Raw genomic sequence first — 60,948 nt, forward strand, 5'->3', positions numbered from 1 at the left:
GTGACACATCATCTCACTGAAAGTAATCCTTGCTTGGAGGATAAAGTGCTGCTGGCTGCAAAAGCCTGGACAGTGTATTTGGAGACACTGAGTTGCCCACGCACCAGTGTCCTGCCCTTCTCAGTCTTGCTGGTTTAATCCAAAGGAAAAGCAGGTGCCAATACATAAGGAGGCAATCAGTTTAAAACTAACAGTTGGTTTTCCCCCAGCATGTCATTAAAGTGTGGGACTTGTTGCCACCAGATGTGGTAGAAGCTGAGAGTTTAGCTAGATCTGCAAAAGGATTGGGCACATGCTTGGAGGAAAGGGGCATCAGGAGTTAATAAGCATGGGAGTGAGGGGCATAGCCTCTGAATCAAAACTTCCTAGACCTTACATGCTGGAGGCTGCAAGCAGGGGAGGGAGGTGGGGAACCCTGATGAGACCCAGTTCACTCTCCCTTTCAGCCTTCACTCTTTGTCTTCATGTGCACAGGAGATGGGACAAGATGAACCTATGGTCTGACCCAGTCCATGGCAGCTCTTATGTTGTATTACTATTTAGATGTATATCCTGCTTTGTGTCTGAGACAGGATTAAAGGGCTGGAAGACAGGAGAGCCCCAGGGGAGGCAGGATGGGGTTGGGGACCCCAGGGGGTGTGACGGAGACAAACAGGCAGTTGACAGAGATGGAAGCAGGGGATGAGGGTCAGAGTTTTCCTAAACCATTCACTGCCCTTCCCCAGTGCTGACCTGTCCCCTGCTTTTCCCTCACCAACTCCAGAGAAGAAGACCCCGTACTGGATTGTGAAGAACTCCTGGGGGCCTGAGTGGGGGGAGGAGGTGAGTTGGGGGGCACAGAACAGCCAATGGAGCATGGTGCCAGCTGCCGGGATTGTGTGCTGGGATGCAGCCAGCAATGGGGTGGGTGGGTATGGTCATACCAGTGCAGATGGTGGCTGGCTCTGGGGTGGGGTGTTTGGGGCACTGATATACAGTAGCTGGGTCTGGAGTGATGTGTGTTTTGGGGCTGGTTATATAAGGGTCCCCTTACTGCAGGTGGTGCCCAGCTCTGGCTTGGATTATGGGAAGCTTGTTATATAGGCCCCCCTTGTTCACTGTAGATGGCAGCTGGCTCTGGGGTGGGGTGTTTGGGGGACTGGTTATATAAGTCCCCAGATAACTAGACATATAGGGCCCCAGATTGCAACTGGCTTTGGGGTGAGTCACATCAGGGGCTGGTCATCCCAGCATGTGAGTGTATGAGAGCTGTGCCCAGCCCCTAACTGCTTATCCCATTCACACCCCAGGGCTTTTTCCGCATCTACCGTGGAAGCAATGCCTGTGGCATTGCCTCATTGCCCGTCACAGCTACAGTGTCTGAGGGTGACTTTGATGATGCCATAGAGTCCTGCCCACCCTGACAGGACAGATGGATGGATGGATAGGCTGCATCTCTTCCCTACCATGATCAACAAGCAAGGAAGATGAACAGCATCATATAGGAAACTTGCAGGGGTTGTGGGGAGGGGGAGGGGGTGGAGAGGGTGTAGGCTTTAGGCTGCTTAGTAGTGGAGTATTAGACTCAGGTCCTGTTTGCTTGCTGTTCTCTAGCTAGAAGTAAGATAGGAAGAAGGGGCAACCAGTGATGGAAATGCTTAGGGGAGGAGGTCCTCAAATATAGGACACAACTGGCTCAGCCAGGAGGATGCTGTGGCTTGGTACAAGTCCATCTGGTTTGGCGATAGAGACAGTTTTCTACTGTCACCGAAACAGGTCTACTGCCTGGCCTGGTCTGGTCTGGAATAGACCTGGAAAAGTCCATGTGACTGCCCCATTAGAAGGAGCAATATTATCTTAATGCAGAAAGAGCCCATGCACAGCTATGTGGTTACTTGCTTTGTCAGACATCTCTCTTTACTGAGCTTGTCCTGGTTGGTTGTGACTGGGGGATACAAGGCACAGATTTGCCTTGGAAATACCATCTTTGGCAAGGAGCCCCGGCCTTCGCTTTTATTGCCTATCTGCCGTGAGTGAAGAAGGGGGCTGCTTGGAAACATTGTTTCTGGAACCGAGGGACAAATTTCTTAGCCTTGACAGGCTGCCACCTTTTAAAGGCTCAGTTACTTTAGGCCCGATTTCTGCCTTGTTTTGTAAGAGTGATTCTGTCCCATCCACCACTTCATCTGCCTGATCCCTCTGGTCTTCCCCAGGCGCTCCTGTTTGTACCCGGTACTAGCATTGCTATTAAAATGGCTTGGGATTGAATTTTTGAGTTGGAGATTTTTTTCCTGGGATAGGCTTCTCAAATCTTCCTTGGTCTTCACAACCTGTCTGGGATCAACAGGGGGCTGGGATCAACCCCCACAGCCAATACACAACCCAGGAGCCCAGGCACATGCACGTGCACCCATGCACATGCACGTGCACCCATGCACACATTTGAACCACAGCGTCTGAGGTGCGCACACACAACCCAGGCATCCAGGACACATAGACAACTCACACACATATATGAACCTGGATACAAACCCAAGGCATCTGGGACTTATGCATGCATGTGCACACACACACATGCACACACACGCAGGCCAGGTGTCTCCTCCACACAGAGGAATTGGGTATCTGACAGACACATGCATGTGCACATGCATGAACTCACATACACAGAACCAAGGTGTGCCCCCCCCCAACCTCAACACACACACAAAAGAATCAGGTGTCTGACACATGCATGCATGTGTGGACACATGGGTCCGAGACCCAGGGCTGGAGCTTTCTCTAGGGAGTGATCCTTGGGGCAAAAAAGGAGTCTATTCCCTTATGCAGGAAAGGGGGTTAGGAGATAAAAAAGCCCCCTTAGCTGAACAGGGAACTCCAGGAAAGACTGGGGGCAAAGAAAGAGATTTACAGGCAGTGGAAGCAGGAGGCAGCCCCCAAGGAGGCATACACCTCTCTGGCCCACTACTGCAGAGAATCAGTTAAGCAGGCCAAGGCAGGACTGGAGCTTAGGCTGGCTTCAATGATTAAGGACAATAAAAAGTCCTTCTACAGATACATAGTGAGCAAAAGGAAAGCGCAGAGTAACACAGGGCCCCTGCAGGACAAATCAGGTCAGTTGGTAGTTGACACAGGAAAAAAAGGCAGAGCTCTTTAATGAGTTCTTCACTTCAGTGTTCCTAAGTACTGGCCAAGGCAATTCCCCAACCTTGAGCATAGACAGATGTCCAAAAGGCACCAGACTACCAAAGGTTAGTGCTGACTTAGTTAAGGAGCACTTGAAAGGGCTGGATGGGTACAAGTCAGCCGGCCCGGATGACATCCATGCCCGGGTGCTGAAGGAATTGGCCGGTGTCATATAGCTAAGCTGCTGGCATGGCTGTTTGAGCACTCATGGTGCTCTGATCAGGTCCCTGAGGACTGGAAAGGGGCCAACATGGAGCCCATTTTTAAGAAGGGGAGAAGGGATGAGCTGGGTAACTTTAGGCCAGTCACTGTTACCTCTATCCCTGGGAAAACACTAGAAGAAATCATCAAAGAGCACATTTGTGAAGGCCCAGCAGGAGAAACGCCTTAGGGATGTTTTCTTCCAGGAGGAAGGGGGCAATGAAAGGCCCATAGCCTTCGCCAGCAAGAAGCTAACCCTGACAGAGACCTGCTACTCGAGGACTGAGCAAGAGTGTTTAGCCATTCGGGGGTGGCAGGACTTTTTCATTATTACCTCATAGGGCAGGAGTTCGTGTTGATCACCAACCATGCCCCTCTAGGCTGGCTGCAAACAGCTAAGCTGGATATCACCAGATTGATGAGGTGGTCCCTGGCCTTTCAATCCTTTTATTTTACAGTAAGATACTGAGCAGGGAAGAAGAAAGGGAATGTCAACTTCCTTTCGTGCACAGAAGACAGATAGGACAACACCATGAACCACCAAGCTGAGGCCGGGAGAAGACACCAGCTTTAGAAGAGTACTTTTTTCCCTTTCTTTTTTCCTTAATTTCTTTACTCTTTTTGGTTACCCCTCCTGGGGGTGGCTATTGAACTACGGGAGGAGGTGTGTAACAGGGGCTCAGGTGGGAGCCCTGTTACTAAGGCAGGGTCGGGCAAGATTGACCGGATGACGCTCCTCATCAGGTGGAGGGAATCGTGCACCCAGGGCAGGGCAGGGTGATCAGCCTGCCACAGCCAGTATATATCCAGCAGTGGGGCATATACAATTTCCCTTTGGGCATGAGAGCAGAGCAAGGGGCAGCTGAAACCCCAGACGCAGAGAAAGACGAGTAGCCCACCCGGTGACCGGGAAGACACCAAGATTGCAGGACTCAGAATGACAAGATACATACCTGGGGGCTTCAGCAGCTCCCTTGTGGCAGGCGAGTTCAGAGGGAGGTGGAGCTAGGATCATTCACCTGCTCTGATTCAGATTCATGAAACAAACTCTCACCTTCTTAAGCATATTGACAGTGTCTCCCGTACTCTGCTGTCCATCATTTCTACGTGCAAGTTAATATTACTTCTCCTGAATTTTTACTGGAGCTAAAAAAGTCAGCAGGGCCATGAAATAAAAGCAAGACATGACCAGAAATGGCTCACGGACAGCAACATTTCAGAGGATAAAATAGTTTGAACACTGGGGGCATTTTTACACCTGCAAACACCACAGCATGGGGCGCTTTGAAAAGTGCTGACACTTGCAGTTGTGTAGTGGTGAAATGCACCTCAGCACTGAGAAAATGGCAGTGGTGCGCTTTTGAACTAAAACATCTTGCCACCTATACAGCTGCACCCAGGATGTTGGGGACAAAAAGGTATGTGTATAAATGGCCTATGGGGGGGTTTGTACAAGCGATGGGGGGTTTAGTCCTTCAGGGTTGCATTATTTGCACCCTAAACTGAAACGGTGGGTTTTATTTTCCCATCATTCATGGGTGACTGGTGCTGCCTTAGTCGGGGGGGCGGTACGTACCCACCCTGCAACCAGCCCCGCCAACCAGCCGATCCTGCGGACTGGGGATGGGGTCCCCGGCGCGATCGCACAACGGCCCACCGCTACGGCCGCTTCCGGGGACGGCTGAGGCCGGTTCTGGGAGCACGCGCCTGCTGCCGGCTGCGGCCTGCGGGGGCGGAGCACCGGCGCTCCCGCCTCCCCGCCCCCCATCGCCGAAGCGGCGAGCGCGGCGCCACGCGCCCCCTGCCGAAAATGCTCAGCGCACGTGTCACGGTAGGTTACTGCAGGAGGCGCCGCATCGCAGTGCACCCGGCTGATCCCTCCGGCTGTCACAGCGGGGCGCCACACTGCTAATCCCTGCTACAGACTCGTCATGTCTGCAGCTCACGGGTGTATTAATGCAGTACTTTCATTAATTTTTAACACATAATTTTATAATTTTTTTGTAACATTTTTAGTTTTTCACCAATATTTTAAAATATTTTATTCTTATTTTATTCGTATTCTTTTCACTCCTAACTTTATTTTTATTCGTTTTTTATTTCTGTCATCACGTGAACTTTATTTTGTGTGTAAATCCACTTGTTTTTTATATTTCACTCAATCACCCCTAGAAACAGGGCACTGAAATTCTCCGACCACTTATAATATGTGCACAAACCTGAATCCCATGAATTTCTTATATATATCTTCATGTGCATATTGCAGTGCTGTGGTGCGCTAACTGGAACTCCAATAATGCATTATCGCACAAGAGGTCCCAATCCCAGAAGATGCCTGGAGCCCACCTTCTGCACCCACATTCCTGCAGTCACAGTCTGGCACTGTTGGGGGTCATTGTTTCGTTCAATGTTTCCCTTCCATCCCCAGACTCTGCTCACTAGGTCTCTGCTCTGGTCTCTGTTCCCATAGCCTGCCAAGTCCCAGTTTCCTTGGGCTGTCCCCCATGCTATTCCTGCCAAATTCAGATCCACATACCAACCATCCAAGCTTCCCTCCAGGCTAACAAGGGAGCCAGGCCTTCTGACTGGACATACCCCACGCCCAGACAGCTGCTTCATTATCACCTCCTCCCTCTCCAAACAGGGTGCTGAAATTCTCTGAGCGCTTATGAAATGCACACAAATCATGAATTTCTTACTTCTTCAGGTGCATATTGGGCATTGGGTTAATGTGCCAGTGGTAGGTAATGTATTTTAATGTCATTGCCACATTTCACCCTCCCTTCCCCCCATACACACAGAGCAAAGGAAAACCTGTAAACTTCAGCCCTCCCTGCTCCTCCCTCTCTCACTCCCTGTATTTATGAGGCAAACAGAAGTGTTGCAACAAAATGTTTTATTTTATTTATAGAAACACTCAGCAGTAACTGCTGAACGGTTTAGCATTCAGTGCTGATTGATCAGCGGCCTACAGAGCATCCTCTCCACCTGCAGTAGCCAGAATGTGTGCAGCCAGGCAATTCCACACAATGGCTCCCCAACCAGCATTTGCATGCTGATCATTGCTCTGTAGCAGGGGTGGGCAAAATACGGCCCACGGGCCAAATACAGCCTGCCAAGCACTTCCCTCTGGCCCACAGAGCCCCTTCAAAACGCACATAACTGCAGTTGCCTCTCTAAAAGCCTCTAGTGGCACCAGCTGCTGGCTGCAGCACTTCAGGCTGTTTCCTTGGGTTTTGGTTGCAGCTTGAGAGGGGCAGGGAGGCTGGGCCAGAACCTGTGGCGCCAGTGAGGGGAAAGAGTGCCTGAGCCCAGTTCTGCTTTGCTGCATGGGACTGGAAAGGGCCCTGTCCTGCAGGTAAGCCCAGGAAAGCAGCTGCTGGGCAGGTTTTCCCTGTGCTGTGCCATGCCATGCTGCTTGGGCCGGGCTGGGCCAGCACCATGGAGGGGAAGCAGCAGCTCCAGCCCAGTCAGCACCAGGGAGGAGAGGTGGCCACGGAGCCGTGTGCCACTCGGGACAAGATGAGCCCAGCTGGAGTGGCAGGGGCTCAGCTACACTTTCCCCCTGCCTGCGCTGGTCAGTCCCGAGTGGCGCACGGCTCCACCGCTGCTTCTGCTGGCCAGTGCAGACCTGGCCGGGCTCCTCCCGTCCCCAGCAGCATGTGGGAAACCAACTTCTGCTGCATGCCACTTTTCCTGGCTGGTGCAGACCCGGCTGAGTCCACCCCATCTGGAGCAGTATGTAACTGAAGCCAGCTTCCCATGTGCTGCTGGGGACAGGAGAGCCCAGCTGGGTCGGCACTGGCCAGCAGAAGCAGTGGCAAAGGCTCCTGCCTTTTGGGACCAGTGGCACAGGTAGGGGGAAAGTGCAGCAGCACCTGGGGAAGCCACCACTGTAATCTAATTGCCCACCCCTGCTCTAATAGGGGATGGGATGGGATGGGCTGGCCCCACCGGGGAGGGAAAGCCGTGGCTGAGCCCCCTGTGGCTTGGGACGGGAGGGGTCCTACAGCACTGGAGGGTGCTGTGCTGGTGAGGGGACCTGGGCCTGGGCTGGCTTCTACTGTGCCACGGTGGGGGGGGCCACGGGCTGGGATGGGTCAGGACCAGGTCATGCTGGCACCAGTGATGGGTGGGGGGGGTTGACCATCTTTTGATGCCTGAGGCCTGATGGGGTGGGCTGGGTTCTTGCTTGTGGGAGGGGTCTGGTGTCCAGTACTGGTCAGGGGAAGGGAAGCTGGGCTACATTCTGCTGCCCTGAAACCCCACTGCTGGGGCAGGATGTTAAAGGGGTCACGACTCCTTGCTACCTGGTAAATTGTGCCTGTGCCTCGTGACCCATAGGGCTGGACTTTTGGGGTCCCAGGAGCTGACCATGTACTGTGAGGGCGGGCCCTGGTGTTGGGCAGTGTTTCCCAGTCAAGGGGTACACCTTCTGATGTCAGGGATCATGTGGTGAGAGCAGGGGATTCTGGGACAGATACAGCGAGCAGGGCAGTTTGGTGTTGGGTGGCTGAGCCTTATGACACAGACCATATGGCAGGGTGTAACTTTCGGTTCCAAGGCCACCACTCCAAAAGGAATAATTCCAGGGGCAAGGGGAGGGAGTCCCGTAGCAGGGGTCAAGGGGCAGGGCTTCTGGTCCCAAGATGGAGACCAGGGGTGGGGAAACTGAAGGGGCGGGGCTACTCAAGTGGTCATCCACAGCTCTCCAAAACTCATCAAGCAGCCCTCTACCCAAAATAATTGCCTGCCCCTGCTTTAGGCCCTGACCTGTTCCCCCCTGGCAGTTCGGGTTTGGGGCCACTCGCCCTGTCCGCTCCTTGCTGCCACGGCCCTGATCCCATTCCCCACCACTCGCACTGCTGCCCCCGCCTCCTCTACAGAGTGGGGGGGAGGGGGCCATTTCCCCTTTCCCCCACTCTGCAGGGCTGGACCTGGCCCCGCCGCCCTCCCTGCTGCCATTGCAGGGCTCGGCGCACCCCCCCATACCCTCCATTTTGGGGCCAGGCTAGGCCCAGCATGCCCCCTGCCCTCCTTGCCACCATTGTGGGGCCAGTGCCAGGCCCGGCCCCTGCCCCCCAACCTCTCCTGCCACTATTTCAGGGCTAGGCTGGGCTGAGCCAGGCCCCCTCCCCGCCTCCCACATTAGCCTGGGTCTGTTGTTCCCCCCCACCCCACATCTGGAGGAAGGACTGTAGGAGAGAGAGGAGGTGAGGCCAGCAGCACTGGCCTCAGCCCCCCTCCCTTCTGTATTCACCAGCTGCAGGGAGCCCCCTGCAGCTCCTCCCCACGCCACTGCTGCGCTCCCCCTCCACCATTATCAGGCATAATATGGTGTGTGAAGTACCCTGACCCCCTCAGTACTATTATAGAAATAGTGCAGAGTGAAGCATACTATTGAATGCTGGTCACCTAACTTGGGGTTAGTGCTGTGAGTGGTGTCAGGAAACCGCTCATGACCTGTGCCAGTGAAAGGTGTATCCTATTCCCTTAGTTTAGGGTTAATGCATGGAATTAATAACTGATTGCCTGCTTTATGTGGGTTGCCAAGCATGGTTTTATTTGCTATTAAAAGCAGTAAGCAGCCACCCAGACTCAGGATGGCAGATACTAGCCTGCAGGCATCATAACATTTTTTTTTCAGTGTGCAGGCCCTACCCCCTGAAGTCAGCCTGCAGTTTCAAGAGGGTGGACACTTTTCCTGGACTGAGGCTTGAGGCACAAGGCAGACCTGAGGCTTGTTCCTGCCCATACTGGGGAGAAGGCAGACAGGCTCCCAAGTGGGTGGTCAGGAGGCCTGTGTGAAGCAACTAGTATTCACTTTGGTGATTTGAATCACTGTCCTGATTCGATTTGGCTGAATCTGATTCAGAGATTCGGCTGCTGCTGAATCTCCGAATCAGCCAGGCCCATCCCCCACCCCTCTCTCAGCCCAGCAATGGCTGCCCTGCCTGCCTCAGCTCCCTGCACTTGTTTAAAAAAAGGCCCTGACCCAGCGGGTGCTGCCGGGCAGGGGGCGATCCCTGCTGCCCCACACTGCGTAGGGGACTCTGCATGTGGATGATGTAATGGAGATGATGTGGAGGCCAGTATGAAGGGAAGAGGAGTCAGGGGAGTTGGCTGTACTTTAAAGAAACCTTACTGAGGGCACAGGAACAAACCATCCCGATGTGCAGGAAGACAAGCAAGTATGGCAGATTAGCTTTGCTTAGCGGGGAACTCTTCAGTGAACTAAAACCCAAAAAGAAAGTTTAAAAAAGTGGAAACTTGGAGAAACAACTAGGGAGGAGTATAAGAGTATTGCTTGGGCATGCAAGAATGTAATCAGGAAGACCAAAACACAACTGGAGTTGCAGCTAGCAAGGGACATGAAGGGTCACAGGAAGGGTTTTTACAAGTATGTCAGCAATAAGAGGAGGGTCAGGGAAAGTGTGGGTCCCTTACTGAATAGGGGAGGCAACCTAGTAATAGAAGATGCAGAAAAGGCTGAAATACTCAATGCCTTTTTCATCTGGTTCTTCACAGGCAAGGTTAGCTCTCAGACTCCTGTATCTGGCAGCCCAGTTTGGGGAGGAGCTGAGCACCCAATGGTGGCAAAGACCAGGTTAGGGACTGGGAGGGTCCTGGGCTCCCAACTCCACAGTAGGAGCTGTCTGCCTGGAGGGGCTCAGGTGTAAGCTGTAGGCATGGCCAGTGACTGAGAGACTACACTGACCATAACAAACTACAGACCTAGCAAAAGGCTGAGTAATGAACAGTATGTGCTTAAATTGATATACAATCAACAATGAATAAGCTTGCAGTTAAATCAGTAACAGCACCCTGGGAAAGCAGACTATGAATCTGTTTATCAAGCCTCTGTTAGGCTAGGCCAAGAATGAAGAACTGCTTTTTGGAAATATGTTAACAGTAACTGAAAGCAACTATCAATGTTTTGCCTTTTGCTAACAATTGAGTTGTACGTAGTCAGTTCAAATCCAATTGCAATAATCACCTAGCTTTGTTAACCTGTTGTCAGCCTTGGCCACTTTCAAAGGACTCATGCTAAATTGCAGACATGTGGCTAAAGCAGGCCACACAGCCTATGCCAGAGTGCTCCACTGCAGACAGAGCCATCCTGGGGTGGGGATGGGGGTAGAGGGGTGCAATCAGGGCGACTGCCACAGGCCCCACACTTTGGGGCAGAGCAGCAGCAGTGTGGAGCTGGACGGAGCAGCGGCTCCCCGTCCAGCCGCTCACTACACCCCCACCCCACCCCTGCTAATGATGCTATTGCCACTGCTGGTGGCAGCAGCTTCTGTGGGTCTGGGGCTGTGGGATTGGAGTGGGGGCGGGGCCCTGTTTGGGCTGATTTGCCCCGGGCCCTGCACCCTGATGGGGTCAGCTCTGATTGTAGGTGTTAGAACTGGCCTAGTCAGCAACATAAAAGAAACAGAGCATGAAGAGAAGCATTCCCAGAAGTGTACTTTTCATAAGGACACAGGCCCAAGCTAACTGGCATCTTCCAAGCCCACAGGAAAACTGGTTCAGTCCCATTCCTGAAGTTTCAGTGAAACAAAGATACATGAATAACACCAATCAGAATCTTTATTTAAATGAGCCACATGTAAATCTTGGGTGTAAATGGGGGAACTTTGGGAAAACCACTACAGAGTCAATACAAGGTCCTGCCAGCCTGCATGCCACCTTCCTCCTCCCCATCTCCTCCAGCCAGTACAGGTGAGAATCTGTGTAGTGCTGTTGCTGGTAGCTAGATAAACAGAGCAGTGCTTGTTGTTATGATATAATTGATAAAAGGTTGGGTTATTGACCTCTACCTGACCTGCTAAGAGGAAATGGAGTGTCACTAGAAAATGTGATCCCATTTTGACTTGGTGTACACAAAGGATAATCAGTAAGGGAGTTGCAACCATCCCTGAAATCTGTCTAAGCTTGCAAAGGAGTCCTGATGACAGACAGGCTGTGGTCTTGTCTCTCAAAAGACCAAACGGTACTGGGTTGTTGGTAACAGAGGCTTAGGGCTGCCCCCCTCCAGGACAGCTCATCTTGTCCCTGGGGCCTAGTGATGGGATTTCCCAGGTGCCCAGCAGGCAGCTGAGCCCCCCCCACACCTCACAGGCCTGAGCTGCTAGGTCCCAGGGGTCATAATGCAGCCCCCCCCACCCACCAGTGTCTCAACAGTGGGGAATACAGGAGCAGGAACACGTGAAGGTTTAGAGCCCCCAGCCAGTACCTCCACCCGCCATGGCTGGGGCAGGAGTGCCTGTGGGTGGTGCTCCCCTGCAGCAACTGCAGCAGCAGGGAGGGAGCAGCATAATCCCTGGAGCCCTGGGGTCCATGTAAGGGCACTGTGAGAAGGACATGGGTTTCTCCAACCCTGGCCCTGGGGGAGATGCTAGCATCATAGGGGCCTCTGATACCACTGTCCATGGCACAAGAACCACCCCTGACCCCACAGCCACTTCCCCTCACACACCTCCATGTCTCCCAGGGTAGGGGTGTCACTACACCCCTGCCCCAAGCTGAGGGGGAAAAAACAGCCCCTGCTCTTGAGCTGGGAAGGACCCCGCTGGGGGCAGCAAATAGGGAAATTACCCAATGCTGAGGATTTTTAACTCTTTGAGGATGAAAAGTCAGCACTATGTATAGGGAAGGGGTTTTGTTTAAAATACCGTTAGAGGGGAAAATCATACCCCAGAGAGGCTCCTCTGGAGGTGTAAGTACCCCCCCAAGAAATGGGCAGTTCCAGAGGGACAGTTGCCCCCCTCCCACATCTGCCCCCTCAGTCCTTGGGGGTGGGGGATCTTAGGGCTGTGCAACCTTGGCCTGGGGCATTTGAATCCCCTCAGTCCATGGCAGGGGATAGGAAGAGCTGGGGCTGTTTGTCCTGTCACCATCATCAAGGCAGACCCCAGTGGGGGGGGGGAGGGAACAACCTCCTTCCCTCAGGCCCTAGGGAGCTGCCCTCAGCACCTGCCATAGCGTCCTCCCTGTAACAGGCCTCTTCTTCCAAGGAGGGGTTGGAGAGGACTCAGTTTTCCTCACACTAATGTTAGCTCTTCTCACCAGACAGCTTCACCAATTTGGGTGCAAGAGAAAGGCTCTTATTTCTGTATCCCTCCCATTCCCCATGAGCCACCCTAGCTTCTTATAGCACATCTAAGACCCCCTGGCTCCCTGTCACTTGAACCCCCCCAGCAACACTTGCACCAACCTCTATCACCCCAAATACTATGACTCCTGAAGGACTCCTCTACTCACTATAGACCCCTCAAAATGCTCAGTCTTCCCACAAGCACCTCCCCTCCCCCAGAACACACTGCTAAAGCAGTCCATATATCCCATAACCCCTACTCCAGGGCAGAATGCTTTCCCTTGCAGTAAATGCTATAACACTGCCCCAGACAAACACTACATTCTCCCCACATGCTCAAGCCCTGAGCCTAGAAAACCATTCACCCAGCACCCCACCTAGACTGAGCTGGCTGTGGGGACAGAAGAGTGTGGCAGTGAATAAGGGCAGTGAGGAAGATGGGGAGCAGTGGTTGTGAAGGGGACTGGGGGTCCTAGGACAGAGTGAAAGATGCTGGGAGGGATTTGGGAATTGGGGTGCTGGGGCATGAGCAGGTTATGGTCTGGGGCATTGTAAGGTGATCACAGAGGCAAAAACAAAGGGAAGCAGGGTTGCATGGTGTTTGATATGAGGACATTGGAGTTTTACCAGCATGGTTAGGTCAGGCAAAACTGAAACTTCCTATCCTCCAACTGACCCAGCTGCTCCAGTAAAGCACCTGGTGTGGGCACAGCTTTGCTGACAGGGGAATACATTCTCTGCTTCAGCCCACATCAACCAGTCTGTGCCAGCAAAGGCACAGACTGCATCTACACAAGGGCGCTGCTATCATCACTGCACCATCAAAGATCCTCCAGACAGGCACAAGCACCTGAATCTCCCCAGGGAAGCTGTTTTCTGGGCAGTGACTCCCCATAGGAGTGGAGTGACTTAGCTATTTATTGACTTATTTATACCTTGCCTTACATGAATGTCTCAGCCAGGCTTGTAATAAACAAATACAAAGCAGGGTTCCTCAAACAGCCCAAAATGTGAGAACTCCAACCCTTACCCCGTACACGAGCACCCCACCACTACTATCTACCCAGCCATGCCTCCCAGTTGCCACTTCTAGCCAAATGTAAGACACCATTCTGAACCCCTGGCTCCCTAATTCCCACCATCCCACCTCAACCTCAGGAGAGATCCTCCACCCTCCCCAAGGTTTTTAGCAAACCTGCACCCCCTCCCCCAAAAGCAGAGTCAACTCTTTCCCTGAAACAAGCCTAACACTACAAAAATACAAAAAGTAAAAGAAAGGCTCATCTTGGGCAATGTCAAAATGCTACCCTTAAGCACAATATGGGCAACTAATATGGGTACCAAACCAGAGCTCCTGCAGCACAGGCCTGAGTCCACTTATCTCCTCTGTCCCTGCTGCAGCCTGGAACTCCAACTCTGGAGGTTCTCCTAGGAGTCACAGTCATAGAGCCATAGAGAAGTGCGGCTGGAAGGAACCATCTAGTCCAGCCAGAGGTTGCATCTAGTCCAACTTCCTGCCTGAGGCAGGATCAGCCCTATTCAAACCATACCATACAATCTTACTCTAAACTCTAAAGGAGAACACTCCCATCTTCCAGGTGAATGCAAACCCAACACCTGGGGACTCTGGAGGTGGGGGCACTTTAGGCCATGTGCCAGGCCTTCTCCCACTCCCACTTCAGGACACCAACTGTGTGGAGAAATGGCAGAAACCACCCTATGTCAATGGCAAGGGGCTGGCTGGTGGGTTCGTTGGTGCTTCTTGAGAGCAGAGGGATCCCTGAAGCTCTTCCCACAGTCACTGCAGTGGCACGGTTTCTCCCTGACATGGATGCGCTGGTGCACTCGGAGGTGGGATGAGTGGATGAAGCTTTTCCCACACTCCCCACAGTGATATGGCTTTTCCCCAGTGTGTATTCGCATGTGCACTTGGAGAAAGTCTTGGCGGGCAAAGCTCTTGCCACACTTGGCACAGCCATAGGGCTTTTCCCCTGTGTGCGAGCGCTGGTGCACTTGGAGGTGGGACAGCTGGTTGAAGCTCTTCTCGCACTCAGTACAGCCATACGGCTTCTCCCCTGTGTGGATGCGCTGGTGCTGGGTAAGAGTGGAGCTCTGCCGGAAGCTCTTCCCACACTGTGCACAGTGGTAGGGCTTCTCCCCAGTGTGGATACGCTGGTGAACGCGGAGTTGGGACAGCTGGTTAAAGCTCTTCCCACACTTGGGACAGTGATGCGGCTTCCCACCCGTGTGGACACGCTGGTGGACTTGGAGGTAGGACGAGTGGTGGAAGCTCTTTGTACACTGGGTGCAACCATGTGGTTTCTCCTTGGTGTGGATGTGCTGGTGCCTGGTCAGAGCAGAGGGATCTCTGAAGCTCTTCCCACATTGTGTGCAGTGAAATGGCCTCTCCCTAGTATGGATGCGCTGGTGTACACGGAGGTGGGACGAGTGGATGAAGCTCTTTCCACACTCCCCACAGTGATATGGCTTCTCCCCAGTGTGCATTCGCATATGCACTTGGAGGAAGTCCTGGCGGGCAAAGCTCTTGCCACACTTGGCACAGCCATAGGGCTTCTCCCCCGTGTGCGAGCGCTGGTGCACTTGGAGGTGGGACAGCTGGTTGAAGCTCTTCTCGCACTCGGTACAGCCATATGGCTTCTCCCCCGTGTGGATACGCCGGTGGACTTGTAGGTGGGACATTTGGTTGAAGCTCTTCCCACAGTCCCCGCAGTGAAATGGCTTCTCCCCTGTGTGGATGCGCTGGTGCTGGGTGAGTGTAGAGCTCTGCTTGAAGCTCTTCCCACACTGAGTGCACTGGTAGGGCTTCTCCCCAGTGTGGATGCAGTGCTGGACTCTGAGCTTGGACAGCTGGTTAAAGTTCTCCCCCAACTTAGCACAAGGGTGGGCCGTCTGCCTCCCGTGAGTTTGCCCATGCACCCCGAGTTCCTGTTGGCCCCTGAAGCTCTCACCACACTCTCCGCATATATACAGCTCCTCCCCCATGGGTGTGCTACCCTCATGGCTCCTCAAGTCCTTCTGTCCCTTGAATCCTTCACTCCATATAGGCCTCCTACAGGGCTCAGCTGTTCTCTGTCCCCATTGCACAAGCAGCTGGTTAATGGCTGGAAGCAGGTCAAGGTTTGCAAGCTGTTCTTCAGCAGGCTGCTGCTCAGCTCTGCTCAGCATCCTGGCACCTGCTGGGTAGAGAAGGGAACCTTGAAATTAATGCCTTTGCTGCTTGCAAAGGGAAAATCCTGCTGTTCCACATGGCTGGGATGGGCCACAAAGCAAGAACAGAACTTGGCACTCTGGTACCTTGTGAGAAAAGAGGTCCAACACCAAGTATTTCCAATGCTGGGGGTAGAGGGCAGGTCAGTGCACTGTGCTAATGTTCCCTAGTGAATTTCAGACAATCACAGTGGCTCTGTCTCAAATCCAGATCTCAGCTGAGCAAGGAAACCTCAGAGGTGTAGCAGCGAGGATCTGCATTCTGGGCAACAACACCAGCAGAGGAAATGGCTGGGGTCCAGCTGCCTCCAGTTGCTGGACTGGCAGTGGCTATGGCAGCAGCTCCTGTTCATGTTCCCCTCTAATTGGACACCCAGGTTTGCTGCCTCGGTCACCCACCACTCATTGCACCACTATATTATCTCAGTTCTTTCAGAGGAACACGCGTAGGATGTGCGTGCTGGCACAGAGTGGGCTGTGGCTCCACACTCTCTATAGCTGGGAGATGAGAGGTTATCACCCTAATGGAAGAATGAGACTCTCCAAGAGCTCAGCTACACCTTGACTGTAGCAAGTCTGAGGAAAGAGGGCATCAAGCATAACCCTACTCATTGACTGCTGCCATACTACAAACCACAAGTTTCAAATATACAGTCCATGGGCCAGATCCAGGTTATTCAGTCTGCAGCCTTGATAGGAGAGCCCTTCCCATAACTGCAGCCAAGTTTCTGGGTGAGACGCACAGTGCTGGAGCCCAAGCAGCACTGTGACTTGTTCCTGCAGCAGCAGCTGAGCACCCGTGATGGCGGGCTTCTTCCCACAGTAGTGCTGGGACTCCAACACTGCAGCTCTCACCTAAGCACTAAGCTGCAGCTGCAGTTGGGCTGCCAAGCACCCAAGTGAGAGCCACAGCACTGTGGGAAGAAGCCCAATACTGCAGCTTGTTCCCACAATGGCAGCCAAATGCCCAAGACACCGGGCCTATTTCCACCTGGTCCCAGATGGACGAAAGCTGGTGTAGCACACACTGGATCTCACACTGGAGGGCTGAGAGAGGTGTGTGGGCCTGACCTGGCCTGCAAGACCAGCCCCATGCCATTCATCTGGCCCACGGACTGGTCCCATACCACACATTCAGCCTGCAGGACCAGACAAGTTTGCACCTTTGATACAGACCCATGACTTCATCAATGAGGCTACTTGGGGCTCAACCCCAGTGATCATTCTCAAGCTCTGAGTCTCTGGCAGCTCTGAGAACCGCATCTGAGGACCAGATTGAATCAGCCTCACTGGCAAAGTTCTGTGCCTGGAGCATGTTAGCAGACATGGATGGGGGGGTAGGCACACTGAACACTGCCTTCTCTGCAACATACCACTGCTGAGGTATAAGCAAGCCCTAAGGGCTTCTGGGAATAAAAAGAAACTATGTCAGCCCTCATCCCTCAGAGAAATGTTCTGAAAAGGGAGGATTTGGAACCAATGAGCCAGGCTGGAAATGAGCTCTCTACTTCTCCCTTCTGGAGGGAACAGGGCTGTGCTTCCTACCTGCTTGCAGGGAAGTCTCTCCTCTAGGGAATGAGTGCCAGGAATTTTCCTCTGCTGATGAGTCCCAGGTGCCCTCTGTGTCAGAAGAATCTGCACCAGGCATAAGGGATAACCTGGATGTGAGCTCTAGGTGCAGAGATGCAGCAGGAAAAAAAGAGATCCTGTTGCGAACCATGAGAGGTTTACATCTCCCGGACCACGAGAGTCTGTGAATCCCACCCATCCCTGCGGGCTATGTAAAACAGTCCAAGATACTGACAAAACACTGCCTTTATTCCCCTGCTACAGAGAAATGTTACAGTTTCATCTAATGGAGGGGACCAGCAGTAGTGGGAAAAACTGTCCCAGCATACCTTTAGCTCAATCCCTAATGACTGCCAGTGCTTGCTAACCACAAAAACTGCCATGAAACAATACAATACAAATCATGCCCTGGCAAAGTGCATTATAGAGATCTGGCCAACTTGGGCTGGAGTATTAATTCCCACACTGCTGAGTAAAATTGGGAATTCCAGCTCATGGTACCATAGAGAAACTACATTTGTGACTAATAACAGGATATCAGGCTAGGACTTGGCCCTAGCACTGTCAGGCTTTCCTAGGGACAGGTCCTCACCTCCATGACAGATTCCCTGCCAAAGTAGGTGACTGGGGCTCCTTCTCCAAAGAGACAGAGAATGGGGAATTGCTGGAGGGGTGAATTTGTTTTTCGTGCCCCAAGAGCCCTAACAGGGCAAGGAGAAGGTAATTTGTGCCTACATCTTTGAATTGCAGGGCACAGGAACACACACCTACCTGGATAACTGACACCAGGGTAAACCATTTGTGATCAGTACCTTGAGGAAGCAGGATAGGGCAGAGTTGCAGGCTTCCAGCTCCCTCTGTCACTCTGAGGAGGTGGGGTAAGGCAAACTGGCATATCTCACCTGGGGACACACCCTCTGACCGCACACTTTCTCCAGGGTCATAATCATCACAGACCCATAGCTCCACCTCCCCTCGCTGGATGCGGCAGATCAAGTCTGGTATGGGACCTTCATATCCTGTAGGGGAAAGTGTATCAAAGGTGGTTATGTTTAATTACTCACCATCCAGGGCTGGAATTGGATTTGGGGAATGGAGCCAATTCTAAGGGGACCTTGAAAGAACAGGGAAGGTAGACATTTAGGATGAAAGAGAAAACACTACAAAAGGAAAACCTTTCAAGAAATGACAGCCCTTCTTAACCCTGCTAAGAAGTACAGTCATAAGAAACATAAAATATGAACCACTGAGAAGTATATAAAGGGTATAAAAGTCCAGGTAGCAGCATGAAAGGTAGGCAGAGGTGCAGTGATCTGTGATGTACTAGGAAGAAGGAAGAGAAAGCTTTCTTATAGATTTCTAGCTACCAGCTTGAAAAGCAAGAAAACAGACCCACTTATAATAATAAGTTATACTCATTCATAGGTGAAGAGGCAGTTATAGATTGACCCTCAGATATGGTCTGAGAGACCAGGGTTATTCCTAATACCTGTCTCAACAAAATTAACTGGACCTAAAAATGATTATATGAAGACTTTAATAAAGCTATTAATGTTTTTATTTATAATTAGGGAATTGTGTCAAATTATTTTATTCCTGTTAAACTAATAAGATCTTTCTGGAACCTGAAAAAAAGAAAACATTACTTGGACTTAAACAGCAAGATTATGGAAATGACAAAATAAATAATTACAAATAAAGAGAATGGCTAAAAACCCAGAAATTACAAACAGCACATGGCTATAAACCTAGGAGAGATGGAGGTTACATTCCAGAAGAAAAAGAAAGTGATCTTAAATGTCTGAATTTCCTTAGTTCTAAGATTTTAGAAAAACTAACATGTGGCCAGGCTGTTAAATCAACTGACTTTGCCCAAGTTCAGAGACTAAGCCAGTGGTTCTCAATCACATTAGACTAAAGGCACTTGTCAGAAAATTCTAGCATTTCATTTTTTGTCTTTTCTTGACTACAGACAAATGTTGGTGTTGCAAACAACTCAGGAAGACCACAATGAGCTAAAACAGGGGTTTTCAACCTTTTTTTGGTCAGGGTACCCCCAGCAGCCAGTCAAGAAGTGGGGAGTTACCCAGCAGCCAGCCAACAAGAGGGGGAGCAGGGTGTCCCCCCAGCAGCCAGTCCACAAGCAAAGGGGAGGGGGGTTCCCCGTGTGGCAGCGAAACTGGAAGTGCCACAGACACCGAGTCCACAAGCAAAGGGGAGGGGGGTTCCCCATGCGGCAGCAAAACTGGAAGTGCCACCAGCTCCTCTATGCCGCTGCCACATACCCCCTGGGGCCTTCCAAAATACCCCCAGGGATACACATTGAAAACCTCTGAGCTAGAACATTTTGACACCATGGATCATATATTAAAATCTCTGGGTTTATCTCGTCAATTATGTCTACATGTCTGCACACTGAACAGTGCTAATACTTTGTGGTAGCTCATGGTACCCTTAAAAGTGCATCATGGTGCCACAACACCCCGGCTGAGAATCACTGGATGCTGAGAGCAACTGTACGTAGCATCTGCCTCAAACCAGTAGCTCAGGCCTGGACTCTGGCTTTGGGGCTGGGCCAAAGCTGCTGCCAATAAAACAGTTGCTGGGTGGCCAGGCTGGGGACTGAACATGCTCTGTGCCCTGTACCGGAGAGGGGCTGGAAGACAAATGAGGGCAGAGAACAGACGGCAAGAGGCAAGGTGTGGAGGGGCAAGCAGCAGGGGTCAGGCCATTTAACTCCCCCACCACTTGCCCCCTATTGCCTGCTCCACTGCCACTGCTTTCTCTCCTGCAGAGGTAGGGGGATGAATTCAAAATGATTCTCTACCCCTACCCCCACTGATAATTAGATTCTATACATAAAAAATTATAAGATTTATAAATTTTCCACATATAGATTCTATTTATTGGAGGGTCATCTTAAATTCAGAGTCTTCTTGGATTAAAGTAAATGCAATATTTGTGAACGCTGTGTTTGAGATGATCTATTTATTAATGATTTGGATGCTGGCATAGAAAGCTGCTTGATCAAGTTTGCAGAAGACACAGAACTGGAGGATGGGAGCACAATTCAAAGTCATCTTAGACTAGACAGCTGGGCTGAAGTCAACAAGCTGAAGTTCAGTCCTGACACATGCAAGAATAAGCATCAAGAAGGAATTTTACCCCATGGTCAAACTGTTATAGGCTAAGGAGTTGGGAGGGTGGGAGAAAAGAGGGGGTGGAGAGTTGCCTTCCTCTGTACCTGGGAACTTGTGAGCATATATTAACTTCTACAACAGGATATACCTGTGACAGGTTCAGATGTTATGTCTGGTGTTGTGTCAGGGTTGACTGTGCTGTTTTGCTAATAGGTTAGACAATGGATTTCTACAGGACGGTTTATATAAGGATGATCCTGCCTCAGGCAGGAGGATGGACTAGATGACCTCTGGAGGTCCCCTCCAGCCCTACTTCTCTGTGATTCCATGGCTCTGGGGAGCAAGGACATCATCTTGCAAAATATGAAAGAACCAGGAGTTTGACCAAGAGGAAAACCAAAGTGAAGGGGGGGAGTAGATTAAAAAAAAAACTACCCAAGGAAACTGATAATACAAAACATCACAATGGCTTGATTAATGACAGCAGTGGGGACAAACCAGATTTAAACCACCAGCTCAAACTTCATAAGAGAAAAGCAGAACAAGGAGAGGAAGGGAACATTTCTGAGCTTTCACAGCTTTTGGGAGAAACAAGAAACAGAACTTTACCCAGGGAAACAAGGGCTTGGTAATTCCTCAGCATCTGGTCCTGGTAAAGCACCTTGTCTCTGTCTTCCAGCAGCTCCCACTCCTTCTGGGTGAAGTACAGCGCCACGTCCTCAAAGGCCTCCTGGAGTTGCAGGCACAAGCAGTACACACAGAGTCCCTTCTGCTCCAGCCTCATCCAGCCCCCCAAGCCCCGAGTCTTATGCTGCACTATAATGATCTGTCAGCCTGGCTACACTGGGCATGGATGTGAAACTTCCCACCCGCAGCTGACACAGATCCCCAGCAAAGCCCCTGATGTGCATGCAGCCTGGAGTATACCTACTCCAGGACACATTGCCATAAGTAAGCTACCAATAGTGACCCCAGGATATGAATCCTTCTCCAGCAAATGCCTCTTCAGGATACCCCAGGACCTACGCAGCTCTGAGCCTTACTCTGCACCACAACGACCGCCAGGCTGGCTATGCCAGTTAGGGATTCACATCTCTCCGGCCCTCAGCTGATACAGCTGTTTGAGCAAAGGGAGGTGTGGTCACAGCTCTGCTGACAGAGGAGTGTGTTTCTTTCCTTCCACCCACAGGATCCCAGAGGTGGTGCGGTACAGGCTGCGTACACCCTAGCGGGAGCCGCCACCACCATCACTCCAGCAGCAAGCTACATGCCCTGCAGAGTCTGTGTCTCCTCCAGGAAAGCCATTCTCCTCCCAGTGACTCATAGTGTGAACCCCTGCCTGGGAAAGCTTATCCCAGCATTTATCTTCTTCCCCAGGGAACTCCAGGGCCTTGCAGCGCAGTGCCAGCTGTCCCCCTTTGCTGCTCAAGTTGCTCTGGGGTGGGGAGCTCCCTAGCGCTCAGTCTGAGGGATTCACTGCACCCCCATAACCGAGAGGGATCTCCCTGGTGAAGTTTACCAGAGCCAGGGCTGCTGCAGCCATCCTCCTGCAGAGTGGAAAGGTGGGGGGGAATGGAAACAAGCAGCAGGAACGAAGGGATGCAGATCCTCAGTGGCCCAGGCTGGACTCAGGAAAATGAATCTGGAAACATCAGAAAGAAGTGTGCCACGCTCCAGCGCCAGGCACAGACACTGCGGGTCCCCGGCACTGTCAGCCCCGGAGCGGGGTCCCGCAGGCAGTGCCAGCCGCAAGGACGGAGCGGGTCCCCCGGGCAGCCTCTGGCCCGAGGCCTGGGATTCACGTTGCTGCCTGGCAGGTCCTTCGCCCGACAGACTCCCCGCAGCGTCCCACGGAGCGGACACAGGTCCGCCGGAGCCGCGCTCCCGCTCCGCCGCTGGGCGGTGCCGATGCAGCTCGGTCCCCGCACGGCCCCGGGCTCGCACACGGCCTGCCCGGGCCAGAGGCACCCGCCGGGCGCCCTCGCAGAGATGCCGCAGCTCCTCGGCGCTCCGGTCCACCCCCGCAAACGGTACCTGTGCGCGAGCGGCGGGACCGGGCGCCGGGGTGTGACGTCACCGCGCAGCGCGGCCCGCTCCAGCGGCGGCCCGCCTCCTGCGGGGGAAGGGGGGGGCCCCTACCGTTCTGGTGGCCTGGAGGACCGTGGCTCTATGGTTGCTCCGCCCCCGGCAGCCGCAAAGCCGAGGCGCTGGAACTAAGAGCTGGAAGCAGGAGGCCGCTCCCGGCGGGACCAGGTGTGGGTATGCGGGGGCCGGGCTGCGGTAGGGGGGCGCCCGGCAGCAGCCGCGGCCAGTGCTGCCGCCGCCGCCTCTCTTTGCTGCCCACGTGCAGCGCGAACGTGTTGGCGCGGGGGCGATTCCTTGGCCCCTGGGCTGACGACGGAGTGTCTTTCCCAGCGAAGACAGCAGGGTGGGTTTGATTTAACCACTGGTCGGGAAGCCTCGATTGAATCATTGTTTTCTACAAAAAGAGCGCGCTCGATGGCCTCTATTCATTTAACTTCTTGAAACTGCACTTTTAGAGAGAGGTAAGCGCTTGACTGTACAGAGTTGCAGAGATGCGGGGGCTGATGAGCTAATCAGATCTGTTATCTCGCCTCTCCATACAGTGCTGTTAACAAGGATGTTATCTCTGGAGACACAAAGCCACAGTTTGAGAACTGAAACTAAGCATCACCACAGAGATGTTCAGTGGGATCTTCACTCTAGATGTTTAATGGGAGCTTCATGCTTGTGAGTCATGACACAAAAGTGTGTGGCAAGAATATATGAAAGGGTCAACAACAAACTTTAAAAATGGGCTCTCCTTTAAAGGAGAAAAACATAGGAAGCCATGGGTATTCCTTTGCAGCCTGCAAGGGGCTGCTTGGGACCCTACACATGCCCTACCTTGCCCCACACACCCAACCCTGTCCCACACGCTGGGGGGCTGGGTGGGGGCAGCACGTTGGGACTGGCCATCAATGTTTACAAATGGGTCCTGGTGCAAAAATAGTTGAAAACCACCACTTTTTACTTTTTACCCAGCACTGCGTCCCATTGGGTAGAGCAGTTTTCTTTAATCTATACCGATCTATAGAGGAGTCTCTGGCAACTGCATAAGATTGGGTCCCTAATACAGTCTGTTGTGACCTATTTATAAAACTTTTCTAAAAAGCTTGCATGAATATATTGTCTCAAATAGTATATAATTAGACGTTATAATCCCTGTTCCATGATGACATCTTTGAGCTTTAACACATCTTAAATTAAAACAATTTTTATATAGGTTTATTTTTTTAAAGAGCATCTTAATCTTTTTTTAAGTAAAAAAAACCAAATTAAATAAAATCCAATTTTTATTTTTTTTAAATCAATGATTTTTATCCACCCTGAGATGCAGCCCAGCCCTGGTCTTAGGGCCACAGAGGCGGCAGCAGCCTGGAGCAGAGGGCTGTGCCATGGAGCTGTTGGGCATGAGTGTGATGCTGGAGGGGGTTTCTGTACTTGCCCTTGGCTACTGCCAGCCTCAGGGTCTGATCATTTGGGATTATGAATGGACTTGAAGGTCACTGCTGGATGGGGAAGCACTAAGAGACAGAAAACTCTGGTTGCCCCCACATCCAGGCTCCATAGCCACATATACCCCTTCCCTCCAAGATTGTGGCCAGTCCCTTTGGTAACCTGGCTTCTGCAACATCTTCGGAACATAAGACTAGCTCAGACCCAGGTCCCTCCTGCTCTTCTCCTGTGCCCTACAGCAACAGGCAGCAGAGGCTGACAGGACTTTAAACATGTAGGCGATTTCCTGGGCCAGGCCCACCAAGTAAATGATAAGCCCCCTTTAGTACTGGCAGCTTCTAGTGATGTGTTACTGAATGCTTGAGACAAATAATAATGAAAATAGGGACAGGAGTGGAGGTCAAAGCACTTCATAACAAGAGTGCCTAGAGGGGAAACTGAGCAGAGCACACCACAGAGGCTGACAGGGAGAGAGAACAGGGTCTGACTGGTAGGTATGTATTATATCAGTCGCTGTTAACTGATATAACTTAGACGAGTTTAAACAGGTAGACTTTAAAGTGATATTTACATCCCTAATACATAATGTCTCCACTGCACAGGAGAATAAAAAATTGGAAATGAGCTCATCAAAGAAGAGGAAGGTGGATGCTGAATGCCGAATATTCAACAAAGAATGGACTTCTAAATATTTTTTTATTGATGTGGGTGGAAAACCTGCGTGCTTAATTTGCAAAGAAAGCATGGCAGTGTTCAAAGAATACAATTTGAATCGGCAGTTTGAAAGCAAGCATGCATCCAAATATAAGAACTTGTCTGCCAAAGTAAAAGCAAAGAAAACTGAGGAGATGGTTGCTGGAATGCAGAAAGAGCAAACAAAGCACAGGATGGAATCAGCACAGGATGGAATTATGAGAACAAGCTACGAGATTGCACACACAGTCCTCAAGAACAGCAAACCATTCTCTGAAGGAGAATTTATAAAGGAATGTCTGGTTGTCTCTGCCACAATATTGTGCCCAGAAAAGATCAAGCTGTTTGAGAACATTTGCTTATCAAGGCAAACAATTGAGAGACGTGTCGAGGATATCTCTAAGAACCTGGACCTGCAGTTGAAAAGGAAGATCAATAATTTCTCATATTTTGCATTGGCACTCCAGGAAAGTTGTGGTGTCAAGGACCCAGCCCATTTCTTGATTTTTATTCGTGGTATCAGCAAAAATTTTGAGCTCACAGAAGAACTGGCATCAGTACAGTCCATGGAAGGCACAACAACTGGAAAAGATTTACTGGAGGCAGTAAATCAATGCATGTCAAAATTAGAAGTGGAATGGAAAAAAATGGTGAGTGTGACTATCAACACAAGTCCAAACTTGACAGACAAACACACTGGATTGGTGAAAAGTATTCAAGACCAAGTCAAAGAAACAAATCCAGAACAGACCATTATTTTTCTGCATTGCATTATTCATCAAGAGGCCCTCTATAGAAGTGTTCTAAAACTGAGCACTGTTGTGGACACAGTTACAAAACTGGTCAACTACATTCCAGTAAAAGGATTAAACCACAGACAATTTGTACCTCTGCTTGAGGAATCTGAATCTGAGCACACAGATGTCCTGTATCATACCAGCGTAAGATGGCTTAGTTTGGGTAAAGTTTTGAAAAGTGTGTGGAAACTGAGAGCTGAGATTTGTTTGTTTTTGAACGCAGAAGAAAAAGATTCAGCTTTCCCACAGCTGAATGATGCGGATTGGCTCTCTGATTTTGCATTTGCTGTTGATATTGTGGGCCACATGAATGATCTGAATTCAATAGTACACAGGAAGGGGCTTTTTGCCCATGATTTGCATTTTAGTGTGAAGTCATTTATGACGAAGTTACTCCTTTTCTCCCACCAGATAGGAAACAAGGAGTTCAGCAATTTTCCTACATTGCAGCAGATAACTGTTTGTGATCAAAATCTGGAAAAGTACATGTCATCCCTACTCAACTTGCATGCTGAATTTTCACACCAATTTGAGGATTTTCAAATGATAGAAAATGACCTGTCTCTGGTTTCCAAACCTTTTACCTCTGATGTTGACAATGCTCCATCTGAGCTCCAGCTTGAGCTCATTGACCTGCAGTGTGATGCATTGCTTGTACAGCAATTCAAATCAGTGCCGCTTCCTAGGTTTTTTGCATTTCTCAATGAACAGAACTTTCCAAAGATCAAGGCTCATGCCCAGAAGATGCTTGTGGTGTTTGGATCAATGTACATATGTGAGCAGACATTTTCTGTGATGAAAGTCAGTAAATCAAATCTCAGGTTTTCAGTGAGCGATGACCAATTTGCAGGAGTGGTCCGCATAGCAACAACAGAGATGATGCCTGACTTTGATTCTTTGGTTAATTCACATTCAAGGCTTCATTTTTAGGGGTCTACTAAACTCAAGGATGTGGCTGGCTGATTTTGTGGTCAGATTACAAGGCTGGCTACTATTTTCATAGGCTGGGCATGGCACAATCTCCCCACACCTCTGGCCAAAGAGCCCGAGCAGTTTGCCTCTCCCTGCAGAAGAGCAGGATGGGCGGGGGCCTGCAAGCCCACCAAAATCAGAGAGCCCACCATTTTTTATAGAGCCTGCCTGAAATCACAGTTTCCACAAAAATCACAATTTCGGTAGGTCCCTATTCATCCTTCCCATTGAGTGAGTTTGTTTTTCTTTAACCTGTTTTTTCAATATACAAGAGTAAGACTTGTTTTGAGCCTTCATGCAATCACCTATATATACACTACTCAAAAAAACATAAATCAGGACACAAAATATTTTTTTAAATAAAATTAAAATATTTTACAGTAGTTTGATTTTTAGTGTAAGATTTACTCTTTATCTATAATTTGTTACAAATGATGTCTTTTGAAAGATTTTTATGTGCATGGCCCTCAACAGCTCACCAAAACTCGTTAAGGGGCCTCTAGCCCAAATAGGTGCTCAGCCCTGCCCTCCTCAGCCTGGAAGAAACAGAAGGCAGCCGTTCCCTCCTGCCCCTGCCCCTGCCCCTGCCCCTGCCCCTGCAGGATGCTGGCTCTGGGGTGGAGCACCCTGAGCCCATGTGTCTCCTGGAGATACTGCTGCCTCCCCAGCCCAGGTCTGAGAGGGACCATTTTTTTATGGAGGGGAGGAGGGATTGGGAAAGTGCCCCAACACTGAGTATGTTTAATTCCTCAAGGGTGAAAGGGAGGCACTATGTGAGGGGAAGGGGTTTATTTATAATGTCTTTAGAGGAGAGGAAAATACCCCAGACTGGCTCCCCCCCAGCTCTAGCAATGATTCCTTCCAAAGGGGCAGTTGTGGCAGTTGCCCCTCAGCCCTGGGGGATTGGAGCTGCGCAGCCCTGGTCTGGGGACTTGACCCCCTCCGTCCATGGCAGGGGTGGGGAGAGCTGGGGCGGTTTGTCCTGTTACCTTTGGGGCAGACCCCAGTGGGGGAAGGGAAAGTCACCCTCCTCTCCGGCCCCAGGGAGCTGCCCTCCTGCCTCTGGGGTGTCGGGCTCCATGGAGGCCATGAGGAGAAATGGTTCCCACATGAACTACTCTGGGGGGCCCAGGGCCATGGACATTGGGCATTGGTATCACAGACCTGAGACCTCTCTCCAGGTCAGAGCCTGAGAAACCCATGTTCTCCCCACTGTGTCCTTGGCTGGGCAGAAGTGCAGGGGATGTGGAGCTGCACACCAGGGAGGCCCTTTCCGTCCTCAGTAAAGCTGCTTGCTTCTCATGGACGTCCCTGGCCATGCCCGCTCCATTCAGCTCAGCTTCCCATGCTCCCAGGTCAGGGCTGGGCTGCCTGGAATAGCCTAGAGAGCTGGGCTCTAAGTCACCCCCCACCATCTCCTTGCTTATCAGCCCTGGGGACATGGGGAGTCTGAACCAGTGAGACAGAAATAAAAGGCAGCAGCTCCTGGCTTTATCCTTCCTCGTGGGGATGCAGCAGTCCAAGAGGAACTGGGCTCTGTCATGGCTGTGGCCTCTTAAGGTTTGACCTCCTCAGCCATGTGCCCAGGGCCGCACTGGAGCTGCAGTTGTCCACTGCCCCTTCCTTCCCCTTAAACCACATCACACAAAAAGACCCAGGAATGGTTTCTGGGGGACATGAGCAGGGCCCCTATCCGGTGGATCAGGATCTGGCCTTGGCGCCTCTCACCCGGTCCATATGGTCGGCCCCTGCAGGAGCGAGGTCCCCTGTGGGGCAGCCGGGCCCCTCCTCAGCCTTTGCCTCCTGTCCCACCCCATCGCAGGGACGCGTGTGAGGTCTCGGGTGGCTGGAGGACGGGAGGCTGTTCCTCCCAGCCGGGCCCCAAAGGTCTCCGCACCCGCTTGGGGCTGGGCTTCCCTGTGCTGAAGGGGCTTGTCCTGGCGACAGATACGGGTGAGCAGGTCCCCGTTGTGCTGGCGCGGGTCAGACCCGCGTGCCTTCAGCCTGCAGGTCGCGAGGGGCCGGAGGGCCGGCATTGCACGGGAGCCCTGGGCTGCGCCCCGCTCCCGGAAACAGGAACCTGGGATGCGTCACTGACGTGGCCCCGGCCCGGGGACCATGGGGAGCACGGCACGTGCACGCACACGCGTGACCCCGCGCACGGATGCAGAACGGAGTCGCACAGGCCGGCAGCCACACGCACGTGCACACTGGCAAGCACAAGCAGGCGAGGCCCCGTCCGCAGGCGCGCAGGCACGTCTCCCCACCACCCGCACACGCGTGGACACAAGTGATCGAGCCCACGGGCATACACACGTACATGCGAGAATGCTGAAGAACACCTGCACGCGCACCGTGCTCGTGCACACGCCGCTGCGGCAGCCCGGGAAAGAACGGGTTAACGCGGCCCCGGGCGGGGCGGGGAGAAGGGAGCGACCATCGAGCCGCTGTCCTCCGAGATCACCAGAGCGGCGGAGGCTGCTCTCCGCGCCCCGCAGGAGGCGGGCCGCTGCTGGATCTGGCCGCGCTGCGCAGTGACGTCAGACCCCGGCGCTCGGTCCCGCCGCCGGCGCACAGGTGACGCCCGCAGCAGCGGGAGGGCCCAGAGTGTCAAGCCCGGCGCCGAGGAGCTGCGGCATCTCTGCGAGGGCGCCCGGCGGGTCCCCCCGGTCCGGGGCCGTGAGGGGACAGAACTGCACCGGCACCGCCGGGTGGTAGAGCGGGAGCGCGACGCCGGTGCACCTGAGGACCCTGAAGGGAGATCCTTTGGGAGCTCCATTTGGGACGAGCCGTAGGGCAGTGACATGGGTCCCAGCCCCCGCGCTGGTGTCCAGGCCGAGGCTGTGACTGATGCCCGAGGGAATCCAGATGCTTTGTGATTCCAGGATCTGGCGAGCAGTCCCTGTGCGTGGCACTGCGATGCTTCGCTCTCTTACGTTTCCTGTTTCCAGGTCGATGAGTCCAGCCTGCACCAGCCAAACCCAGGCCACTGCGGATTCACGTTCCCCCTTCCTGCCCCTGCCCTTCACTTCCCCTCCTCCTGGGAATACAGCAGAGATGGCTGCAGCAGCCCCAGCTCTGGTAAGATTACATACATACGGGGGCACTGAATTCCTTCTGTTTCCAGGCCTGGGTGTGATGTCCTGCATGTGAAACTATTCATGGCAACTGTTTATGTCAACACGTTTTCCCTGGGGAGGTGTCTAGGAGAAAATAGTTAATTCCTAAGATCATTGCTGCTTTAGCTAGGGCATCAGTTCCCTCTATATAAAGAAACCCTGTGCTGTGTCAACACCTGGGGATTTCTGGGGAATCTGTACCAACTGAGCGGTGGACTGTTTCACATCCGTGTCCAGCGTAGCCTGGCTGGCAAATCTTTAGAGTGCAGAAGAAGGCACAGGATTCTAGGGGGCTGGCTGAGGCTGGAGCAGAAAGGACTAACTGTGTATCACTTGTGACTGCAGCTCCAGGAGGCCTTTGAGGATGTGGCGCTGTACTTCACCCAGAAGGAGTGGGAGCTGATGGAAGACAGAGACAAGATGCTTTACCAGGACCAGATGCTGAGGAATTACCAAGCTCTTGTTTCTTTGGGTAAAGTTCTGTTTCTTGCTTTTCCCTGGAGCTGGGGGAGTTCAGGAATATCCCCTTCCTCTCCTGGTTTTTATTATACTCTTCTCATGGAGTTTGAGCTGCTGGCTTAAATCTGGCTTCTCCTCACTGCTGTCATTGATCAAGTTGTTATACCCAAGATCATAAAATTATAGAAAGTTAGGGTTGGAAGGGTCTGCAGGTCATCTAATCCAACCCCTGCTCAAAGCAGGACCAGCCACAACTAGATCATCCCAGCCAAAGCTTTGAAAACCTCCAAGGATGCAGCTTCAGTCACCTCTCTGGTAGCCTGTTCCAGTGTTTTACTACCCTCCTACCAAGAAAATTCTTTCTAATGTCTAACCTAAACTTCCTTTGCTGCAACTTGACAGAACAAGGAGCAATGGTCTCATCTGCCACCACTGAGAATAGTCTGACTCCATCCTTTTTCACACACCCCTTCAGGTAATTGAAGGCTGCTATTAAGTCCCCCCTCAGTCTTTTCTTCTTTAGGCTAAATAAGCCCAGTTCCCTCAGTCTTTCCTCATAAGTCATGTGCCCCAGCCTCCAAACCATTTTTGTTGCTCTCCTCTGGACTCTCTCCAATTTGTCCACATCCTTTCTGTAGGGAGGGTGAGGGGCAAAATTGAACACAGTACTCCAAATGTGGCTTCACCAGTGCTTAATAAAAGGGAATAATCACTTCCCTTGACCTATTGGCAGCACACTCAACAGTGTAGCCCAGTATGCCACTTGTCTTCTTGGCAACAAGGGCACACCGCCAGCTCATATTCAGTTTATTGTCCACAGTAACCCCCCAGTTCCCTTTCTGCAGAGCTGCTGCCCAGCCAGTCAGCCCCCAGCCTGTACTGGTGCCTGGGATTGTTTTGCCCTAAGTACAGGACTTTGCACTTGTCCTTGTTGAAGCTCATGAGATTCCTTTTGGCTTAATCTTCCAATTTGTCTAAGTCCCCCTGAATCCTAGCCCTACCCTCCAGCATATTTACTACTCCCCCCAGCTTGTTGTCATCTGCAGATTTACTGAGGGTGCATTCTATACCATCTACCAGGCCATTGATGAAGACACTGAACAAAACCAACCCCAGGACTGACCCCGGGGCACTCCACTTGATACCAGCTGCCAGCTAGACATTGAGCCATTTATTACTACTCTCTGAACTGGGTGCTTCAGACAGTTTTCTATCTGCCTTACAGTCTATTCATCCAGCCCATACTTCCTCAGCTTGCCTGCAAGAATGTTGTGGGAGACAGTATCAAAAGCCATGCTAAAATCAAGTTATACTACATCCACCGGTCTCCCCACATCCACAGAGCCAGTTGCCTCATCATAGAAGGCAGTCAGGTTATTTCAGGTTGTTCAGGCATGACTTGCCCCTGGTGAATCCATACTGACTGTTTCTAATCACCTTTTTCTTCTTTAGCTGTTTAGAAATGGGTTCCTTGAGGACCTGCTCCATGATTTTTCCAGGGACTGAGGTGAAATTGACTGCTCTGTAGTTCCCTGGATCCTTCTTCTGTTTCTTAAATATGGACACTTTTCCAATCATCCAGGACTTCTCCAGATTGCCACGACTTTTTCTGAGATGATAGCCAATTGGTCTGCAGTCACATCAGCCAACTCCCTAGCACTCTTGGGTGTATCCCTTCCATGGATTTGTACACATCCAGCTTTTCTAAGTTGTGTTCTTTCAGCACTGGGCTGCTCACCTTCTCCCCAAATTGTGCTGCCAGGTGCAGTAGTCTGGGAGCTACCCTTGCTTGTGAAGGTGGAGATAAAAAAGGCGTTGAGCACTTTAGCCTTTTTACACCCTCTGTTACAAGGTTGCCTCCCCTGTTCAGTAAGGGACCTATACTTTCCCTGACCCTCCTCTTATTGCTGACATATTTGTAAAAACCCTTCTTGTTACTCTTCATATCCCTTGCTAGCTGCAACTCCAGTTGCGCTTTGGCCTTTCCGACTTCTTCCCTGCATGCCCAAGTAATGCTCTTATATTCTTCCCTACTAATTTTTCCAAGTTTCCACTTTTTATAAGTTTCCTTCTTGTGATTTAGTTTACTGAAGAGTTCCCTGCTAAGCCAAGCTGGTCTTCTGCCATACTTGCTAGTCTTCCTGCACATCAGGATGGTTTGTTCCTGCACTCTCAGTAAGCCGTCTTTAAAGTACAGGAGAAAACAAAGAAGTTCCTCTGAACTTGGAGTCCGGTTTACTGGGATATTATCAATCGGGCTCCATGACCAAGAGCAGGTGCATGCAGCAGAGAATACACGTTTTCTCTGCTCTGAGAGCGGGGGTGGGGGGAACCAAGGCCATACTCTGCGTTTATTGAAGTATAACAATAGACTTAATAAACTAAATCATTACTAATAAATTGTTCTCATGCAGTACAGAATACCTTATGTTCTTATATATCTATGTTAAACTTACATTCACACACAAATGCACGTGCACACACACACGCATACTATAGCAGCAAAAGTTGTTCTGCAGACATTAAGATGCTACCAAGTTCAGTTGCTCAATTTGATTTGGTGGCCAGCCAAATCAAGTGTGAAGATGAATAAAGCCTGGTGTTGTTGGACGTGCATATTGAGACTCTATTCTTGCAGAGCGATCACCCAAAGACTCTATCTTGCTTATCTTACTTATTCTTTTCACTATTTCACACATACCACATTCATACCACAAACAGAAACATGTTAAACATCAAATATAGTGGAGTTTCATAACCTTTAGGAGGCCTATGTGCTGCATTACAACATTTTTGATCTATAAACCTTTAAGTATGACCTATAAAATAGACTAACTTGTAAACTGAGAAGCATGACCTTTAAAATATTAAAAATAGTTCTAACTTATGCTAAGAAAATAAGCTATGCTAAATACATGGAGTCGACTTATGTTAAGTGTAAAAAATTAAATGATAAACAAACCGTGTAAGCAGCAACGATAAAGCTTTATTGTAATATTGAATGATTTAAGTATAATTTAAGCCCCAACAAAGATCACTGTGCCTCTGCCCACCTTCCATTGTGCTACCAGGAGTTTTATACCTATTAGATACCTCTGAGTAGGTTGATGCTTTATATCTCATACAGCCATTCTTCTGTTTTTCTGGGTGACAAGAGCCATCATCTCTGCCTGGAGTGCCTTCTTGATACTAAATGTCCACCTTCCCTGTTCCTTCAAGGTCCCCTCAGAACATTTGAGTCCTTTGGATCCATTCCTCAAATCCCAAATGGGGACTGAGTGAAGAGTAACCAAGCATAATTACCCTTCATGCACTTCCCCAAAACAGGATATAGAGGTCCCGCACCTGACTTGATCTGCCGCATCCAGCGAGGGGAGGTGGAGCTCTGGGTCTATGAGGATGAGGACCATGGAGAAAGGACATGGTCTGAAGGCTTGTCCCCAGGTGAGTCATAGCCATTATTCCCTTACCCCTGCCTCACCACTGCTCATAACCAGTGATGGGGAGAGCTAGGACCCTGCAAACCTGCTCTGAGCTGCTATCCCAAGGCACTGACCTTGGACAACTTTCCCCGATCTATGTTGTCTAGGCATGTACGTGTTCCCAGTCCTTGCAATTCAATGATGTTGGCACAGACAATGATTCCCTTCTTAGAGCTTCTGGGTGAAATCCAAATAGCCCCCTTCTCTGGAATTTGAGGCCTGGGCACCTTGATGAGGATCTCTGTAGGATGGGCAGCAGCTACACTCCAGTCCAAGGTGCCCATACCTCTGCAGAGTCCTCTGATAAGGCATGATGAGGTGTATGGCCCCTGGTGACATTCACTTAATGGCACAACAGATCCTGTTCCCTGATCCCAACAATTGTGCCTCCTGCCCTGCTACACTTGCATGGCAGGGTGTGAGATTTTTAGGATTGGGGAACAGATCCCAGTCATGTTATTACCACTTGCCAGAGCAAGGGGAGCCTAAGATCGCAATCTTGGGCTCCCCCTGCCCTGGCAAGTAGAAATCTGTGTTGTTATACCCAAGATGTCTCTGGGGGCTCTTATTTTATCCACAGAAGGCAAGAGAAGCCAAAGCAAGTTCTCCAAACTATACTTCTGCCTACTGGGATCTGCTCAGTCAGGCGATATTAACAAGAGCAGCTACATCCAGTAGAGAATACAAAGACATTCTCAGTGCTAGGTGGCAAGGTCTCAGGGCCCTCAGAATCCGTCCTCAGGGTTTGAGGAAAGTTTCAGACTCCCGCCCCTCTGTCTTGGTGTGGGGGAGTTAGATCCAGTTCAGGTTCTGATTTCTGTATTTCCGCCTGTTTCTCTAAGATGAGGATCTCTTGGCCAATTGAGTAGGGAGCCGGGAAACTGAGTCATGGCTTATAACCATTTTTCTTTCCTAAGGTCACCTTATTAGCATGGGGTGTGATCCCTGGCCTGTGCATCTCAACTCCCTTGAAACTGGCCCTCACCATCTGCTTCTCTCACATTCTAATGATTCAGACTGAGCTGCTTTGGGATCAGAGGATTTGGGAGGAGGAATGTAGTGACACTTCCAGCACAGCCAAAGGGGTGAGGGGTGTTCAGGACTCCCCAGCTATGTCCAGTCAACAGGTGTGGTCTTGGGGTTGAGGCTGACAACTGACTGATTGTTGGTTACAGCTTTGAAACTGCACTGGAGCCCATCCCACAGCCATGACATACAGCTGGAATTCTGCCATACATTAAGTTAATGGGGTCATGGAAGCCTACCACAAAATCATTACACGTTTTGTGGTTTAGCTCATTTAATCACACCACTGCTTGCCTGAATCTGTGACTGGGTTGCTATTTTAGATTAGATTAACTGACTAGAGACCTCAAGTCCACATGGAAGTTAACCTTCAAAGTCTTTGTTCTGTTGCAGGTTCTTCTCACACGGAGGACACCTGGTACTTGTTGGCAGAGGAAAATTCAATGGATTTATTCCTCAGATCAGGCACTTCTCTACAGGCAGGTAGGAAGCAGAGCTTTGCTCCTTCCAGAATGGAGAGCTAGAGATCTTATATTAAACCTGGCTCATCAGCTTCTAATCTTCCCCTTTCAGAAATGTTTCCTTGTGGGACAAGGGCTGACATCATTTGGATTTTATTTTTAAGCCTAGCAGCCCTTAGAGCTTGCTTATACCACAGCAGCAGTGTTGTATCCCAGAGAGAACTATGCTCAGCATCCCTCACACACCCCTGCCTGCTGACACACAAGACTTGAAGTTTGCCAGCAAGGCTGCTTCAGACCTGTTGTCAGGTACTATTCTTAGGACTGCCAAAGACTCAGAGCTGACGAGCAAGCACTGAGGAGGAGCCCCAAGCAGGCTCACAGGTTCACTTATGAGTCTAAAGCATGGCAGGACTCTAGGGTGCATGGGGAAGCTCTATCTTTTCCAATCCCCCCAGTGCTGTTGTATAGACAAGTCCTTAGAGAGCCTCATTCTTCCTCTGGTCTCACCCTCGGCCCTAGTCAGCATGGAACCAGTCCGATCATTTGCTAGTGCACTCATGCTACCTGTATCTCCTTTTAAGAGGTCCAAAACAGTGTAGTTCTCTTTGCTTAGACTGGGTTTTAGTTTGGGACAGAACCACTGGGAAACTGAAACTGAAGTTGATTAGGGTACTAGTGAATTCATACACTGACCTGCTTCTCCATCCCTTGCAATGTGGCCACTTGGCGTTTGACCTCTTGAGTATTCAAGTGCCTAGACCTGGCCCTACTCTGGGGTCTGTTCAGGACAGGGGAATAGCTGTGCACAAGAGCTCATCTCTGGTTGTCTTCTCTATCCAGCAGGTGCCAGGATATTGAACCCAGCTGAGGAGGAGCCTGAACCAGTTAAAAACCAGCTTCCTATGCAATGGGCACAGAAAACCATTGAGCCCCAAAAGAGCCCTGTGCAGAGAGACCCAGGGAGCCATGAGTACAGCATCCATAGCAGGGAGGTGTTATATATCTGTGGGGAATGCGGAAAGAGCTTTAGTAATGAAAAGGAGCTTGAGTTGCATGGACGGACTCACAGTAAAGAGCTGGCCCACTCCTGCGGCCAGTGTGGAAAGAGCTTCAGGTACAGATACCGCCTTGTGGAGCACCAGAGAACACACTCTGGGGAGCGCCCCCATCTCTGCCTGGAGTGTGGGAAGACCTATGCCCGTCTGGACCACCTTCGCGTCCACCAGCGTGTGCACACCGGGGAGAAACCGTACCGCTGCACCCAATGTGAGAAGAGCTTCAACCACCTGTTCCACCTCCAAGTCCACCAGCGTGTGCACACAGGGGAGAAGCCGTACCACTGCAGGGACTGTGGGAAGAGCTTTAATGACCCATCCTACCTCCGTGTGCACCAGCGTCTGCACACTGGGGAACAGCCATACCACTGTGCTGTGTGTGGAAAGAGCTTCTCCCAGAGCTCTTCACTTGCCAAGCACCAGCTTGTCCACAACACAGAGAGGATGCACCACTGTGGGGACTGCGGGAAGAGCTTCAATAACCCGTACTACTTCCGTGTCCACCAGCGTGTGCACACGGGGGAGAAGCCACACCCTTGTCCCCAGTGCCAGAAGAGCTTCAACAACCTATCCTACCTGCGTGTCCATCTTCGCCTGCACACCGGGGAGAAGCCGTATGGCTGCAGTGAGTGCGGACGGAATTTCAGGCACAGAACGTCCCTCATCAACCACCAACGCGTGCACACAGGGGAGAAGCCATACCATTGCACTGAATGTGGAATGAGCTTCCGGATTAGCTCATCTCTCACCAACCACCTGCGCGTGCACACTGGAGAGAAGCCATATGGCTGTCCTGAGTGTGGAATGAGCTTCCGGCATAGCTCCTCCCTCACTGATCACCAGCGTCTGCACACAGGGGAGAAGCCCTACCATTGTGTGCAGTGTGGGCTCAGCTTCCGGCATAGCTCCTCTCTCACCAACCACCAGGGAACCCATGGACCAGTCCCTCACGGCTCACATGAATCCATTTCTGCCACCTCCCCCTCTTACCTGCAGCCTGTGACCTGTGGGGAGATGTCCAGTGCCTGTCCTGAGATGACTTTGTCTCTTCATTCCTCTGGCACTGAGTTTGCATGGTCGTGAGAATGCAAGGTGGTCTGCCAGGAGTCTAAATAGGCCACAGTTGGATTTACAGGTCACATCTGGGCCAGAGAACACAAGTGAGCTTAGGGCTGTGCCAGATAGGTCCTAGTTTCTCCTGGGTCAGTTGTCTGTGTTGCACCTAAGGATGCCCTGTTGCATGGCTCCACGGCAGACACAGAAACCATTTCTTTTACTTTGTGTTCAACTTCTTTGTAACTTAATATTGTGCGGGAGGGAGGAGAAGTTGGGAAGTCTGTCAAGGGATTGGGGGATTATAGCTGTAGCTGCTCTGCCAGAGATGGGGTGCAGGCTTGTCGGGGGAGAAGGAAGTAGTGGTGATAGTAGTTAGGAGGGGAGCATGAGGGTGGTGTTCAGAAATGTCTCTTGCCTTGGGATGAGAGCAGTGGTTAGGATCTGTGGCATCATTTGCTTGCATTAAGTGGGGGGTTGGAGCTCTTGCATTCTGGAATATTGTGCGAGGATCCTGTGTGTTGGCTGCTTATTGTAAGCTACTCTGAGCCTTTTGGCTATGGCAATATGTGATTCTAATAAATAAATTGCTGTTGTCAGCCTTCCTTGGGAGGGGTTTCTCCCTGCCACTGCCAGGAAAGCAGCTTCCCCTGGGGAGACTCAGGCCCCCTGCATTACAGTTTCTCCTGTTGCCTTTAGCCATGCCCAACAGTGTAGATGCAGCCTGGACCAGGGGAGAAATTGGCTGCACTGCCTCAGATGACCTGGGCTGAAGCAGAGCAGCACTGTCCTCTGTTGGCAGAGTTATATTGATGCCATAGACTTTGCTAGAGCTGCTGGTTCAGTAGGGGAGGAGGTTTGAGAAGTTTCACATACCTGCCTGAGCTAACCATGTGTGCACAACCCATGTCCCCAGCACCTGCCCCACTCTGCTTTGCCTCCTCCATCCCCTCCCAGTGCATAAGAAGGGCTATGGCGTGGGTCAGACCATAGGTCCATCTTGCCTGTCATATGCCCTTGCAAAGCTAAAGTACTCTTCCCCTGCCTTCCCAGCCAGGAACATCAGGCTCTCACTGGCCTCTCACCTGTTGTCTCCCATTGCTCTGATCCTCACTGCCAAGTATTTGCATTTTCACAGGCCTGTATTTTGTATATTGGCTTCTATTCTACCCAGGAGAGCACACAATTCACTAGCAGACTCTCTCTATGCCTGGAGAAGGTTGTTTGTGCCCAAAAGCTTGCAAAGAACAATTTTCCCAACTATTTAATTGGTCTACTAGAAGATATCACAATGACCCAAAGAACCTTGTCTGCCAATGTCCTTAGACAAACACGGCTACAAGGAACAACCCCTCTCCCCCATCAGATTGGTATGAACTGGGGGCTTTTGCCTTCCTCTGTAGCAAGGGGTATGGCCCTCTACCCTGGACCTCTTAAGTAGATATTGGCAACATTTCATAGAAGCAGGTCATTGTCTGCCGTGTTTCCCCTGCTTTACCTGTGGCAGCTCTGAGGGTGGTATCTTGTATCAGGTTTGACTAAGCTTATGGAGAGTTTAGATCAGAGGTGGGCAAAATGTGGCCCATGGGCCAGATGTGGCCTGCCAGGCCATCTTATCTGGCCCACAGATTAATACTAATTTTCTAAACTTTTTATCTGCCCCTGGTTGCCTCTCATGCAGCCCTCAATGGTTTGCCAAAGCTCAATAAGTGGCCCTCCACCCGAAATAATTGCCCACCCCTGGTTTAGATGATGGATCTGTGAGCAGGGGCAGCAAACAGGACAAGCAGTTTGCAGGTAGTTTGCCTCCCCCTGCCCCCTTAGAAAGGAGAACCTTTCAGCTTGGTGTGAGGAAGCAGGGAAAAGGAACCCTTTGGGGTCAAGGAACAGTAAACAGGCCAGCAGCTTTCAGGCAAGTTCACTAGGGAAGGTATGCTTGGAAGAAGGGCACTAAAAGAGAAGAGGCACAGAAATGGCTGGAGGACATCTCAATGTCAGAGCTGCTGCCAGTGCCTCTGCTTGCACCTGTAAGGTTTCTGTCCAGGCAGGACCACTCACCATCACGGCTCCCACCCAGGTCCAGGTTTGGTGCTGTAGGGACTGTGGCTTGCAGGTTCCTTCCAATGACAGCCGGGGGGGAGAGTGCCTGCAGTGAGAGTGGTGCCTTCTGGTGGTGTCTCATGGGGCAGCAAGCAACAGAGCTACAGGAGGAGCTCTGAAGCATCTTCTGCCATGAGAAGTTCATTGATTCAGTGCTGGAGGAGACCTCTGGGACCGTGAAAGAAGAAATGCCAGAGGCAACACTGGAGAAGGAAGAAGATATGGATTTCCGGGAAGGTGGAAGCTGGAAGGTTTTGGCCTCTGGCAGTAGGCAGACAGCTTCACCTCCACCTGCAGCAGTTTGGAGAACAGACATGCAGCCCTAGAAAGAGAGGGTGAGCAACATGTTCTATTGGTGGAGGAGGACAGGCCAGGCCGCCTCAAGGTGGGAAGGATCAGAAGCAGCAATGGATGGTGGTACCTGGAGACTTCCTTCTGCAGGGGATAAAGGGACCCATCTGCGGACCTGACCCATTGTCACGGGAAGTTTGATGCTAGCTCAGATCCTGGATCCACATGTCACAGAGAAATTACCAAGACTCATCTGGCTCTCTGACTACTACCCCATCCTGCTCATTAGGCCTGTGTGAGTCGGCAGTGATCTGATCTGGCTTCAGATCTGGCCCCTTTGGATGGCCGTGGTCTGATCTGGAGCTCGGGACTGGGTTTCTGCCTTCGTCCAGCCAAAGCTTTGGAGCCACCTTGGAGATCAGGCCATAGAGTATAATGGGGAATCAATTAAATATCTATAACTTTTTTGTTTTTTGTCTGATTTGGATGCAACTTGCAGGGATGGTATCCTCTGCTGAGAGCATGAAGTCTGCCAAGTTTCAAGAAGATCGGTGCAGGGCTTTGGGGGGAACTATACCCCAAGTTCTTGTAACACACTGCTGTGACATAGTTTGGCTTTCAACACAGGCAGGTCAAAACTGCAGGGCTCGTAGCTCTTACTGAGGTCGCAAAACTGGTGCCATGGGTGACCCTGCACGTGTTAAGGCGCAGTGGGGTGACAGCTGCAGGGATGGTGGCCCCTGCTTTGACACCTGCCAGCTGTCGAGGAGATTGATGCAGGGGGTTCTGGGGCCCTGCTCCCCTAGCTGCTGACAGGCAAAACTCATGCCAAGACTGTCTGTCTTGGGGCAGTTGATTGTCTGTATTGAGTCTTTCCTCTTTTTAGCCTGGTTTTGTAGGTGCTAATTGATGCTCATTAAGTGGTTATGTAGTAGCTATGTTCTGTGTATGGAGCTGGTTGCTGAGCAAATGGTGATTGACTGGTAACTGGGAACACAGCAGCTTCGCAGCCAGGCCTGCAGCAGCGTCTCCCTCCCGTCCCGAGACAGACACAGTCGGTCCCACAGCACCCATGGTACCAGTTTTGCTTGTCCACAGCTTGAGAGGCAGTTCCCCCCAAACCCTGCACTGATCTTCTTGAAACTTGGCAGGCTTCATTCTCTCTGCAGAGTCTACCACCCCTGAAAAGTTCATCCAAATAGGACAAAAAACAACAAAGTTATAGATATTTTATTGTTTCCCCGTCATACCCTATGGCCAGATCTCCGAGGTGGCTCCAAAGCGCTTTGGGAAGCCAAACAAGGCAGCGCTTCAACCCAGATGTGCTGCCTTGACTCCAAAGCGTCCAAAGCTTCTCCAGATCCAAAGCCTTGCACTGCCCTACTGCTCATCCATGTGGGCACCAGTGATACTGCCAGAGGAGACCCTGAGTGGATCAGAAGTGACTAGAGGTCTCTGGGTGCACGGGTGAGGGGTTCAGGGGCTCAGGTGATGTTCTTCTTGATCCTTCCAGTCCAGGGAAAGGGCCTGAGCAGGAGCAGGAGCCTCCTGCAGATGAGTGCCTGGCTGTGCATGTGGTATTGCCAGCAGGGCTTTGGCTTCTTTGACCATGGGATGATGGTCCAAAAGAAGGATTGCTAGGAAAAGATGGGATCCACTTAATGAAAAGAAGGAAGAGCATCTTCACAGACAGGCTTGCTATCCTAATGAGGAGGGATTTAAACCAGGTTCACCAGGGGATGGAGTAAGAGCAAGCAGGAAGGGGCAAGAGGGGAGGTGTTCTCATTCTTCCTGAGAAATCAGGGCAATCAGCTAGTTACCTCAGGTGTCTCTGTACACAAGTGCACAGAGCCTGGGAAACAAGTAGGAAGACTTGGAAGTCCTCACACAGTCACGGAGCTATGACGTGATTAGAATAATAGACTTGGTGGCATAGCTCACGTAACTTGAGCACCCTTCATGAATGGGTACAAATTGTTCAGGAAGGACAGGCAGGGAAGAAGAGAAGGAGCTGCACTTTATGTAAAAGAGCTGTAGGACAGCTGAGAGCTCCAGTATGAAGCTGGAGCAGACCTGTCAAAAGTCTCTGGGTTAGGGCAGAGAGGAGAGCAACAAGGTCATGATGGGGGTCTGCTCTGGACCACCAGACCAGAAGGAAGTGGTGGATGAGGCTTTCTTCAAACAGCCAGCAGAAGTTTCCCTATCACAGTCCCTTGGTTCTCACCGGGGACTTCAATCATCCTGACATCTGCTGTGAGAGCAATACAGCAGTGCTCAGGCAATCCAGGAAGTTTTTGGGGAGTGCTGGGGACAACTTCCTGGTGCAAGTGCTTGAGTGGCCAGCTAGGGGCTGTGCTCTTCTTGATCTGCTGTTCATGAACAGGGAAGAATTGGTGGGAAATGTACTAGTAGATGGCAACTTGGGCAGCAGCGATCATGAGATGATTGAGTTCAGGATCATGAGGAAAGGAAGGATGGAGAGCAGCAGAGTAAGGACCCTGGACTTCAGAAAAGCAGACTTCAACTCACTCAGGCAGAGACAACCATAGTGGGGTGCAGGGCCCAGGGCAAATCAGCCTGTGCAAGGCCCCTTTAACACTGGGAGGGGCAAGGTTGCAGCTGCTCGGTCCAGCTCCCACCCAGCTCTGCAGGGCCTCGGGCGGTTGCTCCGATTCTCCCCTGCAAAGGCTGGCCCTGCACTCAGGGACCTCATGGGCAGGATCCCCTGGGAAGTGTCTGAGGAGGGGAGAGGAGTCCAGGAGGGCTGACTATACTTTGAAGAAGCCTAACTGAGAGTGCAGGAACAAATCATCCTGATGTGCAGGAAGACTAGCAAGTATGGCAGAAGACCAGCTTGGCTTAGCAGAGAACTCTTCAGTAAACTAAATCAAAAAAGGAAGCTTATAAGAAGTGAAAACTTGGACAAACAACTAGGGAGGAGTATAAGAGTATTGCTTGGGCATGCAGGGAAGAAGTTGGGAAGGCCAAAGCAGGGTTGGAGTTGCAGTTAGCAAGAGATGTAAAAGGTAACAAGTAGAGTTTCTACAGCTACATTAGTAACAAGAAGAGGATCAGGGGAAGTGTGGGTCCCTTACTAAATGGGGGAGGCAACCTAGTGACAGAGATGCAGAAAAAGCTGAAGTACTCAATGCCTTTTTCAGCTCAGTCTTCACAGGCAAGGTTAGCTCCCAAACTACTGCACTGGGCAGCACAGTTTGGGGAGGAGGTGAGCAGCCCACAGTGGCAAAAGACCAGGTTAGGGACTATTTAGAAAACCCGAATGTGTATGAGTCAGTGGGGGCAGATGGGATACACTGAAGTGTGCTGAGGGAGTTGGCTGATGTGATTGCAAAACCTCTGGCCATCATCTTTGAAAACTGACAGAGAGGTCCTGGATGATCAGGAAAGGGTAATATAGTGCCTATATTTAAGAAAGGGAAGGAGGATCCAGGGAACTACAGACCAATCAGCCTCACCTCAGTCCCTGGAAAAAATCACGGAGCAGGTCCTCAAGGAATCCATTTCTAAGTACTTGTAGGAGAAGAAAGTGATTAGAAGAAAGGAACAGGCAGCATGGATTCACCAGGGGCAAATCATGCCTGACCAACCCTTCTGTGATGAGGTGACTAACTCTGTGGATGCAGGGAGACTGGTGGATGTGGTGTACCTTGATTTTAGCAAGGCTTTTGATACAGTCTCCCATACCATTCTTGTAGGCAAGCTAAGGAAGTACAGACTGGATGCATGGACTGTAAGGTAGATAGAAAACTGGTTGGACCATCCGGGTCAGAGGGTAGTAATCAATTATTCTGTGTCTAATTGGCAGCCGGTATCAAGTAGAGTGCCCAAGGGCTCAGTCCTGGGGCCAGCTTTGTTCAATATCTTCATTAATGACCAGGAAAATGGGATGGAGTGCACCCTAAGCAAGTTTGCAGATGACACCAAGCTGAGGGAGTAGTAGATAAACTGGAGTATTGGGCCAAAAGGAATCTCATGAAGTTCAACAAGGACAAGTACAAAGTCCTGCACTTAGGACAGAACAATCCCATGCACCGGTACAGGCTGGGGGCTGACTGGCTGGGCAGCAGCTCTGCAGAATAGGACCTGGGGGTTACAGTGGAGAATAAGCTGAATACGAGCCAGCAGTGTGCCCTTGCTGCCAAGAAGGCTAACGGCATCGTGGGCTGCATTGGTAGGTGTGTTGCCAGTAGGTCAAGGGAAGTGTAGGAGTGAATTTAATCTGGCTTCTGGCCTCCCTGACTAGAAAAACAGAGAGAGACCAGAAGTGCTGATGCTGCTTATTTCAGTTATATCTTCTGGGATAAAAAAAATCCTGCATGTCTTATTACCTTGTGCACAGAGGGCCAATTAAGTAAACTTGTTTTAGTTTCTCCAAAGTCGTATTTTTTTTTCTCTTGATCTGTCTTAAGTATAAAAAGGCTTGAAAACTTAGAGAGGGGGTGGATTCCTTTGAAACAGACAAGTGAGCGATTCTCCGTGCTGTATGAAATCCTCCCTGTGATCACAGTATAGCCCTAAATGAAGAAAAGCTGGCTCTGTCAGTTCTGATTCAAACACAACGTGAAGTTTGACTTCTTCCACAGAAGTGATCATTCCCCTCTATTCAGCACTGCTGAGGTCACATCTGGAGTATTTTGTTTAGTTTTGGATTCCTCATTACAGAAAGGATGTGGACAATTTGGGAGGTGAAGGGAAGCCCCACTACTCAGGTGAGGAGATGGGGGAAGGGAGCCCCTATGCCAGAGGCTGGAGCTGGCAGCGGTGGCAGCGGGGGGAGTGTTTACATGGCCATCCTCAAAGGGCGAGTGAGGGGCAGCCCTGTAAACACTCCTTTGTTATTTGAAATCCATCATTCTTGATGGCAATTGGCTAGTTATACACACACACGCATGCACACTCTCTCTCCCTCTCCCGCTGGTATGGTGTGATGGGCTAGTTGGTAATGATTTATCCCAGGGGTTTTGAAAGGGTAAAAGGTGATTGGAGGACTTGGGATTCCCTTTCCACACCAATCAGGCCCCAGAGACTTACCCTCCATGTCCCCTGATTGGCCCCTTGGGTCACCTGGAGGGGGATAAAAGGGACAGCGCAGCTGACTCAGGGGAGAGCAGCAAGGGACCACAAGGAAGGAACTTCAGAGCTGGGCCACTGGGGCGGGAGTAGCTGCCCCAGGAGTAGGACCCTCAGCAGCGTGGTGTGCGGCCAGGAGGGGCTCCCCACTGGGCTCCAGGATCCCCTACGAGAGGCTGCGGCCAGCAGGAGAGGGTCCCCAGCTCTGCTTCCAGCTCCTCCAATCAGAGGCCAGGCAGTGCAATGTGAGGCCAGGCAATGTGAGACCCTCCTAGCAGCTGGGACTCATGCTGGTACTGGTGGCTGTGTGGTAGTTCTGCCTATCACATGGGAGATCAGAGTTCAAGTTCCAGCTAGGATGACCTGGGGTGAATGAAGTGACAGAGAGAAATTCTTGTTGCAGTGGAAAGGGGTCATTGTGTTTTCCCACCTAGGTCCTACCTTCCTTGTCATTTGAGGTGTGAAATAGAAAAGGCACAAAATACAAAACACCACTATAGTTTGTTCTGCTGTTTGTGTTTTATATTTTGTTAACCCTGTCTTTTGTCAACTGAATGAATATGTCTGTGATTGTAAGTGTCTAACCTTCGTTGAATCCTGCCCCCTCAGGGCACTGTAGTGTCCCCTATACCCCCTGGCTTATACCAGTTATATTCCCAGTACTGTTATCTCATTAAAAAGGTGTGTAGTTAAGGTCCCATTGGTCATCTGGCTCTCCTCTATAGGGGGAGGAGGGTCCGTACACCTCCCACAGCACTTGTGCACCTGCTGTGATCCCTTCAATTGAAGAGGGGGTACCTCTTGGAGTGCTGCCCAGGTTACACGTGTTGTAAGGTTTCAGGGCCCCCACTGTTGGTGCCTTGCCCCCCAGTGACATCAGGGTGAGACCCAGCTTCAGTGCCACCTAGATGGCCTGGGCGCTGCTCTTCTCTCCTGCCATGTCTTTGCTGTTATTGTTTGGGAGGCAGTTCCCTGTTGGTGACCTGGAGGTGAATAGGCCCTGGGCTGGTATTCATGGGGCTCTAAACTTCCCCTTCACCTCACACTTACCACATCTTTGGCCTTGGGTAGATGCTGCTCCCTGCAGGTCTTCCCACACTGCCCGCCTTGGAAGGGACGGGTCTTTCTGGCTGTCAACCTTCAAGGGTCCAGCCCTTGTCTTCGAGGCGGTTTCTCCTCTTGTAAGACATTAACCTGCCCCAGCCATAGTCAAACTACAAACTTAACTGAGAATGACCAGCCCCCACTGGTGAGGCTCTTGAGATTCTTCCCCCTTTCCCCCTCTCTGGAGACGAAGCCAGACTCTAGAACAATCTGCTGAAAGAAGACAATTAGATGCAAGTAGAAAAAGACACACAAAACAATGAACCTGAGGATCAAGCTACACCAAGAACACAAATGGACTTGTAGCAACATCAAGAGAGCCGTGCAGATAAATCCCAAGAGACAGCTACTGTGCAAAGGCAGATGCACAATGCCATAAAGCTTACCATGCTAATGGATCGCAAGAGGAGGCTGCTGTGGGAAGACAATTAAATACACTGTGTAATCAATACAGTTGTGCAAATGAGTCCCCAAACTGTTCCACTTTGAGAAGACAATTAGATGCACAACACCATCAAGAAAGTCATGCAAATGAGTCTCAAGAAGGTGCTACAACAAGATAATTAGATGCCACACAACATCAAGAAAGCTGGGCAAATGAGTCCCAAGAACATGGTGCAGTGAGAAGACAGTTGGACTCGGTTCACTCTGCAAGAACACAAAGATGATTCCAAAGAAGAGAGTCTGGAATGATTTGGACAGGGCTGATCCTGCCTCAGGTACGGGGTTGGACTAGATGTGACCTGTAAGCGCCATTTATGATATTACCAACCCCTGGCTCACAAGGCCAGTTTTCTCAACCCTGAGCTATAAGGAACCATGCATTGAATGCTACCTCCAAGTCCAAAAGGTAGGAAAACAGCACCTTTTTCTGCCCCACACTGAGCCCAGAATGGTACCTGGGTCCCCCTGCTTTAACTGTGGCAGGTTAGGGCACTGTGCTCTATGGCTGTGTGGCAGGGCCACCTGTGTAACAGGTTGGACACGGATTTGTTTGGGATGGTTTGGACAGGGCTGATCCTGTGTCAGGCCAGGGGTTGGACTAGGTGCAACCTCTAGAGGTGCCTTCCAGCCCCACTTCTCTAGGATTTATATTTATTCAATCCTGGCCTTGTGTTGTCTCATCCTTCAGATGAAGGGGTGGACAGGGGTTGCTGGAGGAAGCAGAGATGGACTTTGATGGGGAACAGGGACTGTGAAGGGACTGGGGATCCTTTGACAGAGGGAAAGATACTGTGAAGGTTTGGATCGTGTGGGTCAGGGGTGCTGGGGCAGAAGTTTAAGTTCAGGGACATTGTGAGGGGATTATGAAGACAAAGTAGTGTGCAACAGGTGCTAAAGACATGGGTTTTTTTTTACCAGTGTGACTAGACCAGGAAGGGATATGAAACTTCCCATCCCCCAGCTGCTCCAGCAAAGTGCCTGGTGTAGACACAGCTACTGCTTCCATTGGCACAGGCTGTGCCTACAAAGGGTGGGGGGGCTACCATCATCACTACACTAAGAGAAAGTATAATGCAAGTGCCCTGAGTCTCCGCTGGGGAAGCTATTTTCCTGGCAGTGACTCATTGGAAAATATTCCTACTTGGGAAAAGGGACCACAGCAATGAATCCGTTTATTTCTTAGCTTTACATACTGCCCTGGCCAAAAGACTCAGAGTAGCTTACAATAACCAACCAAGAGACTAGATTCCCCAGACAGTAATCTAAAACATGAGAAATCCCAATTTCCCCCCTCCCCCCACACAAGCAACCCCCGACTAATCTCAACCACACAGTGGAGCCACCACTGGCATCCAAAGACAAGAAACCTCCCCAATACCACCCCTGCCACCACCCACCTTAACCCTAATGGATAATTCCCATCTTCTCACAACCTCTTCATTCAAGCCTGTACCTTTTCTCCTGAAAATGAGGGGCAGTGGTCATCCCACTCTGCAAAAAGCACAAACTCCTCCACAAAATACACACACTATATTCCAAAGAGCCCCAGCAAATATCGTATTTACTTGAATCCAAGACAACCCTCCCCCCCCATAATTTGATTCTATACATGGAAAATGTATAAATTCATTACTATTTTCCATGTACACATTCTAATTCTTGGAGGGTCATCTTCAATCCATCCCTCACAGTGGAGATATGGTGGGGTACAGAAATGTAGGGTGGGGATATGGTGGTGTACAGAAATGGTAGAAGACACAGGTAGCAGCTGCAGCAGGAGCCTGAACCACACCAGGCACCCCACCTCACCCCGCCACTGTTGTATGTAATTCTAAGAGATGAGGGATTTCCCAGCCCACTCCATCAAATCAAATGGGGGGAAGAAACTTTATCTTAGAATTAAGTATATGCGGTAGTAAAAGAAAGACTCTGCCCCCCCCAGTCAGTGCTAAGACACAACACTGAAAGGGGCCCTTAAAAGCAACAAGGGCAACCTACTTAAGAAAAACTTGAGCCCCCTAAAGCACAGCCCTGAGCTCACTTGTTTCATCTGTCTTAGCTGCAAGCTATAACCCCAACTAAAGCCCATTTAGGAGAACGCTCCCTTCTTCAAGGACAGTGCAAACCCAGCGCCTGGGGACTGGAGCTTTGGGGACGTTTCAGGCCAGGCCAATCCCAACCCGTCAAGGGGGAGGGCAAGACAAGAAGTGGTAGAAAAGGATCCATGTCAGAGATGAGGGTCTGGCCTATGGGTCCCCTGGTGCTTGGTGAGAGATGAGCTATGCCGGAAGCTCACCCCACACTGGACGCAGAGGTATGGCTTCTCCCCCGTGTGCAAGCGCTGGTGCTCAATGAGGGAAGTTCTGTGCCTGAAATGGTGACCGCACTGCCCACAGCCATAGGGCTTCTCCCCTGTGTGCAGGCGCTGGTGGCTTCTGAGGTGAGAAGTGTGGTAGAAGTTCTTCCCACACTGCCCACAGATGTAGGGCTTCTCCCCTGTGTGCAGACGTTGGTGGACATGGAGGTAAGATGGGTCATTGAAGCTCTTCCCACAGTCACTGCAATGATAGGGTTTCTCTGTGCTGTGCACACGCCAGTGCTTAGTGAGAGAAGACCTCTGTGCAAAGTTCTTCCCACACTCTTTGCAGCCATACGGCTTTTCCCCAGTGTGGATGCGCTGGTGAACTTGGAGATGGGATGGGCGGGGAAAGCTCTTCCCACAGTCCTGGCATATGTGGGGGTGCTCCCCTAAGTGTGTTCTCCGGTGGTCTATGAGACAGTATTTGTAGCGGAAGCTCTTTCCACACTCAAGGCAGGGGTAGGCTAGCTCCCGCACATGGGTGGCATCGTGCGCCTGAAGCTCTTGTTGGCCCCAAAAGCTCTTGCCACACTCTCCACAGATATACAAGGCCTCTGCCTGGACAGGGCTGCCCTCGTGGTTCTTCAGGTCTCTCTGCTCCTTAAATCCTTCCTGGCACACAGGGCTCTTCTGTGGCTCAGCTGCTCTCTGTCCCCATTGCCTAGGGAGCTGGTTTCTGGCTGGAATCAGCCCCAGGGTTGCAAGTTCTTCCCCACGAGGCTGCAACTCAGCTCTGCTCAGCTTCATGGAACCTGCTGGGTGGAGAAGAGAACCCCAAAATTAGTCCCTGTGCTCAAGGGTGGATCCAGAATTTGGCAAGGAGGGTTGCAGTTTCAGGGGTAGCTGCATTCCCCACTCCCAGACTCCTGCCCCTGCTCCCTCCACAAGGGCAGGCCCTTGGCTGCTGCTCCTGCAGCCCTGTCTAAGCGCCAAGAAAGGTAAGCACTGCTCCTCTCTGACTCCTGCCTGCTGTTGCCAGGTGTTGTCCTGAGAGTGAGATGAGTTCCACCTGGGCTGCACTCACTGAAGACTGTGGCAGCAGTAGCAGAGGCCAGGGGACATATTCCCCCTCCTTCCACATGTTCCTGGGCTGACAGGGAACACCTAGGGGGGAGCAGGCAGAGAGGGGGATACACCTGCCCACTGCCACCACTCTCATAAGAACATAAAAACTGCCACTGACTGGGTCAGACCATACATCCATCTTGCCCTGCTTCCAGCAGCAGAGAGCAGAGCCGAAAGGGACAGTGAACTGGGTCTGACCAGGGTTTTTCCCCGTTTCTCTCTCACTTGCAGCCTCCAGCATTTAAGGTCTAGAAAGTTCTGATTCAGAGGCTGTGCCCCTCACCCCCATGCTCCATAGCTGCTGATGTCCCTTTCCTCTGAGCATGTGTCCAATCCCTTTGTGGATCTAGCTAAACTCTCAGCTTCCACCACATCTGGTGGCAACAAGCTCCCCCGACTTTAATGACATGCTGGGGAAAAAAGAACTTTCTGGTGTTAATTTTAAATGACTGCCTGCTAGTTTCATGTGGTGAGTCCTCATTCTGGTCTGGTGAGAGACAGTCAATAATAAATCTCTAGTGACTTTCTCTTCGCCATTTAGTATTTTGGAAACTGTCATCATGTGCCCCTTCAAGCATCTTATAAACTGAAGGGGTCACAAGTCCAGGTTGACACAGCCTCCCTGCAGCCCAGCTGGATCAGGCAGAAGCTTCCTTATCCCCTCCTACCTGCAGATTGATATATATTAGGGGGGATTGCCTTCCCCTGTAGGTGGGTGGGCATGGCCTCTACCTGGGATCTCTGGACTGTATACTGACAACCTTTTACAGAAGCAGGATATTGGCTGCCATTAGGGGCAGATCCAGGATTTCTCAAAGTGGGGTGCAGAAGCAGTAACTCCCACTGCAAGGGTGGCTACACTCCCTGTTTCCAGTCTACTCTGTCCCACCAGTAAGGGCAGACCAGGCTGCGAGAGACTCTGGGGAGTTTTTAAAGTCTTTATGAGGGAAGGAGATGTCACCTCTGAGCAAAAAGGGGAATGGAAGGAGAATTTTCACCTGCTTTGGGTGATTTAAAAAGTCTCAAGGTCTCTGTGGTGTGGTCCATGCCTTGGCACTTGGGTAACCTCTTTTGAGAACTAGAGGTCTAATTCCAAGTGTTCTTAATGCTGGAGATGGAGGAACAGGCTAAGGCACCATGCTCAAGTTCCCTAGTGAATTTTGGATTCATTTTCTCAGTGATTCTTCCCCAAGTCCAGGCCCCAACTGAGTGGGAAAACTACATCACCCCAGACCTCTCATCAGGGGAAACTTATATCGCATGTATGTGCTGGCAAGAACTTCAATGGGCCTATGCTCTACGATGAAATGCAAGACCAGAGGCATCTGCTTAAAGGAAGAATGAGACTGAGGGCCTGTCTATAACACAGCAGCAGTGGGTACTTCCCCACCCACCCAAGTTCACTGTTGCATTCAAGACCAAGAACTACACCCATGAGACTACTTAGCACTTGGCCACGGTTCTCGTTTTCAAGCACTCAGTGTCCAGCAGTTCAGACTTATCCTCAGATGCCATTCAAAGACATCTAAAGCATAAGATTGCTCTAGGAGTGTGTCAGCAGACATGTGGGGGTGGAGCACACAGAAAAGAGCACTCTCTGGGACAGACCATTGCTGTGGTATAAGCAAACCCTAAGAGCTACAGAGCTTAGAAAAAAAATCAAGTTATGTCCACCCTCAAGGAAACTTTCTGGGAGGGGAGGATTTGTAGCTAAGGAGCCAGGCTGGTAATCAAATCTCTGGCTCAGTTTCATAGTTGGTAGCGTCGGACGGAACCTGAACAGATCATCAACTCCGAGCCCCTGCCATGGCAAGAAAGAGTACTGGGGTCAAACGACCCTGGCTAGGTGATTATTTATCTAGCCTCTTTTTGAAGACCCCCAGGATGGACGTGAGCACCACTTCCCTTGGAGGTTGGTTCCAGATCCTAGCTGCCCTGACAGTGAAGGAGCGCCTCCTGACGTCTAGCCTAAATCCACTCTCAATCAACTTGTGGCCATTATTCCTAGGTACTACTCAGGGGAACAGGGACACTCCCATTCCCCGCTGGTCCCCTCGGTAAATATGTAGACAGCCACCAGATCCCCTCTCGGCCTTCTCTTCTGGAGCCTAAACAGATTCAGGTCCCGTATCCTCTCCTTGTAGGGCCTGCCCTGCTGCCCCCTGACCATGCTCTGGACCCTCTCGAAGCTGTCCACATCCCTCCTGAAGCATGGGTCCCAGAACTGGACGCAGTACTCCAGCTGCGGCCTGACCAGTGCCGCATGGAGGGGGAAGATCACCTCCTTGGACCTGCTCATGATGCATCTGTGGATGCATGACAAGGTGTGGTTAGCCTTTCTGACCGCGTCCCCACATTGGTAGCCTATGTTCATCTTGGAATCAATGACTCCAAGATCCATTTCTGCCTCTGTGCTGATGAGAAGGCAGTTCCCCAGCCTGTAGGTATCGTGCTGGTTCTTTCTCCTTAGGTGCAGTACCTTGCACTTGTAAGTATTAAATCCCATCCTATTCTCATTGCCCACCCCTGTAACCTGTTCAGATCTAGTTGTAGCCTGTCCCTCCTTTCTTTCGTGCCCACCCCTGCCCACATCTTAGTGTCACCTCCTCATGCAAGTCACTGATGAAGATATTGAATGGTGCGGGCCCAAGGACCGAGCCTTGGGGAACCCCACTGCCCACATCCCTCCAGGTTGAAAATGACGCATCCACTACCACTCTCTGGGTGCGGCCCTCCAGCCAATTTATGACCCACCTGACTGTGTAGGCATCAACACCACAGTTGCCTAATTTTTTAAATGAGAATGGGGTGAGAGACAGTGTCAAAGGGCTTCCTAAAATCCAGAAAGATTATGTCCACCATGACACCTGCGGCCAAGGATTTTGTGACCTGGTCGTAGAAGGCAACCAGGTTGGTCTGACAGGACCTGCCCGTAATGAACCCATGTTGGTTGCCCCTAAGCATAATCTCCTCTGCTGGTCCCTCAAAAATGTGCTCCAGGATAATTTTCTCAAAGAGCTTCCCCAGGACCGAGGTAAGACTAACAGGACCATAGTTTCCAGGGTCCTCCTTCCTCCCTTTTTGGAAAATGGGGACCACAACATTGCCCTTTTCCAGTCCTCTGGCACCTGGCCAGAGCACCATGAGTGCTCGTAAAGCTGTGCCAAGGGTCCTGCAATGACCTCCAATTCCCTCAGCACCCTGGAGTGCAGATCATCTGGATCTGCTGATTTAAACATGTCTGGCCCCACCAGAAGATCCCTAACTAGGTCCTCCCTGACTGTAGGCCTGGTGGTGTCTCCCCTGAGTCCATCCGGAATCCTGGGGGGGAATGATATCCCAGACTTTGCTCAGAAAAATGGAGGCAAAGAATTTGTTAAAGAGGTCAGCTTTTTCATCTGGTGCAACCACCAGATTGCCAAGCATGCCCTGCTGGGGCCCCACGTTATCTGGTGCCTTCTTTTTACCCTCCATGTATTTAAAAAAGGACTCCTTGTCATCTTTGATCCTGGTCACTAGTCCTAGTTCTGCCTCTGCCTTAGCCTTCCTAACAGCCCCCCTTAGTCTCAAGCAATGGAGGTGTAATCCTCCTTAGTGGTGGCTCCTCCCTTCCACTGGGTGTACACCTTTTTAGCTTTCATATGTTCCTGAATGCCTGTGGTGAGTCATGGGGTCTTTTTAGCACTCTTGCCCCCTTTGATTTGCATTGGGATCGTCACCCTTTGGGCTTGGAGGATCATCTCCTTAAAGAACACCACTCGTCTTGGACTCCCAACCCCACTACCCTCCAGGATATCAGCGCCTTCCTGACTAATCTCTTTAACTCATTGATATCGGCCCTCTTGAAGTCAAGGGCTGCTGCCTTGCTGCAGGCCTTTGACACCCTGCGCTGGATGGTGAATTGCAGTAGGCAATGATCGCTATTGCCCAGGTGGTTGAGAACCTACAGCCCCCTCACCAGGTTGTCGCCTGTAACCAGAACCAGGTCCAGCAAGGTATTTCCCCTGGTGGGACTGTGCACCCAGGCTCTCCTGTCATGAGAGCTGAGCTCTGCTTTCTACCTGCTTGTAGGCAAAGGCCTGATCCAGGAAATGATCCCACACAGCTTTTCTCTGCCACTGAGTCCCTGGTGTCCCTCACATCAGAGTAATCTGCACCATGACAAAGGCCCTGGGGATAACCTGAATGTGGAGTCTAGATCTCAGGGCCCTTTTGACACTCGGGGCCCCAGAGGAGCAGCAGAAGGGAGATTCTGGTGCCAACCATGAGTTTACATCCCTGGCAGCATGAGAGTCTGAGAATCCCACTCGCACCCAAGAGCCACGTCACATAGCCTGAGATACTGATGAAACCCTAGAAGAGTTCCAGTTCCTGCTAAACAGGAGGAACATCAGCAGTTGGTAGGAGAGCCCAATTATAGCCCAATCCTTAACTTCTTCCAGAGCTCTTGCCCACAACAGGGGAGCAATACAGCTTCTATCCTACCAGAGGGCATGATAGAGATATGGCCTCTTGGGCTGGGTATCGAGTTCCAGCCCATGACACGACAGGGAAACCCAATCTGTTCCTAATATCAAGACATCAGGCTAGGATTTAGCCCAGAGGCAGGCAATTATTTTGGGCGGAGGGCCACTTACTGAGTTTTGGCAAGGAATCGAGGGCTGTATAACAGCCAGCCAGGGGCAGGTACGTATTAACTTCCTAAATTCTTCAGGGGCCCTATGGGCCAGACAGAATGGCCTAGCAGGTCGCATCCGGCCCATGGGCCACATTTTGCCCACCCCTGATTTAGCCTGTGGGCAGGTCCTCATTTCTATGACAGTGACTCCTGCCAAAATGACTTGGGCTCGCTCTCCAGAGAGGAGTGTGTTGGGGGAAAATGAGAAATAAGAGATCACTGAAGGGGTCAACGTAGGATTAATGCCCCAAGAGCCCTGACAGAAGAAGAGAATAGTTGTTCCTACATCACTGAATTGTAGGGAGTGGGAAACACCTGGCTGGACAACACAGATCAGAGTAAAGTTGTTTCAGGCCAGTACCTTGTGGGGGTGGGGCTCAGAGCAGGATTCCAGCTCCCCCTGTCCCTCTGGCACACAGCAGTGGAATTGCCAGGACTCAAAAGGTACAGAAAACGAGGAGCAGGGGCAATTGCCACAACTCACCTGGGGACAGGCCTTCAGACCATGCACGTCTCCTAGGGTGCTCATCAACACAGACCCAGAGCTCCACCTCCCCCCGCTGGATGCGGCCAATCAAGTCTGGTACAGGACCTCGACACCCTGTGTGGGGAAAGAATGGTTATGTCTGGTTACGTTCCATGTAATCCCCATTTGGATTCTGAGAATGGATCTAATGCATTCTAACATTTTAATGGGGCCTCATGGAAAAGGCAAGGTGAAAGTTTAGTATCTATGAGACAGCACTGGAGCAAGAAACCTTCAGCAGGTCACGATGGTAGCCTTATGTAGAGTTTAGACTGTAGTTTGCATGGGATGGCTTGGATAGGGCTGATCCTGCCTCAGGCAGGGGGCTGGACTACATGACCTTTGAAGGTCCGTTCCAGCTCAACTTCCTTATGACTCTATGACTGACCCTTGTTACCCAGGTCAGCAGATGGATAGTCACATGAAATACAAAGCATCAACAGCTCTAAAAGATATAAAACTCCCAGTAGTAATGTGGAAGGTGAGAAGAGGTGCAGCGATCTGCAATGTACAAAGAAGAAAGAGAACACTTCCATGCGCTTTTAAGATGCCAGATTGAAAAGATGGAGCATGGAACCCCTGCAGATGGAGATAACTTAGGGAAGTTCTAGGAAGAGAACTGGAAATAGGTTTATTCTCAATGATGAGAATAAACAGTGGCACCTCTCGGAAGTGATAAGAAATCAACAACTGGTAGATGACAACTGAACTCAATACAGGTGAAAACAAATTAAAAAAACCCAAGACACAGAACATAACTATACATTAACTCAAGAGGCAAATGTTTCGACTCCCAGGTAAGATGTGGGAAGGGCACTCCCTCCTTCCCACCCTATACCCAGCCTCCCATGGCATGTGCCCCCTCACCCACCACACTGCACCTCACTGTTCTATGCTGGAGGCTCCATCCATGATGGATAGGCTCCTCGGGTCCCCTAGGTATCCCCAGAACCACAGACTGCCTCACCACACCCTAGAGATGGGGGTAGGCATTGGGAAGCAGAGAAGGGAGAAGGATCCCAAAGACCTATTCAAAGTGGTAATGCCCAAGGTAGACTATGAGGAAGAGAAGAATATGGCACAACTGAGCGAGCGGACAACTAAACAGCACATGAAATTCAATGCAAATAAGTGTAAAGTGATGAAGAAATAATCCACCCTAGATCTACACTATGGTGGGCTCTACATGAGTTGTTACCATGCAGAAAAGATCTGCGAGTCACTGTGGACAGTTTGTTAAAAACATCAGCTCAGAGCTCCGCAGATGTCAAAAAGGCAAGAAAAGTATTAGAGATTATTAAGAAGTTCTTTTTCATGCAGTGTGTAACTGATGTGTGGAAACTGCTGCCACCAGATCTGGTGGAAGCTGAGAGTTTGGCCAGATTTGCAAAGAGAATGGTCAAATTCCTGGAGGAAAAGGGCATCAGTAGCTATTGAGCACAGGAGTGAGGGGCACAGCCTCTGAATCAAAACTTCCTTGACCTTAAATGCTGGAGGCTGCAAGTGAGAAAGGAACAGTGATGAAAAAACCCTGGACAGATTCAGTTCGCTCTTCCTTTCAGCATTCGCTCTCTGCCGCCATGAGACACAGAAGACTGGGTAAGCTGGACTTAGTCTGACCCAGTCAATGACAATTCTTATGTCTTTGCAGAACATAATATGTTTGCAAGCAAACTCCCAAAACACAAGAGGGATTTTAAAAGGACAAGAAAACTTTACAGAATGAGAGTGATCCTGAGAGCACAGGACATAAAATAACTGTAGCTAAGATAAAACACATGATCTATAGTTTCATAGTTGGTAGGGTTGGAAGAGACCTGAACAGATCAAGTCCGACTCCCTGCCATAGGCAGGAAAGAATGCTGGGGTCAAATGACTTAGCCTCCTTTTGAAGACCCCCAGGGTAGGACCCAGCATCACTTCCCTTGGAAGTCAGTTCCAGATCCTAGCTGCCCTGACTGTGAAGTAGTGCCTCCTGATATCTAGCCTGAAAATGATTTTTTTATGGAAATGAAGATGTTAGAAAGCTATGGGAAGAAACTTAGAGCAACTCCTTGTTAAAAGTACTTGGGTTCTATTGTGCATCCAAACATTCCTGAAGGATAAGTTAAGGAAATGGAAAAGCCATGTGTTAATGCAGATGTCAATAAGACCTTCGTGGACTTATGCTAGGTAGTAACCAAAAATAAATAAATAAAATGGATTAGAAAGCACTGAAATGTAAAAGCTAGTACAGTTAAAATGTTGGGACAAGAGACAATAAGAGAGGGTGGAAAGCCACTTCCCTAAGTTAGGGCGCTTGGTGCAAATCTATGAATAATATGTTGGAGATGTCATGGACAGGCTGGAAGGGCAGAGAGATCAGCATGCAAAATAAATGCTGAATATGGAAACAGCAGGAGATGGACCAGGAGAAAGACCCAAGAGAAGGGGAGTGGACCAAATAAAGGAGGCTATGAAACAGAACACAGGCCTGATTGGTGAGAGAGAGAGAAAGCAATCTTCATGAGGGGAAGATGGAAAAGAAAGGAGAGGGAGCCGACATTTCTTAGCACACATAGCAGTGTGCAAGACACAGAACTTTACCTAGGGAAAAAAGGGTATGGTAATTGCTCAGTATTTTATCAGTGTCTGCAGTTATAGCACAAGCACTTAAGATTCCAAGCGCTGTGAATCTCATGTCTGCAGGCAACGTCTCAAAATATGGAGAGATAATAGAAAGGCAAGGAACCTTTTTGAAGTGGCAAAAGGAGTTTGAGATTATGAGTTTTAAATTAAATACAACAAAGGCATAATCTGTGGTGGGTGCAGATGTTGAAAAGGCACATAGGCAGAAACTTATGACATTTTGTTAGAAGTACTTGGGTTTTATTGATCACACAAATGTCCCTAGAGGATAAGTTAAGAAAATAGAAAAGCCACATATTGAAGCATCAGATGCTAATAGAGATCCCCATGGATTTATGTCAGTTGGGTAACCAAAAAGAAAAAAAGTGGGTTGGACACCACTGAAACGAGCAGGCTAGGATAGCTAAATGTTTCGGCAAGATACTACCGGAAAGAGAATGAAGGTGCAAGACCAATTCCCCTAGCAAGAACACTTGGTGAATATCTGTGAACAGCAGTTAGAGATATCGTGGACAGACAGGGAAGGCAGAGGGAGATCAGCCTGCAAAATAACTGCTGAACACAGAAGCATCAGGAGGTTATACCAAGAGGAAAACCTAAAAGAAGGGGAGTGGATCAAATAAAGGAGGATATGAAAATACAAAATGAAACACAGGCCTGATCAGTGACAGAGCAATGGAGAGACAGCAGATTTAAATCATAAGCCAAATCTTCATAAGGACTACAGAAGAACCAGGAAAGGAAGGGCACATTTCTGAGTTCAACCAGCAAGAAGAAAGAAACTGAATTTTACCCAGGGAAACAAGGGCTTGGTAATTCCTCAGCATCTGGTCCCGGTAAAGCACCTTGTCTCCATCTCCCAACAGCTCCCACTCCTTGCGGGTGAAGTACAGCGCCACATCCTCAAACGCCTCCCGGAGCTGCAGGCACAAGCAGTAAACACACAGTCCCTTCTGCTCCAGCCTCATCCAGTCACCACGGCCCTGAGCCTTACGTTGCACTATAAAGCTGTGCCAACCTAACTACACTAGGTGTGGATATGGAAATGTCCCACCCTATGGATGACATACTCCAGCAAAATCTCTGGTGAGGACGCAACACAGGGTATGACTATACTCAGGGGCAATGCAACCATAACTAAACCAACAGTAATGATTCTAGAATATTCTTCTTCCTCAGACACCTCCCCAGGACACCCACATCTCTGAGCTGAGCATCTGCTAGTCTGGTTTTCCCAGGCAGAGATGTGGAACTTCTGACCCTTGAGTTGACCCAGCTGCTCCAACAATGCATTTTGTCTGTTTCAGCTCATTACCCAATGTCACCCAGGAGCTAATACAGCTACTCCTTCTGCTGGCACAGGCTGTGTCTATGTTAGGGGGTGTTGCTAGGGGTGCACCAATAGAGATTTTGGGGGCTGACACCAATGCCAATTTTTATAGAGGCATATTGGGCAATACTAATCCAATTTCTGATACAGCTGTGTCCAACTCTTGTAGTGGACCAGAAAGGGGAGTGAAGGGGCATAGCTGCGGGGGTGAGGAAATCAACGCTCCCTGCAGTGTGGGGTGGGGAAGGACACGCGCAGAATGGAGTCGTAGAAAGGGGGGCAGCGGTTCTTGCCACTGGTCCAGAAGCAGTTTGCCTGTTTGTCCGGCAGCTCCTACTGCTACTCTTGCCACTCATCTGGAAGGGCAGGGGCCCCAGGTCTGCGTGGGGCAGGTGGGCTACAACTGCAGGCTGGAGGCCCCATTGCACTCAAAGTGGGCACTGGTGGCACTTCTGGACCAACAGCACACAGCAGTGGGAGCTGCTGCCCCCCCCGTAACTCCATCCTGCACGCATCCCGCCTGGCCAGTGCCCACCTCAGCCCCAGTCCTCCCTCACTGTGGGGAGCACTGATTTGCCCCCTGCCCCTTTGCTCCCGCCTCCATGGCCACCACAACAGACTTACCAGCTGGAGGCAGCTCTCCATGCTGTCGGGCTCTGCTTCTCACTGCCTGTGTGCTACACGGCAGCTGCGTGCACACGGGCATTTATCAGCCAAATTATCAGCCATGTAAAGCCAATTTCTGATGTAGTCAATTTTCTTTATATCAGTACCGATCCAACATTAGACCGATGTATTGGCGCACCTCTAGGTGCTGCCTTCCTCACTTCACCAGCAGAGATCCTGCAGTACAAGTGCCTGAGTCTCCCCAGGGGAAGCTGTTTTCCTGGCAGAGACTCTCAGGGAAAATCCCCAGCCTGGGACCCTGGGAACTGATACTTCTCCCCCAGACACCTCCATTGGGAATGCCAGGGCCTGGCAGAGAAGAGTGAGGACTCTCCCGTTGCTCCCCCTCTGGGTCTGGGGCCTGCAACTTCGAAGATCCCAATGTCCCAGGGTATTTCTGCCCTCACATGAGCTACCAGGTCTTCCCACAGAGGTCCTACCTGAGTCATGGCTGCTGCAGCCATATCTGCGACCTGGGGCAGAGGAAGTGAAGGGCAGGGGAAGGAGTAGAGCAGCAAGAAGTGCAGGACCAGGCTGGGCGGATGCAGGCTGGACTCAGCGGAAAAGATGAACCTGGAACGAGGAGAAAGAGGGAAGTTCGCAGACGCAGCCGTGCTGGGGCTGAAGGGGGTGAGGGCAGCCCGCGGCGGGGGCACCCGGGAGGATGGCGGCTCTCCCGGCACGAGCTGCATGGGGGGCGCCACCCGCACTGCCCTGCAGAGCCCGGCGCCACCCCGACAACAAGCCTTTCCGCGCAGCCGCTCCGCCGGGACCCCGGGGCCTCCCGCTGCTGTCCGCGCGGCCGGCTGGGGCCTACCTGGGCTGGCGCGGCGAGGGACGCGAACAGGAAGCAGAAGCGCGTCGCTCTAGGCACTACCCTCCGGGGTTGCTCCCCGGGCTCCGCTCACCGTAGACGTCACTTCCGCACGGGCGTCCCCGGAGCTAGTGTGGGGGGGATAGACTTCCGCCTCCGTTCTGGGTGTGTCCGGAGTGCGCCTCTTTCCCTCCTGCTGCAGTGCCAGCCGTCTGGGATCCGGGCGGGAGGAGGGCGGCCTGCACTGGAAAGGTTGTGACACACATGCAGATACGTATATATAAATACACGCATGCATATATGTATATAATGTGCACATGCATATGTGCATATATACATACATACACATACATATAGGGACTGTATATGTATATATATGCATATATACATATGCAGATACATATATACATGCATGCATGCAAACATATACATGAACCTGTATATGCATGCACACACACATATATACACTTACACACACGTACATATAGATTTCATAGACATTTTGGCTGGAAGGGACCCTGGAGGATGGTCGAGTCCAGCCCCCTGCCCCAGGGGCAGCAAGTCAGCAGGGATCATAGGATCCCAGCAAGATAAGCATCCAAATGTCTCTCGGAGGCGTTCAAAGTGGGTGCTTGAACCACCTCCAGCAGCAGTCTGTTCCAAACCTTGGGGGCTCGGACAGTAAGGCAGTTCTTCCTTATGTCCAGCCTGAATTGGTCACAGTGGAGTTTGTGACCATTCAATCTTGTCATCCCTTGGGGCGCTCTGGTGAACAGATGTTCCCCCAGATCCTGGTGGTCACCCCCGATAAAC

At 50.9% G+C, this 60,948-nt stretch overlaps 4 protein-coding genes across 14 annotated transcripts in view; 2 read left to right on the top strand and 2 right to left on the bottom strand.

Annotated features, from left to right (window-relative positions):
* The window catches only part of LOC149858580 (cathepsin W-like), a 3,686-nt gene extending 1,439 nt beyond the window's left edge, over positions 1-2,247 (top strand). Inside the window, exons 4-5 of the mRNA XM_090061558.1 lie at positions 764-822; positions 1,290-2,247. Of these exons, the coding sequence (XP_089917684.1) occupies positions 764-822; positions 1,290-1,403 (173 nt within the window). The 3' untranslated portion in view covers positions 1,404-2,247. The remainder of the gene's footprint in view (positions 1-763; positions 823-1,289) is intronic.
* An 8,691-nt stretch (positions 2,248-10,938) lies between these two features.
* Positions 10,939-22,524, bottom strand: LOC149858581 (uncharacterized). Of its 8 annotated transcripts, XM_090060110.1 has the most exons (5): positions 21,920-22,522; positions 21,010-21,130; positions 18,163-18,279; positions 17,237-17,362; positions 10,939-15,660 (listed from the first exon to the last, which is right to left on the bottom strand). In XM_090060110.1, exons 1-5 carry the CDS (start codon positions 21,941-21,943, stop codon positions 14,186-14,188), a joined length of 1,863 nt encoding a protein of 620 aa, XP_089916236.1. In that variant the 5' UTR covers positions 21,944-22,522; the 3' UTR covers positions 10,939-14,185. The 8 variants fall into 8 exon arrangements, with proteins under 8 accessions (XP_089916236.1, XP_089916235.1, XP_089916238.1 ...); XM_090060109.1 differs by having other exon boundaries at positions 10,939-15,657; positions 21,010-22,524; XM_090060112.1 differs by having other exon boundaries at positions 10,939-15,657; positions 17,237-17,326; positions 21,010-22,523.
* A 4,410-nt stretch (positions 22,525-26,934) lies between these two features.
* On the top strand, positions 26,935-40,622 carry LOC149858582 (uncharacterized). Of its 2 annotated transcripts, XM_090060117.1 has the most exons (6): positions 26,935-28,634; positions 29,333-29,462; positions 29,846-29,972; positions 33,287-33,403; positions 34,861-34,950; positions 35,772-40,622. In XM_090060117.1, exons 1-6 carry the CDS (start codon positions 28,546-28,548, stop codon positions 37,067-37,069), a joined length of 1,851 nt encoding a protein of 616 aa, XP_089916243.1. In that variant the 5' UTR covers positions 26,935-28,545; the 3' UTR covers positions 37,070-40,622. The 2 variants fall into 2 exon arrangements, with proteins under 2 accessions (XP_089916243.1, XP_089916242.1); XM_090060116.1 differs by lacking the exon at positions 26,935-28,634 and having other exon boundaries at positions 28,645-29,462; positions 35,772-40,621.
* Positions 40,623-40,645: 23 nt separating this feature from the next.
* On the bottom strand, positions 40,646-60,302 carry LOC149858583 (uncharacterized). Of its 3 annotated transcripts, none has more exons than XM_090060141.1 (5): positions 60,139-60,302; positions 59,762-59,894; positions 58,119-58,245; positions 54,656-54,772; positions 40,646-49,180 (listed from the first exon to the last, which is right to left on the bottom strand). In XM_090060141.1, the coding sequence occupies exons 2-5, from the start codon at positions 59,783-59,785 to the stop codon at positions 48,297-48,299; spliced, it is 1,152 nt and encodes a 383-aa protein (XP_089916267.1). In that variant the 5' UTR covers positions 59,786-59,894; positions 60,139-60,302; the 3' UTR covers positions 40,646-48,296. The 3 variants fall into 3 exon arrangements, with proteins under 3 accessions (XP_089916267.1, XP_089916265.1, XP_089916266.1); XM_090060139.1 differs by having other exon boundaries at positions 40,646-49,183; positions 60,139-60,275; XM_090060140.1 differs by lacking the exon at positions 60,139-60,302 and adding an exon at positions 60,035-60,124 and having other exon boundaries at positions 40,646-49,183.
* Between the last annotated feature and the right edge of the window lie 646 nt (positions 60,303-60,948).

Source organism: Crocodylus siamensis, chromosome 8 (assembly GCF_052110815.1).
Source record: "Crocodylus siamensis isolate JL-2025a chromosome 8, ASM5211081v1, whole genome shotgun sequence".
NCBI lineage: Eukaryota > Metazoa > Chordata > Crocodylia > Crocodylidae > Crocodylus > Crocodylus siamensis.

Coding starts and splice junctions, on each gene's coding strand:
- LOC149858581 (XM_090060108.1), bottom strand. CDS start 21,184: ATGAGGCTGGAGCAGAAGGGACTCTGTGTGTACTGCTTGTGCCTGCAA. Junction 18,280..21,009: donor CCAAGCCCTTGTTTCCCTGG/GTAAAGTTCTGT, acceptor TTTCCCCTACAG/GATATGAAGGTCCCATACCA. Junction 15,661..17,236: donor AGAGACTTCCCTGCAAGCAG/GTAGGAAGCACA, acceptor TTCTCTACCCAG/CAGGTGCCAGGATGCTGAGC.
- LOC149858582 (XM_090060116.1), top strand. CDS start 29,232: ATGCCCGAGGGAATCCAGATGCTTTGTGATTCCAGGATCTGGCGAGCA. Junction 29,463..29,845: donor CTGCAGCAGCCCCAGCTCTG/GTAAGATTACAT, acceptor TTGTGACTGCAG/CTCCAGGAGGCCTTTGAGGA. Junction 29,973..33,286: donor CCAAGCTCTTGTTTCTTTGG/GTAAAGTTCTGT, acceptor TCCCCAAAACAG/GATATAGAGGTCCCGCACCT.
- LOC149858583 (XM_090060139.1), bottom strand. CDS start 59,785: ATGGCTGCAGCAGCCATGACTCAG. Junction 58,246..59,761: donor CTGCAGCAGCCATGACTCAG/GTAGGACCTCTG, acceptor TTGTGCCTGCAG/CTCCGGGAGGCGTTTGAGGA. Junction 49,184..54,655: donor GTCTGAAGGCCTGTCCCCAG/GTGAGTTGTGGC, acceptor TTCTCCACCCAG/CAGGTTCCATGAAGCTGAGC.